Below are 71,164 nucleotides of genomic sequence, written 5' to 3'. Positions count from 1 at the left end.
CATGGACATAGATAAAAGTGAAATGGCTAACAAGGGGAGGTGGAGGTGGGACAGAGGTAGAAAAAAGGGTGTAAAGAGAGACAAATATACAGTGATGGAAAATGATTTGACTTTGTGTGATGGCTATACAACATAATTAACAGTTCAAATGCTATAGAAATGTTTATCAAAAACCTACGTACTCTTACTGATCAATGTCACCTTATTATATTTAATTTTCTAAATAAAATTTAAAATTTTTTTTACAAGAGCCTGACCTGTGGTGGCATAGTGGATAAAGTATCAACCTGGAATGCTGAGGTTGCCGGTTCAAAACCCTGGGCTTAACTGGTCAAAGCACATACGGGAGTTGATGCTTCCTGCTCCTCCCCCTTCTCTCTCTCTCCCACTCTCTCCCCTCTCTAAAAAATGAATAAATAAAGTCTTTAAAAAAATTTTTTTACAAGAAAAAAAAGAAAAATATAATTACCAGGAATTAGTTAACTCATAGTAATTGCTATAGTATTATGTGTAAAATTTATCCTCTACTCCCAGCTACAAGTGATAGTTTTGAAGTCACTGTTCATTTGTCAAGAATAGGGTAGGAAAAGAAACACAAAAATAGCTGTTTCTATCAGTCACATTCTGGAACTGGTTCTACTAAATCTTGTTGGGTGACTTTAAGTAAGGCATCTAACCTGATATAAATATTGTTGTCATGGAATAGTTTGAAAAGATAATTACACTGCATAAATGCAAAACAAAATAATTTCTACATTTTAGCTACCCATACTGTCTATTTGTCCTATTGCCATGTACTTACTCATTCATACAACTTTTCTCTTTTTTTGTCTTATAGTATTTATTATTCCCTATTCCATAAAAAGGCACATGATCTCTATCTTCCAACCCCTGTTCAAAAAACACTGCAGACAAAAAGAATGGATATTTTAATGGTACTCCAGTAATTCCAGCAACTTTTTCTCATATATCTTTTCAACAAATAGTTGCTGATAGTTTACTTAATGTAAGATATTGAGTGAATATATTGGAATCAAAAAAGTTTTCATCATAGCCCTTGAAGCTAAGGTATTAACCAATGAATGGCTTAGCAGCAACTGTTTAATCTCTTATAGTACAAGATCAGCTAAGGCAGGGTAGTGTGTAATACAAGAATGATAAAATGGGGTAATGAGGGGTATTGTTTGTGGAACTGTAAGGCCAGTAGCCACAGCCACCATCACAGCCGCCTGGCTCTTGCAGGTTCTCATTTAATTCGGAGAGACGGTAATGAATCAATGGAGCAAAGAAATGGTGGGCCATTTTCTTTTATTCTAGACTTGTACTGGCCAACAAGTAAAAACAAACACACAGGGCACCAAAACCCACTCACATATTCCTCCGGTTCCACAACCAGAAAAATATTTCCAGTTTTCCTAGAATCAAAGGCCCCACCATCCTTATTCACCTTTTTTTCCCATCTCCTTCTCTCTGCAGGCCTCCATCTTGGCTGCCTGCCTCCTCTGCCACCATGTGGGCTCTCTCTTCTCTGTAACAATGTGGTCTCTCCTTCTCCCAAAATGGCCTCCTACCTCCTCGTTTTAAAACTTTTTCCCTGGGACAACCCCTTCCTCCAGCACACATTAGTATAACCAAGCCCTTTCCCAAGCAGAAAGGCAATTAGCTGTATCATGTGAGAGCATCATGTGAGCAGTGACCATCTTTAACAATAAGAGTGAGCAAAACCAGAAAATACAGATTTTACAACTCATTTGCCCAACAGGACCCATAATGGTTGTTCAATTGAAATGTGAATTGTCCTGCTTACGAAAGTGCCTGCAGGAAAGTGTGTGAGTCCACAGGTATGCCTACATTGCTTTCCCAGTTCAGGTATTGTTAGTTTTTGTTTGTTTGTTTGTTTGTTTGTTTTTAATTAGGTGAGAGGCAGGGAGACAAAGAGACAGACTACCACATGCACCCTGACCTGGATCTACCCAGCAAGCCCCCTACAGGGCAATACTCTGCCCATCTGGGGCCACTACTGTGTTGCTCAGCAGCCAAGCTATTTTAGTGCCTGAGGTGAGGCCATGGAGCCATCCTCAATGCCCAGGGCCAATTTGCTCAAAGCTTTTGAGCCATGGCTGCAAGGGAAGAAGAAAGAGAGAGAAAGAAGAGGAGGAATGAAGAAGCAATGCTTGCTTCTCCTGTGTGCTGAGACCAGGAATTGAACATGGGACTTCCACACGCTGAGCTGATGCTCTACCATTGAGCCAACCAGCCAGAGCCAGGTTTTATTTATTTATTTTAAAGCTTAATTTTTTTTAAATTTACTGACACTAGAGAAAGAGGAAAGGAGAGAAAGTGAGAGACAGAAATATTATCTGTTCCTGTATGTGCCCTGACCAGCACCTCTGCATTTTGGGATGATGGTATGTAAAGCCAGTAGCTGCGGCCACCATCACAGCTGCCTGGCCCATACAGGTTCGCATTGGATTCGGACAGACAGTGATGAAACAACGGAGCCAAGAACTGATGGGCCATTAGCTTTAATCCTAGCTTGCACCTGGCGGGCAAGTAAAACACACACACTGGGCTCCAAAACCCACTCATTCAGTGTTCACAAAGCTACTGACTTATCTGAGTTTCCTAGAATCAAAGGTTTCCAACCTCACCAGTCTCATTCACTGCTGTTCCTCATCTCCTCTCTGCACAAACTGGCTTCTCCTTCAACACTCTGCCATCTTGGCTGCTTCTCCTGGCCTCCTCCCCATGGTCTTTCTCTGCTCTCCTTTTCTGCTCTCTCCTCTAATGCTAACCTCAGGAACTGAGAGAGCAAGCTCCCGTTCTGCCCCCATTTTACAGTGTAGAAATCAAAACCTTTAATCCAATATACAAAATAGGGAAGTCTCTAATACAAAGTCACTTATCTGAGGCATGATGAGATTGCACCACCCCACATCAAAAAGGATGGGGCCTGACCAGACGGTGGCACAGTGGATAGAGCATCGGACTGAGATGCGAAAGACCCAGGTTCGAGACCCCAAGGTCGCCAGCTTGAGCAAAAGCTCACCAGCTTGAGCGCAAGGTCGCTGGCTCAAGCAAGAGGTTACTCGGTCTGCTGAAGGCCCATGGTCAAGGCACATATGAGAAAGCAATCAATGAACAACTAAGGTGTTGCAACGCACAACGAAAAACTAATGACTGATGCTTCTCATCTCTCTGTTCCTGTCTGTCTGTCCCTGTCTATCCCTCTCTCTGACTCTCTCTCTGTCTCTGTAAAATAAAACAAACAACGAAAAAACTAAAACAAGGGAAAAAAAAGGTGGGAAAGGCTTAGTCCTAAAACTAAGCCCCAGATTGCAAGGATTCTGCCTGCCTACAGCCCACCCTCAACACACGTTAATACAATCACGCCCATCCAAGCAATCACCTGGGCGACAGGCTTTCATGTGGGCAGTGTCATCTTTAACAAAGTGAGCTTAACGTATTTTATCTGCCCAACACACATTTTACAAACTTATTTGCCCAACATTCCACCCCTTTTGCTTGCTTTACAATCTACACCACAGGTATTCCTGTGCAAGGAATGAGTTACATACACTACATAAACAAACTATAGTAACAGCACAAGTTATACAATTTCAACAATTGCCCTTCACAATGTCTCTTTGAGCACTGTGCCCGAAGTACAAACTGGAGGCCCATCTCTAGCCCCCTACTCCACGGTAAGTGGGAGGGCCTCAGGCTGTGTCCATAAAAACCTTCCAAGTGTCTTTGGTGCATTCTGGTGCAGGAGGGCCTCCATTAAAGTTGCCGCCACCCATCAGGGTCTCTCATACTGTCCAAAAGGGCATGTCCATCCAACAAGGGAGCCAATGCCCCCCTCTATTCACAGTCCAAGAGTCAGTCCACATTAGACAGCTCAGCTGTCTGTGCAAATCACCAAGGTAAAGGTCCATTACAGGCAACTAGGTTCACATAGGGCCTCAGGCCTCCCTCCTTATCCCTGCTGTCATGGCAGCTCTGAAGATGCTGCCCCAAGGAGGAGCACATGGCAACAGTGGCCAACCTCTCCATCTCTGCTCCAGAGAGCATAATGCCATTCACACCTATGTCCCATAATCTTAGCAAACCTATTGGGGGCTTAGTAGGTACTCTTTGCTACTGGGCTTTTACTTTCTGCAGTCTGTGGACAACAGCTTCAGCCCAAACCTCCTTAACCTCAGAAGAGGAGCTGTAAATGCCTCCTCCCGTCAACTCAGAGCCACTCTGCTAGCATAGCTCCATCTTAGGCTCCTGCAGCTGCCAGCTCTTGGCCTGAAGCTGAAACCACAGTTGTTTCTCCAACAACTGCTGCTGCCAATGTTAAACTTCCAGGGCAAACTGCAACTCACAAACCTGTTTGGCCTCCTTTTCCAGAGCTCGTTCTAGTTCCAGGTGCCATCGGTGCTCAGACTGCATCTGTAACTCACGAACCCAGTCGAGCTCCTTTTCCAGTGCTCACTCTAGTTCCAGGATCTACATCGCTTTCTCCCATGACCATTTCAATGGCCACAGAAATTATGTTTCCCATGGGAAATTATGTTTCTCCCATGACCATTTCAGCTCCTGCTATTGCTGCTGCTTGGTTTGCAGACCTTGGGCTGTTGTAAGGTACCAAAAAGCTACAAATTAATATTGATATTCTAGGAGGAAAAGGTCAGGCTTTTCTGTCCTTTCTTTGGAAAATGGAAGAAAAATAATATAAAAGTCTCCTGACTTACAAGGACGACTAGAGTCATTTGGTTTTAAGTTCTCTGAAAGGATTAAGGTTACCCAAAGAACTCCCTTTAGCTTTCAATAGGAGACCAAATTAATGTACTACCTTACACTGATCCTAGCTTTCCCTCCCTACCTGGAATCTAAGACTAACGTGTACTTCCAGGCCAGTGGTAGTCAACCTGGTCCCTGCTGCCCACTAGTGGGCATTCCAGCTTTCATGGTGGGCTGTAGCGGAGCAAAGTATAAGTAAAAAGATAGATTTAACTATAGTAAGTTGTTTTATAAAGATTTATTCTGCCAAACTTTTATAAATCACCATTACTGTGGAACCAGTGGGCGATTAGAAAATTTTACTACTAACAGAGATACAAAAGTGGGCAGTAGGTATAAAAGGTTGACTACCCCTGCTCTAGGCAAAGGAGGAGAGATAGATACTAAAAGGATTTGTGAATGTCTTTGATTATATTACCCTGAAAGTTTTAACGTTTTCTGTAAATCCCCTAGACAACTGTTAATCTTGTTAATGTAACATAAATCTTGTTAAATATTAATCTTGTTAATGATAATGTCATGCTATCATGCCCCCCCCAACCTGTATGAGTCAAAGGGTATATAACTAGCCTCTGAAATATACTCGGGGTGCATGATTTGGGTCTGCAATTGTCCCATGTTAGCTGTATGCAGCTGGCATATTTAACAAATCTCCTCCTTCAATAAAACTCTTCAAAACTTATCTGGACTGGGTGTCTCTACATGGACTTGATGAAGTGCCTTTCAGAATCTGAGGTGCAGTACTTTAAAACAGGGCAGCCTCTTGCACCGAGCTCTCAGTTTTCTTTCACAGATCTGTAAAAAATAGCCAGCCCACAGTCCCCAAAAGGACAGCCATGGGGAACCATAACAACAACCAGTCCTCTACCCCACCTGTATGGCCAGTAGCCACGGCCACCATCACAGCTGCCTGACCCATGCAGATTCAAGTTTGATTTGGACAGACGGTAATGAAACAATGAAGCCAAGAACTGGTGGGCCATTACCTTTTATTTTTTTACATTTTTATTTATTTATTTTTTACAGAGACAGAGAGTGAGTCAGAGAGAGGGATAGACAGGGACAGACAGACAGGAACGGAGAGAGATGAGAAGCATCGATCATTAGTTTTTCGTTGTGCGTTGCAACACCTTAGTTGTTCATTGATTGCTTTCTCATATGTGCCTTGACTGTGGGCCTTCAGCAGACCGAGTAACCCATTGCTGGAGTCAGCGACCTTGGGTTCAAGCTGGTGGGCTCTTGCTCAAACCAGATGAGCCCACGCTCAAGCTGGAGAACTCAGGGTCTCGAACCTGGGTCTTCTGCATCCCAGTCCAATGCTCTATCCACTGCGCCACCGCCTGGTCAGACGGGCCATTACCTTTTAAATCCTGGTTCACACCTGGCAGGCGAGAAAATACACACAGTGGGAAAACACTTCCCTTTCCATTCAGGGCTCCCAAAGCCACTGACTTATCTCAGTATTCCTAGAATCAAAGGTCTACCTTACCAGCCTTATTCATCTCTGTTCCCCATCTCCTTCTCTGTGCACAAACTCTGCACAAACAAGCTTCTCCTTTAGCACTCTACCATCTTGGCCACTTCTCCTTGCAATGCTAGTTTCAAGAACTGAGAGAGCAAGCCCCCAGTCTGCCCCATTTTATAGTGTAGAAATCAAAACCTTTAAGCCAATATACAAATAAAGTCTCTGATACAAAGCCACTTCTCTGAGGCATAAATAGGATTCCTCACAAGAGTGTACCACTCCACATCATGCAACAGTCAAGGGTGTGGGAAAAAGCTTAGTTTTGAAAAGATCTTAGTATTAAAAGGGCAGGAAAAGCTTAGTCTTAAAACTGAGCCTTAGTCTATAATGACTTTGCTGGCCTACAGCCTGTCTCCCACACCCAATGCAAACTATAAGCAAGCAAACATATATATCATATTTACAAACTTCTTTGACCTACAGCACCCCTCCAGGGTGGCTACAGCTCCATACCAATCTGATTCAAATCCTGCCGACTATGCCAGATGTACAGCCAGTGGCTGCTCCTGTTGTGGCCATGTAGGTTCTCATTGGATTTGGGCAGACAGTAAAGAAACAGTGGAGCTAAAAAATGGTGGAGCATTCTGTTTATTAAAGTTTCATACCGGCCGACTAGCAAAGAGGCAGGGAAGACCACTTCCCTCTCATTCAGAGTTCCCAAAGCCCTGATGCATTCTCTGATTCCACAACCCAGAAAATCTTCTCCAGTTCCTCCCAGAATCAAAGGCCCTCACCAGCCTCTGTAGAGTTCCCAAAGCCCCTCAGCTCTAGATCCACATCTGTACTGCTTCTTTTCCTGCAAAACACAGGCTGAGGAAGTAATCCCTTTTCCAGCAAACTTTAGCAATACAATGGCCCCTCCCAAACAGAAAGGTAATCTGCAATTTGCAATCTGCTGCCCTGAGGGCAAGCACTGCAGCCTTTCACAGACTACGCGCACATGGCACTGCCCAGGCCAATGCAAAATACCAGCGAGCAAACCTAAAAAACAGATTTTACAAAATTACTATTGGTCAAATAACTTTGTAAATATGATATATATATTTGCTCACTTATAGTTTGCATTGGATGTGGGGGACAGGCTGTAAGCAGGCAGGGTTGTTATAGCCTAAAGCTTAGTTTTAAGACTAAGCCTTTCCCACCCTTTAAATTAAGATCTTCTCAACACTAAGCTTTTCCCTACACACTTGACTGTTGCATGATGTGGGGTGGTGCTCTCTTATGAGGAATCCCATTATGCCTCAGATAAGTGACTTTGTATCAGAGACTTCCTTGTTTGTATATTGGATTAAAGGTTTTATTTCTACACTATAAAATGGGGCAGAAGAGCCCATGCTGGAGGAGAGCAGAGAAAGGCCATGTAGAGGAGAGGAGAAGCAGCCAAGATGACAGAGTGCTGAAGGAGAAACCAGTTCATGCAGAAAGAAGGAGGAATAAAATGCGAACCTGCACAGGCCAGGTGGTTTTACACTGGTTTTACACTTATTCACCCAACAATGATGAGGAACTAATAGCAAACTTTCTTCCTGAAAGTTCTTCATCTTTTAGAATAAGAAAACACTGAAGACTTTAAACTCAGCTAGCCAATTGTCTTAAAGATCCAATAGCTTAAAGAGATTTTTTTTTTCAGAGACAGAGAGAGGGATAGATAGGGGCAGACAGGAACAAAGAGAGATAGAAAGATGAGAAGCATCAATCATTAGTTTTTCATTGCGACACCTTAGTTGTTCATTGTAAAGCCAGGAGCCACGGCTGCCACTATCAAAGCAGCCTGGCCCATGCAGGTTCGCTTTGGATTCGGACAGTCGGTAAAGAAACAATGGAGCCACAAACTGGTGGGCCATAGTCTTTAATTCTAGCTTGCACCCGGCAGGCAAGTAAAAACACACACTGGGCTCCAAAACCCACTCACATTCAGTGCTCACAAAGCCACTGACTTATCAGAGTTTCCTAGAATCAAAGGTTTCTAGCTCACCAGCCTTATTCTCCTCAGTTCCCCATCTCCTTCCTTATCCCAGATACAAACTCTGCACAAACTGGCATCTCACTCAGCACTCCGCCATCTTGGCTGCTTCTCCTGGCCACATGGGCTCTTTTTGCTCTCTGCTCTGCTCCCTCTGCTCTCTCATGCTAATCATCCCAGGAACCAAGAGAGCAAGCTCCTATTCTGCCCTATTTTATAGTGTAGCTTCACAACCTTTAATCCAATATACAAAACAGGGAAGTCTCTAATACAAAGATACTTCTCTGAGGCATGATTGGATTGTACCGCCCCACTACAAAATGGGGTGGGAAAGGCTTAATCCCAAAACCAAGCCCCAGGCTACAAGGATTCTCAACACACATTATCACCTGGGCGATGGCCTCACGTGGGCAGCGCCATTTTTAACAAAGTGAGCATAATACATTTTATCTGCCCAACATTCATTAATTGCTTTCTCATATATTCCTTGACTGTGGGGCTACAGCAGACTGAGTAACCCCTTGCTCGAGCCAGTGAACTTGGGTCCAAGTTGGTGAGCTTTGCTCAAACCAGATGAGCCCGCGCTCAAGCTGGCAACCTTGGGGTCTTGAACCTGAGTCCTGTGCATCCCAGACCGACAGTCTATCCACTTCACCACTGCCTGGTCAGGCTTAAAGAGATTTTTAAATTTTGGAATACTCACATTTCAGATAAAAATATGTTAAAACACAATTCTTTTTTTCTATACTTATTCTTAAAAATTACAAGAAAGAAAAGGGATTTTTTCCAGTACTGGGAACCCATACTTTATCACTGTAATGGGATAACAATATATTTTTTATGGAGAAAGGTTCTAGAGAAAATTATGTTTCTGAGTAATTGTAAGGCCAATAGCCACAGCCAACATCACAGCCACCTGGCCCATGCAGGTTTGTATTTAATCCAGATTGATCATAAAGAAACAGTGGAGCCAAAAACTGGTGGACCATTTTCCTTTATTCTAGACTCGTACTGGTCAATGAGTAAAAACAAACACATGAGGTGTCAAAACCTACTCACATGTTCCTCCAGTTCCACAACCAGGAGAATTTTTCCAGTTTTCCTAGAATCAAAGGCCTAATAGCCTCACTAGTCTTTTTTTTTAAACAGAGACCAAGAGAGAGTCAGAGAGAGAGAGATAGACAGGGACAGACAGACAGGAACAGAGAGATGAGAAGCATCAATCATTAGTTTTTTGTTGTGCATTGTGATGCCTTAGTTGTTCATTGATTGCTTTCTCATATGCGCCTTGACCGTGGACCTTCAGCAGACTGAGTAACCTCTTGCTGGAGCCAGCAACCTTGGGTCCAAGCTGGTGAGCTTTTGCTCAAACCAGATGAGCCCATGCTTAAGCTGGCAACCTCGGGGTCTCGAACCTGGGTCTTTCCGCATCCCAGTCCGACACTTTATCCACTGCACCACTGCCTGGTCAGGCAGCCTCACTAGTCTTAATAACCTCTGTTCCCCATCTCCTTCTCCTGCACAAACTGGCTTCTCCTTCAGCATTCTGCCTGTAAGGTCAGTGGGGGACAATGGGGAAAGGTCACATGAGGAATCAGACCCGGGAACTTTGGCTAGAACTGCCCACACCATGCGTGCCAAAAGAAACTTCCCAGGAGTCCTTTGGAAAAGAGTGACCGTCTGTCAGCCAATGAAATTTTGCCACATCATATTAGCTCGACCACCCTAACGACCCTTTAAATATTCCCCACACAGTTTCATCCATGCGACTTCCCTGGCCTCTGTCCCCGGGACCAGGGAACATCATCCAGGAAGTGATGTACTAAATAAAGCTTTTATTATTCCACACTTTGTGACTACGCCCCTTCCTTCTTCCTCGGTGGGGTAAAATACCTTACATTTGGTGCTGACACCCAGGAGGAGTTGAAGTCCACAGGACCACTCCTCTCCCCTTCCCTTCCGAGGAAGAACCAGGATCTCTGACTTTCCACCACTTCAGCACACAGTGCAGTAAATCCCCTGCCTCCAGCCTCCCCTCAGTTGTTTTCACCGAAAAGAACTCCATGTCCGAAACTGCAGCTGCATCAGGGACCGCTTTTCCGTTCCGAGCGCGTGTGTGCCCGTGGAGACGTCCCGGGCACATCCACTTTACTTAACCATCCGGTGGCCAGAGCTTGAGTTGTGGGATGCCAATTCTCATCTCTGACCACTTCAAGGACTGAGGGCGGCCATAGAGGCACAGGCTCCTGGAGTACCTTCTCTCCCTAAAGAAGAAGAAACTATTCTTCTTCTCCACTGTGGCCAGGCCAGAGAACCCACTGGATAATTGAACCAGGTAGTCTCCTGAAGGGACTTTTGATTTTAACACCCTCACCAATTTAACTATCACCAAAAGAACTGGGAGCTGGTTGGAGATCCCTTACATTCAGGGCCTCTAGTATTTGCACTCCCGTCCTAATCTCTGTGCCACCCGCTCCACGGTGCAGGCCCTTTTTGGCCAGAGAACCCTCACTTAAACCCTCCACTTCTGATCTTTCCTCCTTTGCCCGACCCCCAACTCTCATCTCCTCCTTCCTGACCCCTGGGGTGCCTCTCTCTTGAGACCCCTCTCTGGTCCCTCTGCGGACTTCTTTCGCTCAGGTCTCTTCTCTCCGGGAGCCACCTGCCCTCCCTTCACAGGATCCAGTTTTTATTCACCTGCAAATACCATTCTCTCTTTCTCCTCCCCTGCTGGCCAGGGGTCCCTCCCTTCTCTACTGTGTTCTTAAGCCCCTCCTCCATCAGGTCATCCTTCGCCAGGCATTGGCTCTCATGCAGGTTTGCAGGGATCCTGACCCCACGGCCCAACCCTGGTCTTCTTGCAGGAAGGCCTGTCCCTGTCCTGCCTCTGGCTCCGGTGTTTCCGGCCGGATCTGGGTGCCGGGCTCCCCAGGAGCCCCCCTCCTCTTATTCTCAGCCCCTAAACCCCTATCTGAGACCTGTGAACATGGCATTTAAAGTTTTTAATAGTCGCGGCTAGTAAAAAAAGGCTGAGTCTATTTGCCAGGCCCGTATGCAGCAGAAGGTAACACTCCAAACCCAGGCTCTTGTGGCAGCCCTGAGGCCAGCAGAGCAACAGGGGCAAGGCACAGGAGGTGCCCAAACCAAGTCTTGTCTGCAAGGAGGATCCCACCAGGAGCTTGCTTTAAATGTGGCAAGCAGGGTCACGGGTCTTGGCAGGGTCCCTGCCCACAGCTGCTCACTGAGTCCTGCCCTGACTGCAAGCAGCCCGGTCACTGGCAGAGCGATTGCCCCTTTGGGCAACAGGCCATTCCTCGACACCTCTACATAGAGGACAAGCCACCCAAATGGGAGGCCAAGCCAGCCAGGCAGGCCCACCAATCAAACTCCTAGGCCTCATGGACGACTGACTTGACATGGACTTGAAGACTCCCATCACCCACGCCAAACCCAGGGTAATGCTACAAAAACAAGTAAGTCCATCTCATTTCTTGTGGACACGGGGACTACCTTCTCTGTTTTGCCATCACACTCTAGACCTCCAGCTCCCTCACAGGTCTCGGTTATGGGAATGGATGGGACCTCTTCCTTTCCCCTTCTTACGCCACTCCTGACATACAGTTTTTCCCCTTTGTATGCCACTCCTGATATGCAGTTTTGCCTCAAGCTTGCCCTCATGCAGGACCGCTGGCAGTCAGAACCACTGGGCCCTACCCATCTCTGGCTCACCAAAAGGCTGGACCCTGCAAATCCTCCTATTGCTTTAAATTCTTACAGGACCATATCCGCGAAGTTTCTTGAGTCACAGTCAAACAGATGTTCCTCCCAATTCCCCTCAAAACCACCACCTTACGACCTCCCTTCCCCATGACACCCCTAACCATCAGGAAGTAGCCAGATGAATCGCGGTGCCCCTATTTAACACAAAAGGTTGGAATGTAAGGTCAGTGGACAATGGGGAAAGGTCACGTGAGGAACCCAGACCCAGAAACTTTGGTTGGAACTACCCACACCCATGTGTGCCAAAAGAAACTTCCCAGGAGTCCTTTGGAAAAGAGCGACTGTCTGTCAGCCAATGAAATTTTGCCACGTAATATTAGCTCGACCACCCTAATGACCCTTTAAATTTCCCCCACATGGTTTTCTCTGTGTGACTTCCCTGGCCCGTGTCCCCCGGACCAGTGAACACCGTCCAGAAGTGCTGTACTCAATAAAGCTTTTGCTTATCCACATTTCGTGGCTACACCCCTTCCTTCTTCTTTGGTGGGGAAAAATACCTTACACTGCCATTTTGGTTGCCTCCTCCATGTGGCCTCCCTGCCCTGCTACAACATGGGCTCCTCTCTCTCTCTCTCTCTCTCTCTCTCTCTCTCTCAACGTGGTTTCTCTCTTCAAAATGGCCTCCTAGCTCCTCCTTTTAAAACTTTTGGTGCAAAAGTCCCTACTGCAACACACATTAGCACAACCAAGCCCCTTCCCAAGCAAGAAGGGCAATCAGCTATATCACGTGAGAGCATCACCACGTGAGAGCAGCGGCCATCTTTAACAATAAGGTGAGAAAAAAGAACTTATCTGCCCGACAGCAACTATGCTCGCTTGTGTAGGAAAATCATTACAGAATGGAATTAGAAAGTGAATAGCTACAGTTTATCCCTATTAAATGGGAATGGCAAAGCATAGAACAAATATAAGTAATTTAAATTCACCATAATTTTGTATTTTCTTTCTCATATAGCTCTGTGGGTTTAGAACAAACATTTGATGAGAAGGAAGAATTCACAACATCAAAATCCTCGGATGTATCAGGCAACTAGGAGGGTTTTATCACTATAAAATAACTGCCTTAGCAGGATATTGTCACATACACAATGACTTCTTGGAGACCATGTGGCTTGCACCGAGGGACCTAGGGGAGACCCCTCACCATCCCCTATACAGGTTTCATGAGGTGGCACTGACCTCCAGTCCGCACAGCATTTACTGATATACATAAAATAGAAGCAGGGGCAAGAATGAGGAAGTCAGGAAGCAGAGAAGAGAATGAAGACAAGGGTATGAGGAAGTCAGAAAGGGGAACTTCTTTAGAGCAGATTAAAGGACAAGCAAAGTAGCTCAAATGTCCCCACCTATTGATTAATCAGAATTGCTCATTGCAAGGCCAGTGGCCACCACCATGGCCAAGCAGGTTCCCACTGGATTCCGGCAGACAGTAAAAGAACTGTGCAGCCAGAAAATGGTGGGCCATTCCATTTATTAAAGTCTCATAAAGGCGGATGAGCTAACAGGCAGGGAAGACCACTTCCCTCTTGTTGGGCAGACAAAATGTATTATGCTCATTTTGTTAAAGATTACGCTGCCCACGAGGAGGCCATCGCCCAGGTGATATTAATGTGTGTTGAGAATCCTTGTAGCCTGGGGCTTGGTTTTGGGATTAAGCCTTTCCCACCCTTTTTTTGATGTGGGGTGGTACAATCCAATCATGCCTCAGAAGTGACTTTGTATTAGAGACTTCCCTATTTTGTATATTGGATTAAGAGTTTGGATTTCTACACTATAAAATGGGGCCGGAGCGGGAGCTTATGCTCTTGGTTCCTGAGATTATCATTAGAGGAGAGAGGAGAGCAGAAGGAGGCCACATGGAGTAGGCCAGGAGAAGCAGCCAAGATGGCGGAGTGCTGAGTGAGATGCCAGTTTGTGTAGAGTTTGTATCTGGGATAAGGAAGGAGATGGGGAACTGAGGAGAATAAGGCTGGTGAGCTAGAAACCTTTGATTCTAGGAAACTCAGATAAATCAGTAGCTTTGTGAGCACTGAATGTGATTGGGTTTTGGAGCCCAGTGTGTGTTTTTTACTTGCCTGCCGGGTGCAAGCTAGAATTAAAGATGACAGCCCATCTGCTTTTGGCTCCTTTGTTTCTTTACTGACTGTCCGAATCCAATGCGAACCTGCATAGGCCAGGCTGCTGTGATAGTGGCCCTGGCCCTGGCTTCTGGCTTTACACCTCTCATTCAGAGCTCCCAAACCTCTGACACATTCTCTGGTTACACAGCCTGGAAAATCTTCTCTGGTTCCTGCTAGAATCAAAGGCCCTCACCAGCCTCAGCAGGGCTCCCAAACCCCTCCTCAGCACTTCCTCTCTCTCTCTCTCTCTCTCTCTCTCTCTCTCTCTCTCTACCAGACTCACCAGCAAAACAGGCTGGGTGGAAATACCCACTCTCCACCAAACAATAGCAAACAATCACCCCTCCCCACAGCAGCGGGCAATCTGCAATTTGCAATCTGTCACCCTGAGGGCAAGCATACTCAGCCTTCCAACGACTACACACACATGGCGCTGCCCCATGCCAATGCAAATACAAGCAAGCAAACCTAAACACACTTGTTTCACATCTGAAACACATTGGTTTGCTGTTGGGCAAATGAGTTTGTAAAATTTGTGCTTTTTGAGTTGGCTCACTTTTATTGTTAAAAATGGTACTGGGCAGGCAGTGGCGCAGTGGATAGAGCATCAGACTGGGATGCGGAAGACCCAGGGTCGAGACCCCGAGGTCGCCAGCTTGAGCACGGGCTCATCTGGTTTGAGCAAAGCTCATCAGCTTGGACCCAAGGTCGCTGGCTCGAGCAAGGGGTTACTCGGTCTGCTGAAGTCTGCAGTCAAGGCACATATGAGAAAGCAATCAATGAACAACTAAGATGTCGCAATGAAAAACTGATGATTGATGCCTCTCATCTCTCTCCATTCCTGTCTGTCTGTCCCTATCTGTCCTTCTCTCTGACTCTCTCTCTGTCTCTGTAAAATAAATAAATAAATAAATAAATAAATAAGAAAAAAAAACATTAAAAAAATGGTACTGGGCAACAGCAGATACGTGATCTGCGAAATTGCTAATTACCTTCCTGCTTGGGAAGAGCTATTGTTATCTAATGTTGCTGGAGGAGAGGTTTTTGCACCAAAAAATTTAGAAAAGAGTGAACAGAGAGAAAAAGAGGAAAAAAAGCCATTTTTGCAGAGTGAGAGCAGAGAGAAGGCAGAATGCTGAAAGCAAAAGGAAGCCAAGCTGGCAGGGTGCTGAAGGAGGAGCCATCTGTGCAGAGAGGAGAAGGGAGAAGGTGTGCAGATGAGGAACCAGAAGTGACTGAGACTGGTGGGGGCCTTTGATTCTAGAAAAAACCAGAGAAGGTTCTGCTGGTTGTGGAACTGGAAAATGTGTCAGGGATTTGGAGCACTGTGTGTTTTCTCCTTGGCCGGTGCGAGGCTAGAATAAAGTAATGAAATAAAGTAATTTTTGGCTCCACTGTATCTTTACCATCTGCGCAAATCTAATAGGAACCTGCATGTGCATGGTGGCAATGGCCATGACTACTGGCCTACATTTGCCCAACACTAATTCTATCCCTATTGTGCTGCATTCAGCACAGTACCATCTTCAGTACTTTTGGTTGGCAGTAAAGGCACTGTGGCCTTTGACTCAGGGCACTGAACTCTGTCCTTGTTTTATTTTCCAATTCAGGGCCTTTACAAAGTGTAATAAAGAAGGTCAATTCCATTGCTGTTGTGCGGTTCAATGAAGTTCTATTTCTAAGTTGAAACACAATTTAGCAAGTGAACTTGACACGAAGGAACCGCCGAGCTAAAAGCCAGCCCATGAAACACGATTTAAACAACTCAGCTTAGCTTTGATACGCTGGGGAACAATGTAGCGGTTAGCTGTCAGTGACTATGCGGTTCCTTTTGAGCAAAGGCATTGCATAATCTATGAAGCTTGTGATCCATGCAGCCTTTTACATTCAAGGAAGGTTGAGGGGAATGCTGTTGAAGCATGGATCACTCAAGCCCTGTCCATACACATGGACCACTCTTCTGTTGACTTCTTCGACTGCAATAATAAAAAGAACTAAGTCGATAATTGGCAAAGGAAAGATGAAACATTAGGGTATTAAGACACTAGAATTTAAACCTTCTTGGCATAGGCACAATTTTAGTTGCTTAATGCAGCTATGAGATAATAGATATCTATGTATAACTGACCATTTGTCAGTTTGGTTAAAGGAGAAGTGATAATAAGAAACTCTAATGCTGAATGCATTTTCCTTTTCAATGGAAGACTGAAGGCTGCATAAAAAAAAAAAAAAAACACTCAACTGCTGCTTAACCCTTTGAGTAGTACAAACATCATGTACGTCTTCATGCCTCCTGACCATCCAGAGTACGATCGTAAAAAAATTTTTATTTTAAAAATGTGTAAGGCAACATTAAAAAAAGGCAAATGGCCTGACCTGTGGTGGCGCAGTGGATAAAGCGTCGACCTGGAAATGCTGAGGTCGCCGGTTTGAAACCCTGGGCTTGCCTAGTCAAGGCACATATGGGAGTCGATGCTTCCAGCTCCTCCCCCTTCTCTCTCTGTCTCTCCATTCTGTCTCTCTCTCTCCTCTCTAAAATAAATAAGTTGCCCTGGCCGGTTGGCTCAGCGGTAGAGCGTCGGCCTAGCATGCGGAGGACCCGGGTTCGATTCCCGGCCAGGGCACATAGGAGAAGCGCCCATTTGCTTCTCCACCCCTCCGCCGCGCTTTCCTCTCTGTCTCTCTCTTCCTCTCCTGCAGCCAAGGCCCCATTGGAGCAAAGATGGCCCGGGCGCTGGGGATGGCTCTGTGGCCTCTGCCTCAGGCGCTAGAGTGGCTCTGGTCGCAACATGGCGACACCCAGGATGGGCAGAGCATTGCCCCCTGGTGGGCAGAGCGTCGCCCCATGGTGGGCGTGCCGAGTGGATCCCGGTCGGATGCATGCGGGAGTCTGTCTGACTGTCTCTCCCTGTTTCCAGCTTCAGAAAAATGAAAAAAAATAAAATAAAATAAATAAGTTAATAAAAATTTTTAAAAAAAGGCAAATGTATCTTATTGTTTCCATAAGTTAGGTATCAAATAAACATGATTTTAAGTTAATAAAACTGTAACTGAAACTCATTTCATTTTTTGAAAAAAAAACACTCACTTCTGGGGGTCAGCGAGCATGAAAAAAACTCACTACTCAAAGAGTTAAAAGTAACTAGAATTTATTTGGGGCCAGGAACTATATAAAGTCTTTATGTAAATTGTTTAGTCCTCTCAACAATCCCATGACATAGGTATTATCCCCACTCTATAGAAAAAAACAAATTGAGGCAAAAGACTAACTTGCTCAAGATCTCACAGATATTAAGTGATGAAGCTGGAATTTAGAAACCAAAAATTTTTTTTAAATAAATTTTTATTAATGTTAATGGGATGACATTAATAAATCAGGGTACATATATTCAAAGAAAACATGTCTAGGTTATCTTGTCATTAAATTATGTTGCATACCCCTCGCCCAGAGTCAGTAGAAACCAAATTCTTAATATTTTCTGTGTTTACATAGACAGAGAATTCTTTTCACCAGAGAATTTGGCTTTTTCCTTTATTGGTTATTCACCAGAAAACCATCTTTTTAAATAACCTCTTAAAAAATATAGCAGACAGCTGTAATTTAAAATACTATATGAAATCATGCCATCTTAAAATGGAATGCCTATTTCAGAAGTTCTATGAATAAACGGGCAAAAATAATCTACCCTATTCTTTAAGGTAGTGGGTTGAATAAAAAAAAAATTCTACTTGGGGCAAATTAAAATAATGTAGAACAACAGAGTTCAACTTTTTCTTTTCCACTCTGAAAGGCGCAGCAGATTCAAGTCTTCCATTCTCATATCTTCAGAGCTGACCATCCAACTTTTAACTTGTTTCCTATTCTTCTCAAATCCTTTCCCTTTACTTTTCCATTTCTCTCAGATGCAAACTTAATCCATTTCCAAAAATTCTCTAAGATTTAACTCATTCCCCCATCTCTTCAGACAATTTTTGCCTACGTGTCACTGAGGAAACTGAGTTTACCAGGCTTGAAAGCCAAGAATTCTCTGCTGTTAGACCAGCAAAGTTATGCGTATATGCATGCATCTTTCCAATCTCCTCTCCTTTCCTTCCGGTTCAAATCAAATTTTCTGTCAGTGCTCTTGGTTCCATCCCCTCCCAAGCTCTTCAAGGAACTTGAACCATTAATTTTCAATTGTACCTTTTGTGCTATTGTAGACTTGCCAAATATATTGCTACTATGCCCACAACTTCTCATGAAGGAAGGCTTCATGAGAAACCATTGTCTTTGGAAAGGGGCAGCCATGTTTTATACTATGTAAATTCCTTTGTACTGATTGGACAACGTGGGCACCTATTTCAAAGGGCAGCCAATTTACAGTCTGGCCAAAGAATTAAGACATGTTCCTGGCATGAAAAGATGAGCAAGGCCTGTCACCTTCTTAAAACTTTCAAAAGTGCTCACTGCTTTAAGAATGAGACCCATATTTGAGATGAGTAAATTTTTAATTTTATTTATTTATTTATTTATTTATTTATTCATTCATTCATTTTTAGAGAGGAGAGAGAGAGGGAGAGAGAGAGAGAGAGAGAGAAAGAGAGAGAGAGAGAGAGAGACAGAGAGAAAGAAGGGGGGAGGAGCTGGAAGCATCAACTCCCATATGTGCCTTGACCAGGCAAGCCCAGGGTTTTGAACCAGCGACCTCAGCATTTCCAGGTCGACGCTTTATCCACTGCGCCACTACAGGTCAGACGAGATGAGTAAATTTTTATTAGAAAAGTTCTGAAATGACCTTTGATGCATGTCTTGCCTGTGAATGTCATTCATTTTAATATACAAGTAAGTTTATACTGTATAGTTCCTAGAGAGCTAAGCATGTTAACATAGGAATAACAACATTGGACATTAGTGATTAAAAAACACTCACAGCAGTCTATTATATGGGTTTTAAATACATCAGTGTTTAAATATAAAATATTAACCTAAAACTTAGGTTCCAACGTTTCAAATTTTCAAATAAAGAAACTATGGCTCAGAGTTGATTGATTACTTTCTAAGGTCATTCAGTTAATGTGTGTATGGGCTTGGAGTCTGGATCCAACACTTATACACTTTGTCCTTTTTATACTATACCTGGCTTATTACTAGCCAAAAACATGAAGACATTGCTTAATTTTATCGTTTGTCATTTCAGGTTGACATCAAAATGGTTGTAGTTGGTTTATATAAGTATATAAATAGCCTAAAATTAACAGATGAATGATTACGGGAGAATAAAATCAAGCTAGGAGTACATAAATATGCATGTCACAAAGTTTTGTAAGTAGTTAAACAGGGTCTGTAAAGATGGCTTCACTAGGAAGGGGTGATGTCTTTAGAACACTTGGTTGCTTCTTCATTGGTTAACATCTAGTGGTACACCTCTCTGGATCAGAGAGGCACTAAAGGAGAAAAAGAGTAAAGATGGAGATGACTTACCAAGAGCAGTTTAATAATGTCTTTGGAGGAAAAAACTACTTATAAAAACATGACCCAAACTTCCTTAAATTTGGATTACTCTATGTCAGGGATCTCCAAACTTTTTACACAGGGGGCCAGTTCACTGTTCCTCAGACTGTTGGAGGGCCGGACTATAAAAAAACTATGAACAAATCCCTATGCACACTGCACATATCTTATTTTAAAGTAAAAAAACAAAACGAGAACAAATACAGTATTTAAAATAAAGAACCAGTAAATTTAAATCAACAAACTGACCAGTATTTCAATGGAAACTATGGGCCTGCTTTTGGCTAATGAGATGGTCAATGTCCAGTTCCATATTTGTCACTGCTAGCCGTAACAAGTGATATGACGCACTTCCGGAGCCATGACTCGTGCATCCCAGAAGTAGTACTGTACGTGAGTGATGCCATGCTTTGCCCGCGCCACCACATACAGTACTCCAGGGCCACCAATGAAAGAGGTGCCCCTTCCGGAAGTGCGGCAGGGGCCAGATAAATGGCCTCAAGGGACCGCATGTGGCCCGCGGGCCGTAGTTTGGGGACCCCTGCTCTATAACTTCCTTAATACTTACATTCTTTTCCCAACTGGCCTACAAACTGGGGTTCAAATGGAGAAACCAAGATATTTTTCAGAGTTATGACTTGGGGGAGCAGGGATCAAAGATTCTGAGCAGTAACCTATGAGAGACCTAGCTGCTGATTTGAGTACACAAGCACATGGATGAACAGTTTGGGCCTGGAGTGGTGTTATAGAGAGCATGTTTGCTTCATGTAGCCAAGTAACTCATATTTAATGACAGAGTAAACATTTTGGGCTATGACTCAATGCTCCCAAGTTATCAAGACTGCTGTATCTTACTGTCCTCAGTATCAACAAGCACAATACTTCTGTTACTGGAACTAACCCTGATTCAGGCAGCTCATCGCAATCCGAAATGAACCAGACTGAGTGTACGAGAGCTTCTTTAATTCAGAAAATACCAGTAACCTGGAAGGTAGCGGAGTCCTCTCCACAAAGCTGCCGTAACACTCTCCTGGTGCTGCCAGTATTTATAGCAGGGGTCCCCAAACTTTTTACACAGGGGGCCAGTTCACTGTCCCTCAGACCATTGGAGGGCCAGACTATAAAAAAAATCTATGAACAAATCCCTATGCACACTGCACATATCTTATTTTAAAGTAAAAAAAACAAAATGAGAACAAATACAATATTTAAAATAAAGAACAAGTAAATTTAAATCAACAAACTGACCAGTATTTCAATGGGAACTATGCTCCTCTCACTGACCACCAATGAAAGAGGTGCCCCTTCCGGAAGTGCGGTGGGGGCCGGATAAACGGCCTCAGGGGGCCGCATGCAGCCCGCGGGCCGTAGTTTGGGGACCCCTGATTTATAGGGTTCAGTGAAAAAGAAAAGAAGTAAAAGTCCATTCAGTTAACCACATAACGATGTGCTAGAGGTGGGTGTTCATCTTCAGAAACTTCTCCTCTACAAGTTGTTCTGATGTAGCACAGGCCCAATCAGCATGGTCCTATCTGGTGTCCTCTGTAAATCTTCAAGCCAGCTGAGGTCAGGTGTCTCCCAGGAACAGCCAGGACCTGGTGTCTCTGGGACCATCTGCCTCTGGGGATTTTCTGTGAAAAGACTCCCTATCTTCTTAGGACACAAAGTAAAGATTTAACATTGGTGAACTGAGTTTCTAATATTTAGGCCCTAACTTTTCACAGTAAATCCTGTGGGTAGGCTTTTACAAACAACTATTGTGATTTAAACTTCCCTAATTATCAGGTCCCTCCCCAATATAAGCTTTCCCTGACATTCCTGCAAAAGGTCAACTTTTCACTTTATTTCAAAGTAAAGGCCAGGAAGCCATTAGGAGAGAATAACAAGCAGATTAACTATTTCCTAACCCTTACGTATCTCCTATTCATCGCAACTAAAAAGCTACTATTACTGAAGCCAAATTTCTAATTGTGGGGTTCCCTTATCACTTCTGGAGTGCTGTCTTACTAAAGTCAACTTTGCTGTCTGGGTCAAGGGACTACCAAAGGCTCAGGAAATAAACTGCCTGGAGAACTGAGCCTTTTTCCAGGTTCTTCTCTACCTTTTTGTATACTGTTATTTCCAAACACTAACAGGTCTAACATCTTGGGCTTCCGGAGGCATGCTAGCTAGGCAAGGCCCAGGGATCTGTGTTCTCATCAACCGCCTCAGGTGGATTTGATGTGGCAGGTTCCGAGACCATATTTTGAAAAACAATTGGATGAGTAAGGATGATGATACATAGTTAGCTGTCAAAAGGTGCCCTGGCTCAGTTCGGGCTTGTTGACACCTCAGAAAATTATAAAGGCGGGGAGTCGTGGCGTCAGTCCCAGGCCGGCCCACGTCGGCTCCCCCTGAAGCACAGCTCTCCAAAGCTGCTCCGGGTTTGCTGCAGGCTTCCTCTGAGCCACAGAGTCTAAGCGGCCCCTCGGAGCTCCCCACGGGAGCCGACGACACTCCGCCAGCCCGCGGCCTCCACACAGCCACTGCCCGAGGCACAGGCCGGAAGGAAGCCCCGGGCCCGCCCCCTGCTCGCCGGAGCCGGAAGTTGGGGACAGCGCCTGTACGTCCCGCTCCGCGGGCCGCACAGCAACATGCTTCGCGGCTCTGGCTGCCTCCCCAGGGCTTCCCTGGCACCCGCCGCGGTCCTGGCTGCGGCTCTGCTCGCGTCGCTCTCGCGCTGCTCCCTCCTGGAGCCGCAGGACCTTGTGGTCTCGCCGCTCAGCCAGTACTTCGGCACCAAAACTCGCTACGAGGATGCCAACCCCGGGCTGCTGCCGGACCCCGAGGCGCCGCGGCGGGACCCGGAGCTGCCGGAGAACTGCACTCCGGTGCAGCTGGTCGCCCTCATCCGCCACGGCACCCGCTACCCTACCTCCAAACAGATCCGCAAGCTGCGGCAGCTGCACGGGCTGCTGCAGGCCCGCGGGCCCGGGGAGCATCGGACCGACGCCGCCGGCGGCCGGGACCTCGGCGCCGCGCTGGCCGACCGTCCGCTGTGGTACGCGGACTGGATGGACGGGCAGCTGGTGGAGAAGGGGCGGCAGGACATGCGACAGCTGGCGTTGCGCCTCTCCTCCCTTTTCCCGGGCCTCTTCAGCCGCGAGAACTGTAGCCGCTTGCAGCTGGTCACCAGCTCCAAGCACCGCTGCGTGGAGAGCGGCGACGCCTTCCTGAAGGGACTGTGGCAGCACTACCATCCTGGGTCACCGGCGCCCGACGTTGCAGGTGACCTCCCTCGTTCTCACCCCACCCGAAATCCCCTCCACCAGCCTCCTGAATCTTCCCCCCGATTCCGGACGTGCCCAATCCCAGCCACTTATTTCCCTCTGCCCTCGTTCCCCAGTCTCTCGGACCCCCATCCCATGCCATGCTCTGGATTTAAGTCTCTCCCTTCTCATACACACATTTATTTATTCATTCGTCAGGTATGAATTTGGCACCTTCAACGTGCAGGACGTTGTAGTAAAACGTTGCGGGATTCAATAGGAAAAGAGACAAAGGACCTTTTTGATCATCCTTTCTCAAATTGATTTGCCCTCTCTGAGCAACAAACCCTACCTTTCCTCCCTCTGTGGCTGCTACAGTTGGGCACACTTTAAATACCATCTAGGACTTTATTTCTCAGGCTTTGCTTCTCATGCTGTGTGTTTTTTTACTGATCAGTGTTTTCCAGATGTTGTAGACCTACCTCCTATTTTTAAAAAGCTGCTTTAACATTTTCTTTACTGTTGTGCTTTTTTCTCTATTTTGTTCTTATAGGTACTGTAGATTGACCTCCATTGTAGCTGTGCTCCATGGCAACATGCAGTATTTTATTAATTTATTCCATTACTTATTCTTTTGCAAAATTTGAGACATCATCTAGTGAGACCCCTTAATTTAGAGTTGGAGCAGCTGAGCCCAAAAATATGCCTTGTGGACTCAAGTCAGGCCCAGAATTCCAGGTCTTCTGTTTTCCAGGAATAGTGCTTTTTTCCCTTAGAAAATATTTAATAGACACAGTTAATACTAATAGCAAACACTTAATACCGGCCATACGCCAGACATGCTTTACATTTATTTCACTAAATCATTACCACAGTCTCTGAGGTTGACAGTATTTTCCCCCTCCATAACAGATGAGGAAATTGAGAAACAAACACTAAAGAATTGGTCTAATTTCACAAAGCTAGGTATGGAACCAGGAAATCTGATTTAGAGCTTGTCTCTTAACCATTATACTATATAACTTCTCTCTGTCTTGTAACTTAGGATGAGAATAAAAAATGTAACATTTTCCTTTTGCCAGAGATGATCAAATGTTAATATATTTTCTTTATCAGTTTTAAGATCAGAGTTGAGAGATGTGGCATCATTTAGTTTCAAAGCCCAAGTGAAAAATGAAATAGGCTGGTTTTTCGTTTCCCCAATAGCATCCTTTCCTGAAGCATTTCAACCATTTCCAAGGGTTCTTCCATGGATAGTGTGTCATGTTATTGCTCTGTGGATAATTCATTGGCTGAATTGGAGTTAGTCACCTGTTGAATTGTGCTTTTTAATTATAGATAAGCTTTTTCTATTAATATGAGTGAAAATTCCCCACAAATCTGTTAAGTTAAAATATTGAATTAGTATAACACAGCATGTACATGGTGGGGCAAGAGTAGATTTACAGTTATGGGAAATAATACAAGAATAAACTCTTCTGTATACTCACAACTGGAAACCTCTTTTGCTCCACCCTGTATAGTGTATACCAGAAAAAGGGCCATTGGACCTCCTGGGTGGCATTGTGGGGATTGGCATTGGCCTCAAAGTACAAAGCCAGGGATCAGAATAGTTTAAAATAAGCCCACCCCTCACCATTTTTGGTGTCAGATTAAACCCCTTTGCCTAGATACTTCATTATTGTCTAGAGACAATTGTTTTGCCTGTTACGTACATCTGGGCTTTTGAGAGAGGACACAGAATTAGATTTTGTATTCTTACAGAAACAGGACAAGGCCTTTGTTTCTGTTTAAAGAGCAGCAGTAATTAGATAATACAAAGATCCAGATCCACTTGGGAAATTATATTTTGAATTTGCAGTTAAAATGGACAGAATTATCCATTTCAGAGTTTCCAGAAATGGATGTAGACAGACAGATGTATATTTTTTTTCCATACACACATCTAAAGCAAAGCAGTATGACTAGATTTAATTTTCTGATTTTATGTACAGAAACAGGGTTCTTTTCATGGTAAATTATTGAAGAATATGATGATTTAAGCCAGTGTGTTTTGAATATAACTCTGAAAAAACTTGAAAGATACCCCAATAGTTTAAGCATGATTATGAATGCTTTTCCAATATCATTTGTTGCCAAATTGGGAAAATAATATGTTATTAAATTCTAAATGGGAAGTTGTCTGGGAGCTTCAGTTAGAAAACAGACCAAATCAGAAGCTCCTAGCACAGTGGAAAACAAAAGCGTTAATGAGTTTGTGCTGTTGTCAGTAGTTTTTGTCCCAAGCAGTCTTTTCCAAAGTAAAGAGGGTTGAGAAAGTTATTTGGGAAATAATATATTCTATTTAGAATTTGGCTTAGAGTAGAAAAACATTCTATCTGTTGAATTATTTCTCACTTTGTGTGTAATCAGAAATTTTGCTAATTTTTAGTTTGTTTTTCAAATTTTCTGTACCTAACAGAAACAGTACTTACATAACACAGTTTTGTACTTTATACGACTTTTTTTTTTTTACAGAGACAAAGAGTGAGTCAGAGAGACGGTCAGACAGGGACAGAGAGAGATGAGAAGCATCAATCATTAGTTTTTCATTGCGCGTTGCAACACCTTAGTTGTTCATTGACTGCCCTCTCATATGTGCCTTGACTGTAGGCCTTCAGCGGACCGAACAACCCCTTGCTGGAGCCAGCGACCTTGGGTCCAAGCTGGTGAGCTTTTGCTCAAACCAGATGAGCCCATGCTCAAGCTGGCGACCTTGGGGTCTCGAACCTGGGTCCTCTGCATCCCAGTCCGACGCTCTATCCACTGCGCCACCACCTGGTCAGGCTATACGACTTTTATGTCTAATTGTTTTTGCTTTCTTTAAGAAAACATTAATTTCAGTCACCTTTATTTTATTGTGTGGTATTGCTATAACACGTTGTATTTTATATTTGATACTCTCTGTTTCTTTAGTCTTTTCTAGCTTATACTCTCATAAATTATTACCACAAATGGGGAATCGTTTTGACCTTCCTCTTTCTTGAATAAGGTGTGCTTATTTCAAATATGAATAAATAGGTTTTTAGTGTTTCTCTTCACATTTGAAACTAAATTTCCAATAATTTGAAATTGTCACTTATGTGAAATATATATATATATATATATATGGGGGTATGTAGATATATAATATGTTTAAATTTTCCCTTTCAGACATGGAGTGTGGACCTCCAAGAATTAATGATAAGCTAATGAGGTTCTTTGATCATTGTGAGAAGTTTACAACTGAAGTGGAAAGTAATAATACAGCTCTTTATCATGTAGAAGCCTTCAAAACTGGACCAGAAATGCAGAAAGTCTTAAAAAAAGTTGCAGCTATTTTACAAGTGCCAGTCAACAATTTAAATGCAGGTAATGTGCCTGTTATCTTTCATTTGAATTCTGAAATAATTTAAATGTTGTTTTAACTTTGAAAATGAAAAAATAGTGCAATCATAAAGTTATTCCTTCTAAAGGCCCACAGTTGATTTTACGGTAAAAAATAATATGTTCTAGATCAAGAAACTAGTACGCCTCATGTTTACTATTTTTAGATTCAAATTCTTCTTTGAAGTGTATGTAAATTAATGTTCAAGATTCTTGCTATATCCAGAGGGCATACATCCTTGCAATTTTTTTGAGGGTAGAGGTATATATAAAGCTTTAATTCTCACCATTTTTTATAAAACAAATATTACCTTTTCTGTGTTACCTTCTCATAAAGTGACACAGATTGAAAGGCTTATAAATTTAACTTTTGAAGAAAGTCAGAAGTATGTGCTAATGTTTTTAAGAGATAAGTTTTAGAAAGTAAGAGGCAAAGTAGTGTGATTTTATTTTTTTTAAGGCTTTAAACCTAAAGATGCTGAGAAAAGTGAGAGGTTGTGTCTGTCATAAGGTATTGCCATGATGAGCTGACTGTAATTTATCATGCTATCTAGGACACTTTTGAGGGTGAAAGTGACATTATTAATAGTTAGGCTGGGAAAGCAGGTGGAAAACGAGGGCATATGTTTGCCTAGAAATCTTATGTTTTATTTCTGTTTTCTAGGAATTTATAATGCATAGAGCAGGTGTTGACAAATATGCATACAAAGATTTCATAATATTGTGAATAAATTTCCAAAAGACTATAAGTAGGAGATGTTGGGGGAAAAAGTAGACTGAAATCTGTCAATCACAGAGCCTGAATGCTTTATAAGGATCAAGAAAAAAAATGAAAATGCCTAGACATTTTTTTTGCCTCATTTTCCTTGGAAAAGAGGGAAGCCAGTGAGATTAAAGAAAAAGCAATGGAGGCAACCTCTCCCCTGCAGTTGATGTCTTTTCTCTCTTTTTAGCAGTGTCACCACTTGCCCTTGACTGGGTTAATATTTAGGAAGGAAGGAGGGAAGGAGGGAGGGGCAACAAGTTACAGTTGTGTCACTTGCTTGTTTATTGATCACTTGTCATAGTGCCTGGGGGAGGAGGTGGCTTCAGCTGAGCCAGTGACCCATTGGCTCAAGGGAGCACCTTGGGCTCAAGCCAGTGACCATGGGGTCGTGTCTATGACTCCTCGCTCAAGCTGGTGAGCCTGTGTTCAAGCCAGATGAAACCAAGCTGGCAACCTTGGGGTTTTGAACCTGGGTCCTCAGCATCCCACTTAGTTCTCTCCACTGTGCCACCACCCGGTCAGGCGAAAGCAGTATTCTAATTTGGTACTAACAAAGGCTACTTTGTGTAGCCTAACTACTCATTGAGTTGAAATTTATACCTCCTCATAGTTTCTCCTGACAGTTCCAGTATCCTCCCCTTTGGATTGTACAGAGTAAGTTTTAATTCTTTGATAGTTGGGAAGCAACTGAATAGTCTCCTCACAAAGCTAATTTTACCCAGATTCTTCAGCTGTATTGCACATGGCGTTTTATAGATATTTAGCATTTGGAAAATTGCAGCAAATAGTAACTCACAAATTTTACCTTTTTCCCCCCCCAGATTTAATTCAGGTAGCTTTTTTTACCTGTTCATTTGACCTGGCAATTAAAGGTGTTAAATCTCCTTGGTGTGATGTTTTTGACACAGATGATGCAAAAGTAAGTATTAATTTTGCAGTTTCTTTGCATTTTTTGCATGATTTTTGTTATTACTTGAAGTAGCTTCTCTTTTTTTTTTTTAAGAGTTTTTATTTATTTATTTACAGAGACAGAGGGAGAGTCAGAGAGAGGGATAGCTAGGGACAGACAGACAGGAACGGAGAGAGATGAGAAGCATCAATCATCAGTTTTTCGTTGAGACACCTTAGTTGTTCATTGATTGCTTTCTCATATATGCCTTCCTGGTCAGGCTGAAGTAGCTTCTCAAAAAATAAGTATTGTAGGGAACATTAACTGTCTTTGACTAACCCATAATTTTTCTTAGCTGAAGAGAGGTTGCTTGTTCAGATAGGACCCACCTACTCTGGAAAACATTCTTCCACTGTGATTTGATTCCTAGGTCCACCCAGTTGAATTCCTGTTTAACCCAACATTGGATTTTATTGTTGGAAAGGATTATAGAGCTAATATAATTAGAATTTTTCAACAGTTTTCATGATTGAGTTCTGTTCTACCTGGTGACGGCAGTAATTTATCTACAATTACTGTCTGCTCACTTCATATTTCATATGCCTTTGTAGACTTTATAGACTTTTAGATTCTAGAAAGAGAAGGACGGACAGGCCTCTGGTGACTTTGAGGGAGGCAAATTCTGGTCAGTTCTGGGATGCTAGAAATTGAGGAAGAAGTTGACCTAATGGTAGATCAGTCTTTACAGAAGAAATGACTCACTAGTTACTTTTCTGTGGGATAGCTTTTTGCAACTTTGTACCTATCTTTTACTATATCTAGAGTGAATCTAGACTTCCTGTCTTCAGGAGTCAGTTTTGGTATATAATATTTCCTTATAAAAGTCACCCAAAGCTGGGTTGTCAAGAGTTACTTGTAGAGTTTGGCCAATTTATCTCAGGGTTTAAAAAAAGATCTTTTTCATCTTTCTGAAATTATTTTTCCCTTATTACTTATTTGTATATTAGTGCTTTCACAGTTTTCTTTGTTACATTAGTTTATTACATTAGTTTGCTAATTTATTGTTTCAAAAAAATTATATTCTTAAACTTTATATAACATAATTTATATATCTAATATACTTAATATACTCAACATGTATTTTTTGTGTGTCTAGTTTTTTTTCAACATTATGTTTTGTTTTGTTTTCTTCAATATTATGTTTTTAATACTACCCACAATGCTGCTGCATGTACCTCACAATCATCTGCCGCTTAATGATGCGGACATGTTCTGAGACATGCATCATTAGGTGATTCCGATGTTGTACGAACATCATAGAGTACACTTACACAAACCTAGATAATATAACCAACTACACACTTAGGCTACATGGTGTAGCCTATTGCTCCTAGGCTCTGAGCGTGCACAGCATGTTCTTGCAGAAGACAACCCCAAGGTCAATCAAGCACAAGAGAAAATGGTGCAGTCAAGAGATGTGTAAACAAACATGAGATATATGAGGTTGCTGCCAGTGTAACAGCATACTGTTTTATAGCAAACTTTTTTTTGGAACTAGAGTACACTCTAATGATTAAAAAGTAAATTGAATATATAAGCCAGTAGGATAGTTGTTTATTATTATCAAGTGTTATGTGCTGCACACAATTGAATGTGCTGTGCACATTTATATGACTGGCAACACAGTAGGTTTGTTTACACCAGCATGACCATAAACATGTGAGCAGTGTATTGGCTCTGATGTTGCAATGGCTATAATGTCACCAGGTGGTAGAAAGGTTTCATTATAAATCTTAGGGGATCACGATGTATATATAGTCTGTGCTGACTTTAAAATGTTATGCAGTGCATAGTTCTAGTTCACTTACTTTCATTGCTATGTAGTATTCTGTTGTATGAATTATTAGTTTTTAAATCCATTATCTTGTTGGTAGACATTTAGGTTTTGTTTAGGTTATTTTCAGTCTGGGGCTATTTTGTTCCATTTTCTGGTTGTTTATGTCAGAAAGACATGGCCCATCATACATTCTTTTAATATACTGTTAAATTTTATTTGGTAATGTTTTATTTTAAATTCATTGAGTCATGTTTATCGTGTGGTTCGTCAGTGGCAGTTGCTGTCATTTGTGAGTGATATTACTGGCCTAGCCCTGCTCCTCTCCCTTCAGAGAGTTAGACATTCAAGGGGAAATTTTTGTTTGTAACAAGGACTAGAAATCACAGTTGGAGTTTCGTTGGTGAGAGCATCAGATGCTATCTTGCAATGCAGTGGTCTGAATTTCCTCTCCTCACCCTGTTTCTTTGGGCTTTTCTGTCCGGTTTTGGTAATAGGCTCTGTTAATCTCCCATCCACAGACTAACCAGGCCCAACCCTGCTTAGCTTCTGAAATTAGATTAGTGTCCTAAAATGAGTCGAGAAACTCTTGATCTTTTCCCATGTTCTGGAATAATTTAAATATTAGAAACTAACTTCCTGGAAGGTTTGGAAGAATTCATGGTTAAAACCAACTATGCCTAATACCTTTCAGCTAGATGTTTGGCTCTATTTTGTATAGTCAGTTTGGATAACTTACATTTCTCTAGAAAACCACCCATTTCATTTACATTTTCAAGTCTTTTTATATCAAATTTTAATAATGTGCGGAAAATCTCTAGTTATAGTTCCTTTTTCATTTCTGATACCATTTTTTATTTCTTGGATAGTTTTTACTTTTTAAAAATGTTTACCTTGACTTTTTGCTAACTTCTTCATTTAGTTGCCTCTTTATATATTTAGTTTTGTTTTGGTGATACGGCACTGACACACTCTTGCTCTTAAATTTAGGGCTTGAACTTTGTTTCCCTAGAGGCTCTTTTGAGAGGAACAGCTCATAACTACCACAAACGCTTCTCATGTACCTCTCTTTGTGTTGCAGGTTTCAGTTCTCTGTCTTTGGTGTTTATATGATCAAATGATACTTGAGTACAAAGTTTAACATTCAGATAAGGCTACCTCAATAGCCAACTCCAATTAAGACTGCTCCACAGAGATTAATTGCTGTCAGTTTGATGTGTACTTTTTTGGTGGTGCTATTTATAATCTATATCATTCTCAGAAATGTAAACATTGTAGTGTCTGTGTGTATTTTGGCAACAAATGGTCACTTTACTGTTTTTATTACTTTTAACTTGCTCTTCTCACTCAGCAGTGTATCTTAAAGAGCTTCCATGTCAGCACTTGTAGATCTACAATGTAGAATTTTTAATAACTACATAGTATTTTGTGGTATGTATATACTGTAGTTTATTTAAGCATCTACCTATTAATAGGGTTTTTTGACTCCTGTAAGCAGTGCTGCTGTAAGACATTCTTGTGCATTATTTGTGTTCCCCTGTGAATATTACTTTTTAGAAATGGAATTAAATGGGCCTTAGAGATGTATGTTTTTAAGAATTTTGTCAATTTGCCTTTTACAGTATCTGCACAAATATACATTCTTTCAGCAGCAACAATTTTCCAAACTGTTGGTTTACTTTTATTCATTTTATTTTTGCCAAACTGATACCTGAACCAAAGTAACTCGTTTTCTTTCTGGTTTCTATCTTCATAAAATTCTTAAATATTTCTGATCTACTGTTGAGATCTGTCTATGCTGTAATGAATATTCTTCCAGGTATATCTTTTTTCTGTATATATCTTTGCTGTTGCTTTAATATAGTTTTAGAAGAAAGGAGAGGTGAGCACATATCTCTAATACCCACTGTTCTGAACTGTCATAGATGCTGGATTTTTGGCTGTGACTGCTAACTTGCTTTTGCGTGCCGTCCTCTACATGCCTACAATTTGAATATGTGTATCAACATATATCTCTGTGTTATTGATCTTTGGGTGTAATCAGTAAAGACTGGAAATGGCAACTGTAAATTAGGGAATCTGTTACATGAATAAAAATGTAATAGTGCCCTGGCCATTTGGCTCAGTGGTAGAGTATTGGCTGGGCATGTAGAAACCCTAGGTTCGATTCCCAGTCAGGACACACAGAGGAAGCGCCCATCTGCTTCTCCATCCTTCCCTCTCTCCTTTTTCTCTGTCCTTCTTTTCCCCTCCTGCAGCCAAGGCTCCATTGGAGCAAAGTTGGCCCAGGTGCTGAGGGTGGCTCCATGGCCTCCACCTCAGGCACTAGAATGGCTCTGGTTGCAACAGAGCAACGCCCCAGATGGGCAGAGCATCGCCCCCTGGTGGGCATGCTGGGTGGATCCCAGTTGGGCGCATGCGGGAGTCTGTCTCTCTCTGCCTCCCCACTTCTCACTTCAGAAAAAATACAAAAAAATATAAAAATTATAATAGTAATGATTTTTGAAATTTTTATTTTTAGGTATTAGAATATTTAAATGATCTGAAACAATATTGGAAAAGAGGATATGGGTATGCTATTAATAGTCGATCCAGCTGCACCTTGTTTCAGGATATCTTTCAGCACTTGGACAAAGCAGTTGAACAGAAAAAGAGGTAAAAATACTTAAAAATATTTTTTTTGGTGTGTATTCTGAGTACCCAGGTAAGCAAAAGGTTTTATAATTGGTGATTTTAAAAAATTAGATTTTGTTTATGTTTTTAAAAATATTTTATGTAATAATTATTTTTACAAAAGAATTAAATGACATATGTAAGTAGTAAAATATATATATATATAAACCCTCCATTCTACCTCAGAACTAGAACAGTATTAATTTATATTTTTATTTCTATCTACTGTAACTACATTCTGATTTAGTGTATATCATTTTTTTGCCTCTTTAAAGACAGTTTTTGTTATGAATGTATGTGTGCCTAAACAATAAATGTAGTTTTTCCTAGAGTCATATGCTGTTGTCTTCTGGGACGCACTTCCCCCCTCAGTGTTACATTTACCAGTATAATACTCTTCATGTTGTTGCACATATTACAGTTTATTCATTTTTGCTGCAATAGAGTATTCAGTAATGTGCAATATTCAGTAAAATAAATACCACAATTTATACCATCTTTTCTTGTCAGTGGGCATTTGGGTAGTTTGTGTTTCTTACTATTATAAATCGTGTAATTATACATGGCCTTCTGGTATGTATAATAAACGTTCTGGTCAAACGTTTTTATTTTAAATGAGAGCTTCTCATTGAAAAGCCTTTTTTAACGTTCATACTTTTCAAGGTGTTTTTTTTTTAAAATAATAATTTGAACCTTTGATAGAATCTAAACGCCGTTTTACTTGACAAGTATGCTTCCATGAAAAATTATATATTCACAGTTGGAGATGGTGTTTTCTGCTGCCAGTTTTGTGGGCAAATAAGTCAAGGCAAGTTCTGTTTTTGAGATAGGCATTACTTCTTTTCTAGTTAGTTTTATGAATGGTTTAAACCTCTTAGACTTTATGAGACAACAGATCTTTACTCTCTGTTCATTGTTCATCCCATTGTTGAATGTGAGGTGTGGCAAACTTAAAATTGTGTCAGAAAGATTCTTAATTAACTTTTTCAAGGTTTGCAATTATAATTTGATACCAGACTTAAAGCTTGTATAAAAAGTTTATATTGATGTTTTAAAATAAGCATATTTCTGTATACTGTAAACTATAAAACATCACAGAGAAAAATTAAATATGACCCAAATAAATGTAGAGATATACTTTCATTATGGTCTGGACAACTCAAATTGATTGTCTATAGACTGAATGCAATCTGTGTCACCATCCAATAGGTCTCTGTAGAAATTGAGAAGCTTATTCTCAAATGATAGAGAAATGCAAAGGACTGAGAAGAGCTAAAGCAATTTTGAAATAAAAACAACAAAACAACTTATAAATACTTGACTCAAAACTTATTATAAAACAGTAGCCATAGAAAAACAGATCAATGGTCTAGGATATAGACAAGAAATAAACTTACAAGTCATTTTTTTTTACTGAGACAGAGAGAGAGAGAGATAGGGACAGACAGACAGACAGGAACAGAGAGAGAGATAAGCATCAATCATCAGTTTTTCGTTGTGACACCTTAGTTGTTCATTGATTGCTTTCTCTATGTGCCTTGACCATGGACCTTCAGCAGACCGAGTAACCCCTTGCTCGAACCAGCGACCTTGAGTCCAAGCTGGTGAGCTTTGCTCAAACCAGGTGAGCCTGCACTCAAACTGGCGACCTCGGGGTCTCGAACCTGGGTCCTCTGCATCCCAGTCCGATGCTCTATCCACTGCACCACCGCCTGGTCAGGCCTTACAAGTCAATTTTTGACAAAGATACCCAAAATAAATGCATTGGAGAAAAAGGTAGTCTTTTCAACAAATTGTGCTGAAACAATTGGATATCCTTATGTTAGAAAATTACAAATAGATCCTACTGCATACTTTATACAAGAAGGGATCATAGATTTAAATGTAAAGTGTAAAATTGGAAAACTTCTGGAAGAAGTATAGGAGCAATGACCTAAATATGAGCTAAAAAAACCTGTGAAACTCTTAAAACAAAATGTAGTATTAAATCTTTATGATCTTGGATTAGGCAAAAATTTCTTAGATGCAACAGCAAAAGCAAGATCTATTAAAAAATTGATAAAATGGACTTCATCAAAATGAAAAATCTTGGCCCTGGCCAGTGGCTTGCTCAGTAGTATATAGAGCATCAACCTGTGTATGGATGTCCCAGGTCCATCTGCTTCTCCCTGCTTCCTCTCTCCCTTCTCTATCTCTTCCGCTCCCACATCTCGATTGGTTCAAACATGGCCCTGGGTGCTGAGGATAGCTCTGTTGGCACACATTAGCCTCGGGCAGTAAAAGTAGCTCGGTACTCGAGCATTGGCCCCATACAGGGTTGCTAGGTGGATCTCAGTCAGGGTGCATTTGGGAAACTGCCTTACTATCTCCCCTCCTTTTACCTTAAAAAAAGGGAAAGAAAATAAAAACCTTTGTGCTTCAAAAGGCACTATTTGGAAAATGAAAACACAAGTAAAAAACTTGGAGAAAAATTTGCTAGATGTGTGTGTGTGTGGTGTATGTAAGAGAGAAAGAGAGAGAGAGAGAGAGAGATTAAGGATTTTAATCCAGGGCATACAGAGAAGTTACATCTAACTAATAAAGAGATGTTACAATTTTAAAAAAGAGCAAAAGATTTGAACAATTTACTAAAGAAAATGTATGGACAGCAAATAAGAACATGAAATGATGCTCAACATCATTAGGTAGTAAAACCACAGTGAAATGTCAGTATTATACCCTCTAAACTGGCTGTGAAATAATAGGAAAATATATATTGATTTTTGCCCTGGAATCCTGACATAGGCATCTTGAAATTTGTAGTTTCCTGAGTAATAGGACTTACTGTCTTTTGTTCTAATAAGGCAATTCTGGGTGAGCTCCTGAATGGATGACTCCAGAGCAGGGGTCTCCAAACTATAGCCTGGCCGCATACGGCCCCCTGAGGCCATTTGTCTGGCCCCCACCGCACTTCCAGAAGGGGCACCTCTTTCATTGGTGGTCAGTGAGAGGAGCATAATTCCCATTGAAATACTGGTCAGTTTGTTGATTTAAATTTACTTGTTCTTTATTTTAAATATTGTATTTGTTCCCGTTTTGTTTTTTACTTTAAAATAAGATATGTGCAGTGTGCATAGGGATTTGTTCATAGTTTTTTTTTATAGTCCGGCCCTCCAATGGTCTGAGGGACAGTGAACTGGCCCCCTGTGTAAAAAGTTTGAGGACCCCTGCTCCAGGGTGAGGGCTGGCTGCAGGAACGACCAAGGCATGATTAGAAGCTTGGAATTTTCAGCCTCCCCTTTCTCTTGAGAAGGGAAAAGTGCTGGAAACAGAGTTTGTGATCAAGAATGGCTACATGATGAAGCTGCCATAAAAATTTAAACAGTACAGGATTCTGGTCGATTCCGGGTTGCTGAGAGAGCAGCATGCCTGGAGAGGGTGTGGAAGCATTGTGCCCCTCCCCACATACCGTATTTTACGTGTATCTCCCATCTAGGTGTTCATCTGTATCCTATATCATATTCTTTTATAATAAACTGCACAGTGTAAGTGTTTCCTCAGTTCTTTGAGCCACTCTAGCAAATGAGTTGAACCCAAGGTAGGGGATTGTAGGAACTGTCAATTTATAGCCAAAATGGGCAGAAGTTGTTAGTAACCTGGTTAGTAATCTGGAGACCTACTTCTTGTAATTGGCACCTGAAGTGGGGGAAGTCTAATTGCTTGGTGTAGGGAATGTTCCAGACAGTTGGTGATCAGAAGTGTCAAAAATGTTGCAAGTGTGGTAGTGTGAGAGTCAAAGAGAAACACAGGAAGAAAAGACTGGGTGGTTTTATTATAGACTGGCTGAAATTTAAAGAAAGGTTTGTCCTAAGTGTGGATGAGATTTGGGGAAACTGGAAACCTCATACATTTTTGCTGGGAATTTAAATTGTACAGCAACTTTGGAAAAGTTTGACAGCAGCTTAAAAAGTTTAACATGTCTACTATATGATTTAGCAAATCCAGTCCTAAGTACCCAAAAGAAGTGCAAAGTCTATACACACTTCTGTGTGAATGTTTATAGCAGTATTAGTCATAATAGCTAAAAAACAGTAAACAGTTCAAGTGACCATCAACTGATAAATGCATATACACAATGTAGTATTCCATATAAATTACTCAGCAGTGAAAAAGAATGAACTGCTGGTAGATGCAACAAAATGACTGACTTTGTGACTTTGAAAACATTATTCTGAAAACTGACATAATATTATATATTGAATGATTCTGTTTATTTAAGTTTCTGGGAAAGGGGGTCCAAGGGAATTTTTTAGGGTGATAGAAGTGTTCCCAAACTGGCTTGTAAAGGTTACTTCCACAGCTGTTGTATTTACTAAAATTCATCTAACTTAACAATTAAAATATGAATTTCATGGTAGTTATATTATTTGTGAATAAATATTTGAAAACTATGGGTATTTAATGGAAGGAAAAGGGGCAAAAGAAAAGAATGAAATAATGTTATGGTAAAAATGGAAATAATTCTTAAAGAATTTACTGATTTAGTAAAATGGAATCAGGGTTTTTTATAAGATAACCCCAAAATGCTTATGATATGTAGCTGTTAAAAATGTTTTAAAATTATTAGCTCACTTCCCTATATAAAATATATTGGAAAGTAATTGAATTAAAAGAAATTAGGACTCTTGTCCCATAAAGCCATTGTTTTTTTAAAAAGTAGACTGTATTTTTTAGAGCACTTTTAGTTTTACAATAAAATTGAGTGGGGGGTAAAAGATAACTAATATATCCCCTTACCCCACATATACATAGCCTTCCCCACTATCAAAATTCCATACCAGAATTATTTTTTAAAAACAGTTTGAGAAATAGCTGATATACCATATAGTTTAATCATTTAAAGTGTATAATCCGATGGTTTTAGTATATTCACTTTGTGCAACCATCACTACTATTTAATTTTAGAACATTTTCATTACCTGAAAAGAAACCCCGTGCCCATTGGCAGTCCCTCCTACTTATTCTAAGCCCTTTCAGCAGTAGGCCGTGACTAATCTACTTTGTTCTCTATGGATTGGCCTTTTCTGGACATTACATGCAAATGGAATCATATAATGTCTTTGTGATTGGCTTCTTCGACTTAGCATAATGTTTTCAAGGTTCCTCTGTCTTGTAGCATGTATCAATATTTCATTCTTTTTAATGGCTGAATAATATTTCATTGTATGAATATATATATTTTGTCATTCATTCATTAATTGACAGACATTTGGGTTATATCCATTTTTTGGCTGTTGTGAGTAATGCTACTGTGAACATTTATTTGCATACAGATTTTTGTGCGAGCATGTTTTCACTTTCTTGGATATATGCCCAGGAATGGAATTTCTAGGAAGTCATTAATTTTGACTATCAAGTATTGTTAAAGAATATTAAAACTGTACTGTGCAGGTGGTCCCTGATGTGCACTAGTTCCTGGATGTGATCTGAAGATGAAACTAAGTTGAGCTTAGCCTGTTTATAGTAATTTAGATCACCTGTTGGGCAGATTGATTTGTTTTAATCTTAAAATTAAACTTCAGTTTTCACTTTATTTTCTTATCATTTGCTTATGACACCCATAGTGAAATACAGAGGGGAAATGCACCTGATGAAGTCATTATGTTAGGTAGTAACTGATTGTGCTTTTATATACTTAGAAGCTAACAGTAGACTAATTTTCATACATGGCTTGTGAAATCAGATGCAGGAATACAGAGGCAGCATGATGTGGTTGGCAGATGCTTAGATTTGGGTTCAGTCCTAGTTCTATTTTATTGATCCTGCAGATTCTTCACTTTTTTTTTTTTTTTAATGAGAGAGAGAAATATGGAGGGACAGGGACAGACAGGAAGGGAGAGAGATGAGAAGCATCAACTCTTAGATGTGGCACTTTGGTTGTTTGTTCATTGATTGTTTTCTCATATGTGCCTTGACTGGGGGAGGGGGGTTACAGCAGAGCAAGTGACCCCTTGCTCAAGCCAGCAACTTTGGGCTTCAATCCAGTAACCTTACGCCAGCAATCATGGGGTCATGTCTGTGATCCCATGCTCAAGCTGGTGAGCCCGCGCTCAAGCCAGTGCTCAAACTGGCCACTTTGGGGTTTTGACACTGGGTCCTCAGTGTCTCAGTCCGACGTTCTATCCACTGTACCGGTGCCTGGTCAGGCCAGATTCCTCTCTTCTGAAACGGGGAATTTTTCACCCTGGCTGGATACCGCAGTTGGTTAGATCATCCTGAAGAACACAGGTTGCTGATTTGATCTCTGGTCAGGGCATATACAGGAACAGATTGATGTCTCTCCCCCCCCCCCATTTCCCTCTCTCAAAAAAATCAATAAAAGAAACATTCAAAAAAACTAAAAAAAATAAAAAGGGGAATCTCTCTCCTGACTCACAGGTTGTTGTGATAATCAAGTGCCAAAGCACTTAGTATAATATGATATACAAATATGGTATTGCTTTGGATATGAGAGTTCTTGGCTAAAACATATTCTTTTTTTATTGATTGATTTTAGAGAGAGAGAGAGGTGGGGTAGGTGTTGTTTTGCTTATTCATGCATTCATTGGTTGATTCTTGTATATGGCCTGACTGGGGATTGAATCTGCAACCTTGGCATATTGAGATGTCACTCTAACTGAGCTCCCTGGCCAGGCTAAACTGAGACATCCATACCACCCCACAATAACTATTCATAATAGAAACAAGTACTTTTTAGGATATATTCTCTTAAAATTTTCATGGTCTTGAGCTTATTTATTAAACTAATTTCCTTTTCATTGGCAAAATGGAGAAAGTCTTTTGAATGATTGATCCTTTATTGTGAATTAGAAAAGATTCATTCAACAGTATTTTAAACACCGTATTATAATACATGTCAGGCAGTGTTTTAGGAACTTGATACAGTGATGAGTAAGACAAAGTCATGGCACTTGTGACTCTTACAGTCTAGAGAAAATAGAAATGTGTATGAAAGCCATGGGTCATGGTGTAACTGTTTGTGTAAAATTGTGAAATAATTCAAGTTTAAGCCAGTAAATTTGCTATTTAACCAGCTATTGCTAGTTAAGCAGCTGTGATTAGAAAAGTAGAATGAATTTAATGAAGAAATGAAATTTGAATTTTGTTCTTTTCTTCCCCATTATCTCTATAAGATATTTTTATCCTGCTTTTTTAAAGTAAAGTTTATGTTCTGGAATGTAACTGCTTTCCTCATGAGATCTTCTGTTTTGTGAGGGATACTCTTAGACATCAAAATTAATTGCTATAAATATCTGTTGTTAGTAAATAACTCTCATTATCCTTTTTCTACCTTTTCACTGACTCTCAAATCTCTGGTATTTTCAGATTTCATGGAAAAAGGGTATGGCTTTTCAAAGTTGTGTAGTTCCATATTTTAACATAAGATGGCAGCATTGAAATAGATGGTTATTTTGGTTCTCCCATTGTAATGGGAGAGTTTTGTCTTTTAAAGTTCTTTAAAATGTATGCAGATTCTTTTTTTTTTTTTTTTTTTTTTATTTTATAATTTTATTTTTTTAATGGGGTGACATCAATAAATCAGGATACATATATTCAAAGATAACAAGTCCAGGTTATCTTGTCGTTCAATTATGTTGCATACCCACCACCCAAAGTCAGATTGTCCTCTGTCACCTTCTATCTTGTTTTCTTTGTGCCCCTCCCACCCCCTATCCCTCTCCCATTCCCCCCTCCCCCCCGTAACCACCACACTCTTATCAATGTCTCTTGAAATGTATGCAGATTCTAAGCCCTCAGAACCTATTCTTGTTTGTTTTGTTTTTTGTTTTTTTGCTAAGTTTCTGAAGTCATTGTCCTTTGGAATTTTAACTCAGTGTACCAGGAGTCTCTTTTAGTACTAGTTACTGAAAGATATTGGCTAAATGAGGTAAAATACATATAACTAGTCTTTGTATTCTGAATTCAGACTCAGACGTCCAGGTGCCTTCTGGAAAGACACTTTTTGACTCTCAGCAGACTGTCTGGTGATGCCTGGAACTTTATTTCACTGATCTCTCCTCAGTGCCTACAAACAAGTGAGAGAGATGCAGTTGGTGCTCAGTCTGTATTGAAGGAACATCCACAGTCCTTTTTCTTCTGTAGTTCTTATTTTAGTCAGTGCCACCATCCTCCCAGGCATCCAGTCCACAAACCTGTCTCCCTCTTCTATAATACATCTATGCATCATATTATGTTCTTTTTGTTTGGCTTTCAGTTTTATACCAATTCCTTTCACTTTTCTTCACCCCCACTGCTCACCTCAACTCACACTACTAGCTAGTAGCTTCTCTCACTCAGAGTTTAGCACCTGCTTCCTAAGTGTTTACCTGATTTCGGTGTTACTCTTCTTCCACTCCAACACAGTTTATACAGGCAATAAAGAGTATGCAAAAGGTGAATGCACTTAAATTATTGTCACAAAGAACTCATGTCTAGTTTGGAGGATATTTGTAAAACAGCACTAAAACAAAAAAGTGCTGAAGAAGAATTAATTTGAACTATGAGGTTTGGTAAAGGCTTTATGGAAGGGAGGAGTTTTTGAGATTGTTTACTAAAGACTTCCTTTCACTAACCTCAGAAGATCAGCCCTTAATACTTGTTTTAATTTTTTTTTAAAACAACTTTATTGTGGTATAGCTAATATAATCAGCACATATTTGGTGAGTTTTTATATATGTATATACCCATGAAATTGTTACCACGATTAAGATAATGAAATACCAGTCACGTGCAAAAATTTCTCTGTGGATCTTTGTAATCTACTTCTCATTCCAACCGTGGGCACTGATCTGCTTTCTTACACTATAAATTAATTTGTATTTTCTAGAATTTTATATAGTGGAACCATATACTATGTACATCTTTTTGGTTTGGCTTTTTTTACTCAGCTTAGTGGCTATGAGATTTACCCAAGTTACTGTGGGTAGCAGTAGTTCATTTCTTTTTAAGGCTGAGTAGTTTTGTTTCTATGAATACACCATAATTTGTTTTCCTCTTTCCTTATGGACATTTGGTTTTTTCTAGTTTGTGGCTATTACAACTAAAGCTGCTGTGAACATTTGTGGTCTTTTATATGGACATACGCATATTATTTCTCTTGGATAATACCTAAAGAGATGGAATAGCTGAGTCATATGTAGGTATATGTTTAACTGTTTAAGGAACTGCCCAACTCTTCCTACCAATACAGTATATGAGAGTTCCAGTTATTCTTCATCCTAATCAATATTTGGTATAATAAGTCTTCTTAATTTTATCCATTATAATGGGTGTTTAATAGTACTTCATAGAGTTTTAGTCTGTGTTTCCCTAACACTAGTGATACTGAGCATCTTAATTTATTGTGTTGACACGGTTTCAAGAGTTTCACTCAGTATAACACCCTCAAACCCCTGCATTGTGCTCCCCCATGCCCCATGCAAAGTCTCTTTCCATTCCCATTTCATTCCCTTTGACTCCCCCCTGCCTCCATCCCTTTCCCTCTTGGACTTGCTGCCCTATTATCTGTATCTTTGTGTTATGTATATATAATTTGGCTAATCCCGTCACCTTTTTTGATTCCATCCCTTCATCCCCCTTCCCTCTGACAGCTGTCCCTCTGTTCCCTTTGATCCTGCCTTCATTTCTATTTTGTTTCTCAGTTTATTGTGTTCATTAGATTTCACATATAAGTGAGATCATATGATATTTGACTTTACTTGGGTGACTTATTTCACTTAGCATAATAACCTCCAGGTCCATCCATGCCATTGCAAAAGGTAAAGTTTCTTCTTTTTCTTGGCTGCATAGTATTCCATTATGTAAATGTACCATGGCTTTTTTATCTGCTCATCCACTGTCATATACTTGGCTGTTTCCAGATCTTGGCTATGGTAAACAATGCTGCAACAAACATGGGAGTGTATATCATCTTTTGAATAAGTGTTTTGGGATTCTTAGGATATATTCCCAAAATTGGGATGGCTGGTCATAAGGCAGTTCCATTTTTAATTTTTTGAAGAAACGCCATATTCTTCTCCATAGTGGCTGCACAAATCTGCATTCCCACTAGCAGTACACAAGGGTTCTCTTTTCTGCACACCATTGCCAGCACTTGCTGTTTGTTGATTTGTTAACGAGAGCCATTCTTTCAGGTGTGGCATGGTATCTGATTTTGGCTTTAATTTGCATTTCTCTGATTAGTGATATTGAGCATTTTTCCATATGTCTGTTGGCCATCTGTATGTCCTCTTTGAAGAAGTGTCTATTCAAGTCCTTTGCCCATATTTTAATTGTATTGTTTACCTTTCTGGTGTTGAGTTTTAGAAGTTCTTTATAAATTTTGGTTATTAACTCCTTATCAGATGTATCAGTGAATATGTTCTCCCATTGATTTGGGTTGTCTTTTTATTTTGTTAATAATGTCTTTTGCTGTATAAAAGCTTTTTCTTTTTCTTTTTTTTTTTTTTTTTTGTATTTTTCTGAGGTTGGAAACAGGGAAGCAGTCAGACAGACTCCCGCATGCGCCCGACCGGGATCCACCCGGCATGCCCACCAGGGGGCGATGCTCTGCCCATCTGGGGCGTCGCTCTGCCGCAACCAGAGCCATTCTAGCACCTGAGGCAGAGGCCACAGAGCCATCCTCAGCGCCCGGGCCAACTTTGCTCCAATGGAGCCTTGGCTGCGGGAGGGGAAGAGAGAGACAGAGAGGAAGGGGAGGGGGAGGGTGGAGAAGCAGATGGGTGCTTCTCCTGTGTGCCCTGGCCAGGAATCGAACCCGGGATTCCCGCACGCCAGGCCGTCGCTCTACCACTGAGCCAACCGGCCAGGGCCTTGTGTAAAAGCTTTTTAGTTTGATATAGTCCCATTTGTTTATTTTGTACTTGATTTCACTTGCCTGCAGGGATATAGCAGCAAAAATATTGCTGTGAGATATATTTGCTACAGGCAAACCAGAAGTTGTGATTGCCTCTGCTGGGCCCAGGTGCACGTGGAAATACCGAGCCGTACACCTAGGCTCACTTTTACCCACACTGGACCTGGGGGGAAAGTTAGCTAAAGACCCAAGATTCCCTGAGATATGCCTTCTGCTACCTGTCTGCTGGTTGCTTGTTGGGTATGGCCACTAAAAAATCTCTAGTAGAGTGTAGAGCCTGGGGCAATGTTAGGAAAGGTGGTAGGTATATCTCCCAACTATGGGCCCCAGGTGTCAGTCTGTCCTTTTTTTCACAGACCTCAGTAGGGTGTGGCCTCAAACCCCAGATGTGGTCTGCCCAGTCTGGACAGTATATACTGAATCTCTCTTGAGGTGGAAGTGCTAGTCACATTCTCGAGAGAGTAGGGGAAAGCTCTGCTCTCAACACCAGAAAACTGAGTCACTGACGTGCCCCCTGCTTCCTGGGTTCTCAGAATTGCCCATTCTTCCTAGGGTGGGGCAGTTGCTTTCCCCCAGGCTGATGCTGCACGAGATGGCGGAGGGAACTGCTCCACCCAAGAAAGATGGCGACTGCAGTATTGGAGAATGACTCAGCACAGGGGTTCTGATGGCCATCCCCCACAGAGTCTCTCCCTGGGCCTCCAACTTCACACTGTTGTCCTTTCAGCCCCCCCTCTGCTGGAGCCCTGGGTAAAGTGGCTGCGAATGAGATTTTCTGTGTTGACCCTTTAAGACGGAGCCTACGTCTCCAAGAACTTCGTCTCTTTCCCTCAGACAGAAACCTTGCCTCTTCCCTGCCAAATGCTATGTGGGCACCTCTCCTGGATCTGGTGCCCTCGGCTAGGGCTCTGGGCCTGGGGCTAAGGACCCTCACCTCTCAGGGTGAACCTTTACTCAGTGAGAGTCCCTCCAGACCCTCTGGTGCCCTGGCTCCTGGGAGTGGGGCAGCCCTTTTCCTGTCTCCGCCCTTCCTACCAGTCTCGGTGTGGCTTCTGTGACTCTTTTTTAGTTATGTGACTCTTTTAGTCATTCAGTCTGAAGTTGATTTTTCAAGATGATTGTTCTTAGATTTAGTTGTAACTCCAATTTAGTCCTGGGAGTTGGGAGTTGGAATGTCTGCCTACTCTGTCACCATCTTGGAAATCCCCCAAATACTAGAAACCTTTTGTCATTTTTGAATTGGGTTATCATCTTATTATTGTAAGAGGTTTTTTTTTGTTTTTTGTTTTTCATTTTTAGAGAGGAGAGAGAGAGAGAGAGAAGGGGGGGAGGAGCAGGAAGCATCAACTCCCATATGTGCCTTGACCAGGCAAGCCCAGGGTTTTGAACCGGCAACCTCAGCATTTCCAGGTCCATGCTTTATCCACTGCGCCACCACAGGTCAGGCCTGTAAGAGTTTTTTTTATATATATATATATATATATATATATATATATATATATATATATATATATATATATATATATTTTCTCTAGGTACAAGTCTTTGTAAGATTAATGCTTTATAAATATATTCTCCTAAGTCCTGGCCGGTTAGCTCAGCGGTGGAGTGTCGGCCTGGTGTGCGGGGGACCCAGGTTCAATTCCCGGCCAGGGCACATAGGAGAGGCGCCCATTTGCTTCTCCACCACCCCCCCTCCTTCCTCTCTGTCTCTCTCTTCCCCTCCTGCAGCCAGGGCTCCATTGGAGCAGGGATGGCCCGGGCGCTGCCCCAGGCGCTGGAGTGGCTCTGGTCCGGGCAGAGCGTCGCCCCCTGGTGGGCGTGCCGGGTGGATCCCGGTCGGGCTCATGCGGGAGTCTGTCTGTCTCTCCTCGTTTCCAGCTTCAGAAAAATGCAGAAAAGGGGGGAAAAAATATATATATATATATAAACTAGGAAATATATATATATTCTCCTAGTTTGTGTTTTGCTATTGCCCGACTATTGAGGTAATTTCTCCTGATCATGTTTGGTACTCGATGTATTTGGAAGTTTTTCTGTTTTGGCTATGGGAACACAAACTATTGCTGGCTCTGTGTTAGCTCTGGGAATTTTTGAGGCTGTTCCTTTTTAATGTTTTTTTTTCCCCTGGGATAGTTTTCTCACATGCATTTGCTGATCAGTACTAGTTGAAAACTTGAGGGGAGTCCCTGCTGATCTCTCTTCTCTGGTACTCTATCCTGTCAGTTCCAGCCAGTGTGGCCTCCCTAAATCCTCAGTCCTATCTCGTCTACTGAGGGAAATGACCATGCTCTGTGTGGGCTCCCTTTCCCGGCGCTGCAGCCTGGAAACTCTAGGTAGTAATCTGGGACAGCTGTTGGGGTTCACTTTATTTGCTTTCGCTTGCTCTTACTCTGTTATTGACTTTCTGAAAACTGCTGTTTCATATATAGCTTTATAGTAGTTCAAGGCAGGAAGGTAAATCCAGCCACTGTTATTTCCGTCTTGAATGGAAGCAGAAATTATTTCTATGTATGTTTGTTTGAGAAAAAAACTTTATACTTGAGTCATTTTAGTTCTACGTTTGTGTTAAGCTGTCGAACAGATGCTTCTCCAGATGCCTCATTGGAGCTGATATTTCAATCAGATATATATGAAGATAAAACATGTGGATTTTCTTGGTAATTTTCTTCCTAAAGTATTTCATATCTCTGGCATCATGTTGCCTATTTGTGCACTTACATAAGTATGGAAATTATATATATCATGTTTAAAAATACTTTGCATAATATTAGTTGAGTGTGAAACATAATTTAAGAACTTAGAAAGATCTAAGCTGAGTACATTTAGGGGAAAAACATGCAATTATTGGTTGTTCTGGTTGAGCTTTTTGAATTATTTGAAGTACTTTTCTGGGGTGTTTTACGTAATTTGGACATACATAGTTTTAGAATTCACATTAAATTATGTTTTTAATCAAAGAATAAATAAAATCTCCTTACCAACTAACGTAAGTAAAAGGGTTGTAATTTGGAGAATTGCAGTCTTCTCTATCAATAGATAACATTAATTCACTTTTCCATATTTCTGAAATGAGAGTTAGACAAAATCTCAACCCTAAAACATTCATTCCAACTGTGTTTCTGTATATACATTCAGATAGATTATTCAATTGTTCTCTTAATTTGTATTAGTACTTTACATTTTCTAGGTTGTTTTTTTGTTTTTTGTTTGTTTGTTTTTCTGTATTTTTCTGAAGCCAGAAACGGGGAGAGACAGTCAGACAGACTCCCGCATGCGCCCGACCGGGATCCACCTGGCACGCCCACCAGGGGGCCATGCTCTGCCCACCAGGGGGCGATGCTCTGCCCCTCCAGGGCATCGCTCTGTTGTGACCAGAGCCACTCTAGCGCCTGGGGCAGAGGCCAAGGAGCCATCCCCAGCGCCGGGGCCATCTTTGCTCCAGTGGAGCCTCGGCTGCGGGAGGGGAAGAGAGACAGAGAGGAAGGAGAGGGGGAAGGGTGGAGAAGCAGATGGGCGCTTCTCCTGTGTGCCCTGGCCGGGATTCGAACCCGGGACTTCTGCATGCCAGGCCGACGCTCTATCACTGAGCCAACCGGCCAGGGCCTTGTTTTGTTTTTTAAAGCTAAAATAACCTCTTTTAAAGTGGTTTTGTCAGTTCTCAGAAAATGTGACATACAAGTGTAGTGTATTTTTATTAGTGGGAGAGAGAACAGTTAAAGGGTATTCCTTGCTTTTGTATTCATTGTTGTCTTTGAGATTATTCTGCTAAGCGGTTTTTTGTTTGTTTGTTTGTTTTTGAGAGAGGCAGGGAGACAGAGAGAGGAACATCAAGCTGCTCCTATATGTGCTCTGACCAGGGAATTGAACTGGCAGTTTGCCCTTACGTTCCAAAACAACGCTCCAACCAGCTGAGCTGTCCAACCAGGGTTGCTAAGAGTTTTAAAGAAAGAATATTTATTCCAAGTGGGGGGTATCAGTTCGTTTGAGAAATGTAACCAATAGAAGTCCATATTTCTTTATTATTTTTTTATTAAGTGAGAGGCAGGGTGGCAGAGACGGACTCCCGCATGTGCCCCCACTGGGATCCACCCGGCAAGCTCCCTACAGGGTGATGCTCTGCCCATCTGGGGCCACTGTTCCGTTGTTTGGCAACCAAGCTATTTCAGCACCTGAGACAAGGCTGTGGAGCCATCCTCAACACCTGGGGCCAACTTTGCTCGAACCTTTCGAGCCATGGCTGCAGGAGGGGATGAGTTGGGGGGGGGGGTGGAGAAGCAGATGGTTGCTTCTCCTGTATGCCCTGACTTGGAATCACACCCAAGACTTCCACATGCCTGGCTGACACTCTGCTGCTGAGCCAAGCAGCTAGGGCCAGAAGTCCATATTTATTGATGGACCAGAATATGGAGTCTAATACAGAAGAAACAGATTCAAGAAAAATGGGAAAGTTCAAAGCAGCTATAGAACATTTGCCTGCCCCATGATGGTGCAGTGGATAGTGTTGACCCAGAATGCAGAGTTTACTGCCTTGAGCAGGGTATTGTCCACATGATCTCAAAGGTCACTGGCATGAAAAGCTCAAGGTCGCTGGCCTGAGCAAGGGGATATTGGCATGGCCCCAGTCAAGACACATAGAAGAAGCCCAATGTAGAATTAAACTGAAAGCAACTACAAATTTTGATGCTTCTCACTCTCTCTCCTTCTCCTCCCTCTTTTGGAAGCAATCAATGTACAATTAAAGTGAAAGCAACCATTAATATGAGTTGATGCTTCTCACCCTCTCACACCCTCCCTGTCTATTTCTCTCTTTAAAAAAAAAGCAGCTATTAGAACATCTGATTTATTATTATTATTTTTTAAGTGAGAGAAGGGGAGATAATGAGACAGACTCCCACATGTGCCCTGACTGGACCAGCAACCCCCATCTATGACAGAAGCTAGGATCCATCTAGCTATTTTTAGTGCCTGAGGCTGTTGCGCTGGGACCAACTGAACTATCCTCAGCACCCTGGGCCATGCTCCAACCAATCAAGCTACTGGTTGCGGGAGGTGAAGAGGGAGAGATGGGAGAAAGAAAGGGGAAGAGAAGCGGATTGTTGCTTCTCTTGTATGCCCTGACTGGGGATCGAACCCGGGACATCCATTCATTGGGCCCACACTTATCCACTGAGCCACTGGCCAGGTCCGTATAACATTTCTAAGACTTATCCTCTGTTGACTCAGAGCAAAGAATAGGTTGTTCCTGAAATGGAACCAAGTCAACAGAAATTACTGATTTATTTTACAGAAAGCTGGCACGTATCTTTAATGGCTTCTAATGAAAATTAGACCATAAATAAATACTTTTGTGTATTTGCTTTGACATCTTTAGAGTTACAAAAACTAACAACAACAACAACAAAACCTTACTGTATTTATGGCCACACACAAATTCTATAACCTTTAGTTCCCACTAATTGAAGGTATTCAAGTTCCCATTTTTAGTATTTAGATATAATTTACAATTGAAATATGAGTAGTATCTAAAAGGGCAAGTAGGTATAAACATGAGCAACTGTTTAAGCAGGATTATATTAACTCATTGAAATAAAAATATGCTCCTTTTGGTCCCATAGATTATCATGGCAGTAGGTTTTGTTTTGTTTTTTTAGATAAGCTTCTTTAGATCAATCTTAGGTTTATATAAAAATTGAGCAGAAAGTACAGAGAGTTCCCATAAACTTACTGACATTCTACACTACAGTAGTATATTTGTTATAATTGATAGCCCTACATCAAAACATCATTACACTAAAGTCCATAATTTGCATTGGAGTTCACTCTTGGTGCTGTATATTCTCTGGGTTGGGACAAATGTATAGTGACACGTATTCACCATTGTAGTGTCATACAGAATACAGTCGTTTTACTGCCCTGAAGAGCCTCTGTACATCGCCTGTTCATTCTTTTATCCCCCACAACCCGTGGCAACCACTGGTCTTTTAACTGTCTTCATAGTTTTGCCTTTTTCAGAATAGTGTATAGTTGGAATCATACACTATGTAGCCTTTTCAGATGGGCTTTTTTCACTTAGTAACACACATTTAAGTTTCCTCTGTCTTTTCATGTCTTGATAGCTCATTTCTTTTTAGCGTTGAATAATACTTTATGTCTGGATGTACCACCATTTATTTACCCATTCACTCACTAAAGTACATCTTGGTTGATTCTAAGTTTTGATAGTTATGAGAAAAGCTTCTATAAACATCCATGTTCAGGTATTTGTATAGATTAATTAGTTTTGAATTCATTTGCATAAATACCAAGGAAGGCAATTGCTAGATCCTGTGGCAAGAGTTTGCTTAGTTCTGTAAGAAACTACTGAACTGACTGCCGCCGTGGCTGTATAATTTTGCATTCACACAAGCAGTAATTGAATGAAATCCTGTTGTCAGCATTTGGTGGTGTCAGGGTTCTGGATTCTGATATGTAATGGTATCTCATTTTAATTTGCAGTTCCCTAACAACATACAATATGGAGCGTTTTTTCATATACTTACTTGCCATCTGTATACTGTATATATTTTGGTGAGCTTTCCAGGTCTTTTGTCCATTTTTTAATTGGGTTGTTTTTCATTGTTGAGTCTTTTAGAGATCTTTGTATATTTTAGGTAACAGTCCTTGGTTGGAGTGTCTTACAAATATTTTCTCACAATGTGTGACCTGTCTCATTCTCTTGACATTGACTTTAGCAGAGTAGACTTTTTAGTTTTAATGAAGATTCGCTTATCAATTATTTCTTTCATGGATTGTGCCTTTGGTGTTATATTAAAAGTCATCACCATACCCTAGTTTATCTAGGTCTTCTTGGTTGTTTTCTTCTAGGAGTTTTATTGTATTGAGCTCTACATTTAGGTCTGTGATTCTTTTTTGAGTTAATTTTTGTGAAGAATCTAAGCTCTGTGTCTAAAATCTTTTTTTTTTTTTTTTTTTTTTTTTTGCATGTGGATGTCTAGTCCTGGCACCTTTGTTGAAAAGACTCTCTTTGCTTCATTGCTCCTGTTTGGTCATTGTTCCTTTGACATAATTATGAGTTAGATGTTTTATTCCTACTTTCTTAAGGAGACTTGAAGAAGATGGCTTTATTATATTTATTCTAGTTTTAACACTTGAACCACTAAGGATTACTAAGTTGAATTTCAGTTTGTAGAATAGAATAGTGAAGAATAACAGTTATATTTGAGACAAGTGATTTACAGTCTAAGCTATTATTTAATGAAAATACTTTTGAATTGCAAAAACTAATTAACATTCTTTTAGTTCTTGTAATTAATTTAAAAGTATGCCAAAATTTTTCTTCTTACCTTTAAAGCTCAACCTAGACATTCAGTGAGCTCTAAAATCTTTCTTCAAAAGCAAACATTAATAAGAAAGAATGCTTAAAATTATATAAAATATTGACTTTTACAGTGGTTTCTGGCTTTGAAGGTACGCCTCATGGCTTGAAGACTTAAACTGTAAACAAGTATTTTTACTACTTGTTTTTCTTTAACTTGTATCACTGTTAAATATTTACATTATGGGAGTGGTATTAGCTTTCACTTGCATATACTCAAATGTATAAAGGGATCAGGCAAGTAATGGATGAATCATCCTGTATCAGTTTTTCAAGAGTAGCTTCAAATCTGGATTTTTAAGAATCTAAAATCTCCCAATGGTGATAAATAATGCAAAATTGAAAAATATTTGTGCAGGTCAAATCAAATACAGCTTTGGTCTGAATGGTACTGCTTTGTAACTTCAGACCTAAGGGGCTGCTTCTTGGAAGTAAATACAGATTTTAGGTACTTTAGATGATTTAATTAATATATAGCAGTTAAGAAGAGAGGCTTACAATCACCTGTTGATGAGCAAGTTGTGGACTGCTTCTAAGTGTAGATATTATGTTCTGTGATATGAATGCATATACATATTTTTCTCAATTTCTCGTTTAAGGTCTCAGCCAGTTTCTTCTCCAGTCATCCTCCAGTTTGGTCATGCAGAGACCCTGCTCCCACTTCTGTCTCTCATGGGCTACTTCAAAGACAAGGAGCCCCTAACAGCTTATAACTACAAGGAACAGATGCATCGGAAGTTCCGAAGTGGTCACATTGTACCCTATGCCTCAAACCTACTATTTGTGCTTTACCATTGTAAAAATGCTAAGACTTCTAAAGACGAATTTCGAGTGCAGATGTTATTGAATGAAAAGGTGTTACCATTGGCTTACTCGCAAGAAACTGTTTCTTTGTATGATGACCTGAAGAACCACTATAAGGACATCCTTCAGAGTTGTCATGCCAGTGAAGAATGTAAATTACCAAAGATGAACACCACATCTGATGAGCTATGAGTACATGGAGAACATGAGTACATGGAGAACATTTGTAATTCATCAGGAATCTATAGGGGTTGATTATATGCTTAGAATAGGTGGGCAATGCCTGGTTACAGGGAGCTTTCATAGTACTTGGCTAGTTCTGTCTTTTCATAGAAAAACATTGAGTTTCTTTTTGAGTCTGGACATTGATGTGTAGGCAATGATTCTTCAAAGAAATAGCTGGCACTGCAAATGTTTACAGTTTCCTATTTATATATAAAGTCTCACAGTGAGAATATATTTTCAAAATCATGGCTTGTAAGTGCTGGAATAACAAAATATTTCAGTTGAGTGATCCATAACTTGATTGAACAAAGTCGAGGAACTTTTACCAGGTGTGCTGAAATTTTCTCTTTTTTTTTTCCCCAGTAGCACAGGTCTAGTATTATCTTTCTTAATCAGATATATTGTGATACAGTGGGAGTATCATTTTGAAAGAAAGCTAACATCTCTGAGAATTTGAAACAATGTTAAGAAACAGTCTAATTTAAAAGGACACTTTGGCCCTGGCCGGTTGACTCAGTGGTAAAGCCCAGTGTGTTGAAGTCCCGATTTCAATTCCCAGCCAGAGCACACCGGAAAAGCGCCCATCTGCTTCTCTACCCTTCCCCCTCTCCTTTTTCTCTGCCTTTCTCTTCCCTTCCCGCAGCCAAGGCTCCATTGGAACAGAGTTGGCCCGGGCTCTGAGGATGGCTCCATGGCCTCTACCTCAGGCACTAGAATGGCTCCGGTTGCAACAGAGTAATGCCCCAGATGGGCAGAGCATTGCCCCCTGGTGGGCATGCCGGGTGGATCCCGGTCGGGCACATGCAGGAGTCTGTCTGTCTGCCTCCCTGCTTCTCACTTCAGAAAAATACAAATGAAATAAAATAAAAGGACAGTTTGACTGAAGGAAGACCAAAGTATATAATATTTTTGTTAATATTTGTAAAGTATTTGAACACTTCTATAATAATGCCTTTTAACCTCCCATTAAGTCCTTCAAGGCCATTCTTTAATTATTATCTTAGCCCTGGCCAGGTACTCAATTGGTTAGAACATTGTTGGGACAAGTCAAGTTGTGGCTCTGATTCCTGGTCAGGGTACATACAGGGATCAACTAATGAATGCATACATAAGTGGAACAATAAAGCAGTGTTTCTGTCTTTCTCTCTAGAATTAAAAACTTTTTTTCATACTTGTTTTACATATATAGCAGTGGAAGGACAAAGGAGAACATTAGCGACATTAAGTGGATAGAATCCAAGTTTCTTCAGTCTGTTGCTTAGCAGTTTTTAACATTCTGTCACTTGGCTTCTATTTTTATATTTTGTTATGTGAAATACCTTTTGGTTGCTTAATATCTTTTTTCATTTTTTTTCTTCTGAATGGCTTAGTTTCATAGATATGAACTCATTTCAAAAAAAAATAGTTTGTGAGTTCTGTCAAATACCCTGAAAATGTTTGCTATAATAATAAACAGAGTTCTTGGTTTTTTTCTACTCTTTGTGTTGATAAACAATCAGTGGTTTATGATAAAAGGTTAGAATTTTAAGCAGCTTTGACTAAATCAGACAACATAAGGCAATTTTCTTCTAATGGAAATATCCTAAAGTAAACTTTAACCTCAAAAAAGTGGAAATCCATTTTATTAAAAATCTAGGCTCTGGCCAGGTAGCTCAGTTAGAGCAGAAAGACCAGCACCAGTGCACAGACCTGCAGTTGGAAACCACTGGGTTAGAGCATCATCCCAACACACCAAGGTTGTGGGTTCAATTCCTTGTCAGGGCACATACAAGAATCAACCAATGAATGCGCAACTAAGTGGAACAAAAATCTCTTTCTAAAATCGATCAATAAAAAAAATTTTTTAATATAAGAAGTATCCCAACAATATATTGAAATTATAAAAGAAAAGGCATAGAGCATTGATCTTCAAATGAATACTGTTCATCAAATAGATGATTGGTAAATTCTCTAGTTTCATCAATATACTGCTGATTGTTTCTGCAAAAAGTTCTGGTGTTTGCTTTTGACACTATCTTTAATTTTGAATGTATTGGGGTTATATTGGTTAATAAAATTATCTAGGTTTCATGTTGACAGTTCTACAGTAAACCATCCGTGCATTGCATTGTGTCCACCACCCCACATCAAGTCTGCTTCTGTCACTGTCTCCCCCCACCCTCCTCCACCTTCCCGCACCTCCTTTTCCTCCGGAAATCCCCACACTGCTCTCTGTGTCTGTACTTTTTCTTTGCTTAATCCTTTCACATTTTTTCACCCAGTCTCCCAACCCCAATCCCCTCTGACTGCTGAACATTCATGCCCGTTGTCTTGTTTTATTAAAATAAACCTTATAACATTTGGTTTAGATCCAAATAACAATTGAGGACTTCTGTATGCCTCCCTGATGCCACTGCCCTCACTCCCTGCAGCGTAAATTCAGTACCATTCCATTGCATGCTTGTGAGTTTTAAAATAGTCTTCAAGAGGATATTGTACATATCATTCTTGAATGATTTATTTTAGCTGCTGTGTTTTTCAAGACTTCTTGATTCCGATCTTTTCTGTCACAAATTAATACCATTAATTCATCAATACCTGTTGGGTACTTTTTATGTACATACACTAGAGTTCAGTCTGTGGGCATATAAAGTTAAATGAACCTAGTTCTTTCAAGGGGGTTCTCTTAAAAAACTTTAAATTTATTTGGTGCTGGCAGATTAAATAATTTTGACTCATAAGCTTTTTATAGAATATGAAAAATAATTGTTTAATTTTATTGTTAAATAGACCGTGTCGTTTTTGTAGTTATTGCTATGTAAAGTATTTCAGGATGAAGGGTTAATTGCGGTCCGTTTTTGTTAATGTTACGGAAGTTATGATGTTACTCTGGTGCTGTTCCTCTCATTTTGGAAATGCCTGACAAGAGTATCATAGAAACTGAAGTTCTGATCTAGAATAGGATATATAAAAATTCAACATTGAAAAATAATCTTTGGCAAATGAGTTCATTCACAGTAGGTGACCAGATTACTCATTTAAGCCATGTAATCACTGTGATCTAACATTTTAGCCTATGGACATGAGCCATTTTTTCTGTCTAATCTATAGCTTGATGTGTGAAGTGTTTTGTACTTACTTTTTTTTTCTGCTCTCCAATACATAATCATTCACTTGATACTATTTTTGTATATTCTCTTGATCTTATTTGTAAAGAAAGAAGCTTGGTTTTTTTTTCCTAGGCATAATCAACTTTTATGATATTCTTACTTAAGTGCTTTCCTTTTGTAAACTGCCAAACTGATGCAGGCCCTTAAAATTTTGGAAGTTACAAACAATCAAATTAGAATATGTAAGTATAAATTTTTGGAATATATCTCTCTAAGATGGTATTTCATGTGGTTCATTCGTTATCCTTGGAACTTGGACTGTCTTTTGCCAAACGTAAACCGAAAATAAATATTTGCATTACCATATAATTTGCCTATATCTAGCTCTCTGCACTTCACAGATTAGTTAATTCTCTCCTAATCAGGCTGACCAGGCAGTGGTGCAGTGGATAGAGCATCGTCTGGGACACTGAGGACCTAGGTTTGAAACCCGAAGGTTGCTGGCTTGAGCGTGAGATCACAGACATGTCCCCGTGGTTGCTGACTTGAGCCCAGATTGCTGGCTTAAAGCCCAAGGTCGCTGGCTTGAGCAAGGAGTCACAAACCTAGGCTCTGCTGGAGCCACCCCCTCCCCTCAAGGCACATATGCATAAGCAATCAATAAACAACTAAGGTGCCACAAAGACGAATTGATACTTCTCACTTTTTTTTTTTTGTATTTTTCCGAAGCTGGAAACAGGGAGAGACAGTCAGACAGACTCCCGCATGCGCTCCAGTGCCTGGAGCCCCGGCTGCGGGAGGGGAAGAGAGAGACAGAGAGGAAGGAGAGGGTGGGTGGAGAAGCAAATGGGTGCTTCTCCTATGTGCCCTGGCCGGGAATCAAACCCAGGTCCCCCGCACACCAGGCCAATGCTCTACCGCCGAGCCAACCGGCCAGGGCTGAATTGATACTTCTCATTTCTCTCCCTGTCTGTCTCGCTAAAAGAAAAAAATTTCTCTCCTAATCATTTTTTTTCTTGAGCATTTTCCTTAAGCAGCTCAATTCAGTTTTAAGCACCTTCATGTTAATCTATGAAGATATTTTTAATTGGTTGTGTGTAATAGTATTTTTGAGGAAATTTCACACAAGAAAAATGCTGTCATTCTTACAGTTAAAAGATTTGTAGTTTGGAGCTTCATGCTTGGCAATTTCGAAGGAAATTAACTTTAAAAACTTTCACTGTAAGTACTGAAGTAATATATTTTAAAATAGGATTCTTAATTTTATTATCTCTAAAACATTCATAATTAAGTATCTCCCTTGTTCTAGTCCCAGGTTTTAAACCATTAATTATACCCAAACAGTTCATGTTCACATTTATGTTGTGCTAAGAGAAAAATATTTGTTCATTAGAATGGTAGCCTTCCAAACTAAATAGTACTGCCAGTTTACTGAGAAAGTTTTATTAGAATATTTATTTTCTATTATTTCTGAAATGGCTAATGTGGAAAATGAAGCTGGACTGACAGTCTAGAGCAGGGGTCCCCAAACTTTTTACACAGGGAGCCAGTTCACTGTCCCTCAGACCATTGGAGGGCCGGACTATAAAAAAAACTATGAACAAATCCCTATGCACACTGCACATATTTAAAGTAAAAAAAAAAAAAAAAAAAAAAAAAAAAACGGGAACAAATACAGTATTTAAAATAAAGATCAAGGAAATTTAAATCAACAAACTGACAAGTATTTCAATGGGAACTATGGGCCTGCTTTTGGATAATGAGATGGTCAATGTGCTCTCACTGACCACCAATGAAAGAGGTGCCCCTTCTGGAAATGCAGCACAGGACGTATAAATGGCCTCTGGGGGCCGCATGTGGCCCGCGGGCCGTAGCTTGGGGACCCCTGGTCTAGAGATTCTGTTTATTTCATTAGCATTCATTTTTACCAGCCTTGGTTCTGATTGTCTTTTGACTGAACATTAACAATTTGGGTGTTTTTGGAAACCTTTTCAACAAATACTCTCCTTCTGGAAAGAAAATCCAATTTTGTTGTAAAATATATAAGATTACATTGGAGAGGTTCTGTCCGTCAGCTCAGTGGTAGAGCATCTACCCTGCCTGTGGATGTCCCGGGTTCAATTCCTGGTCAGGACACACAGGAGAAGTGACCATTGGCTTCTCCACCCCTTCCCCTTTCTCTCTTTCTCTCTCACTCTCACTCTCTTCCCCTCCTGCAGCCATGGCACAGTTGGTTTGAGTTCATCGCTGGCTCCATGGAGTCTCCTCAGAAGTTAAAAAGCTTGTTGAGAACATGACTCCGGATGATCAGAGCGTTGGCCCCAGCTGCGGGTCACCTGGTGGATCCCAGTCAGGGAGCCTGTGAGAGTCAGTCTCTTCGGCCCCAGCTGCGGGTCACCTGCTGGATCCCAGTCAGGGAGTTTGTGAGAGTCAGTCTCTTCGGCCCCAGCTGCGGGTCACCTGGTGGGTCCCAGTCAGGGAGCCTGTGAGAGTCAGTCTCTTCAGCCCCAGCTGGGTCACCTGGTGGGTCCCAGTCAGGGAGCCTGTGAGTGAGTCAGTCTCTTGGGCCCCAGCTGCGGGTCACCTGGTGGGTCCCAGTCAGGGAGCATGTCAGAGTCAGTCTCTTGGGCCCCAGCTGCGGGTCACCTGGTGGATCCCAGTCAGGGAGCCTGTGAGAGGCAGTCTCCTCGGCCCCAGCTGCGGGGCACCTGGTGGGTCCCAGTCAGGGAGCCTGTGAGAGGCAGTCTCTTCGGCCCCAGCTGCGGGGCACCTGGTGGGTCCCAGTCAGGGAGCCTGTGAGAGTCAGTCTCTTCGGCCCCAGCTGCGGGTCACCTGGTGGGTCCCAGTCAGGGAGCCTGTGAGTGAGTCAGTCTCTTGGGTCCCAGCTGCGGGTCACCTGGTGGGTCCCAGTCAGGGAGCCTGTCAGAGTCAGTCTCTTCGGCCCCAACTGCGGGTCACCTGGTGGATCCCAGTCAGGGAGCCTGTGAGAGGCAGTCTCTTCGGCCCCAGCTGCGGGTCACCTGGTGGGTCCCAGTCAGGGAGCCTGTGAGAGTCAGTCTCTTCGGCCCCAACTGCGGGTCACCTGCTGGGTTCCAGTCAGAAAGCCTCTGAGAGTCAGTCTCTTCGGCCCCAGCTGCGGGTCACCTCGTGGGTCCCAGTCAGGGAGCCTATGAGTCAGTCTCTTCGGCCCCAGCTGGGTCACCTGGTGGGTCCCAGTCAGGGAGCCTGTGAGAGTCAGTCTCTTCGGCCCCAGCTGCGGGGCACCTGGTGGGTCCCAGTCAGGGAGCCTGTCAGAGTCAGTCTCTTCGGCCCCAACTGCGCGGCACCTGGTGGATCCCAGTCAGGGAGCCTGTGAGAGTAAGTCTCTTCGGCCCCAGCTGCGGGTCACCTGGTGGATCCCAGTCAGGGAGCCTGTGAGAGTCAATCTCTTCGGCCCCAGCTGCGGGTCACATGGTGGTTTCCAGTTGGGAGCCTCTGAGAGTCAGTCTCTTCGGCCCCAGCTGCGGGTCACCTGGTGGGTCCCAGTCAGAAAGCCTATGAGTCAGTCTCTTCGCCCCCAGCTGCAGGTCACCTGGTGGATCCCAGTCAGGGAGCCTGTGAGAGGCAGTCTCTTCGGCCCCAGCTGCGGTTCACCTGGTGGGTCCCAGTCAGGGAACCTGTGAGTGAGTCAGTCTCTTGGGCCCCAGCTGCGGGTCCCCTGGTGGGTCCCAGTCAGGGAGCCTGTGAGAGTCAGTCTCTTTGGCCCCAACTGCGGGTCACCTGGTGGATCCCAGTCAGGGAGCCTGTGAGAGTAAGTCTCTTCGGCCCCAGCTTCGGGTCACCTGGTGGGTTCCAGTCAGCGAGCCTGTGAGAGTCAGTCTCTTCGGCCCCAGCTGTGGGTCACCTGGTGGATCCCAGTCAGGGAGCCTGTGAGAGTCAGTCTCTTCGGCCCCAGCTGCGGGTCACCTGGTGGATCCCAGTCAGGGAGCCTGTGAGAGTCAGTCTCTTCGGCCCCAGCTGCGGGTCACCTGGTGGGTCCCAGTCAGGGAGACTGTGAGAGTCAGTCTCTTCAGCCCCAGCGGGGTCACCTGGTGGGTCCCAGTCAGGGAGCATGTCAGAGTCAGTCTCTTCGGCCCCAACTGCGGGTCACCTGGTGGATCCCAGTCAGGGAGCCAGTGAGAGGCAGTCTCTTCGGCCCCAGCTGCGGGTAACCTGGTGGGTCCCAGTCAGGGAGCCTGTGAGAGTCAGTCTCTTCGGTCCCAGCTGCGGGTCACCTGGTGGGTCCCAGTCAGGGAGCCTGTGAGAGGCAGTCTCTTCGGCCCCAACTGCGGGTCACCTGGTGGATCCCAGTCAGGAAGCCTGTGAGAGTCAGTCTCTTCGGCCCCAGCTGCCGGTCACCTGGTGGATCCCAGTCAGGGAGCCTGTGAGAGTCAGTCTCTTCGGCCCCAGCTGTGGGTCACCGGGTGGATCCCAGTCAGGGAGCCTGTGAGATTCAGTCTCGTCGGCCCCAGCTGCGGGTCACCTGCTGGGTTCCAGTCAGAAAGCCTCTGAGAGTCAGTCTCTTCGGGCCCAGCTGCGGGTCACCTGGTGGATCCCAGTCAGGGAGCCTGTGAGAGTAAGTCTCTTCGGCCCCAGCTGCGGTTTACCTGGTGGATCCCAGTCAGGGAGCCTGTGAGAGTCAGTCTCTTCGGCCCCAGCTGTGGATCACCTGGTGGATCCCAGTCAGGGAGCCTGTGAGAGGCAGTCTCTTCGGCCCCAGCCGCGGGTCACCTGGTGGATCCCAGTCAGGGAGCCTGTGAGAGGCAGTCTCTTCGGCCCCAGCCGCGGGTCACCTGGTGGATCCCAGTCAGGGAGCCTGTGAGAGGCAGTCTCTTCGGCCCCAGCTGCGGGTCACCTGGTGGGTCCCAGTCAGGGAGCCTGTGAGAGTCAGTCTCTTCGGCCCCAGCTGCGGGTCACCTGGTGGGTCCCAGTCAGGGAGCCTGTGAGTGAGTCAGTCTCTTTGGCCCCAGCTGCGGGTCACCTGGTGGATCCCAGTCAGGGAGCTTGTGAGAGTCAGTCTCTTCGGCCCCAGCTGCGGGTCACCTGGTGGGTTCCAGTCAGGGAGCCTGTGAGAGTCAGTCTCTTTGGCCCCAGCTGCAGGTCACCTGGTGGGTCCCAGTCATTGAGCCTGTGAGAGTCAGTCTCTTCAGCCCCAGCTGGGTCGCTTGGTGTGTCCCAGTCAGGGAGCCTGTGAGAGGCAGTCTCTTCGGCCCAAGCTGCAGGTTACCTGGTGGATCCCAGTCAGGGAGCCTGTGAGAGTCAATCTCTTTAGCCCTAGCTGGGTCACCTGGTAGATCCCAGTCAGGGAGCCTGTGAGAGGCAGTCTCTTCGGCCCCAGCTGCGGGTAACCTGGTGGATTCCAGTCAGGGAGCCTGTGAGAGTCAATGTCTTCGGCCCCTGCTGCGGGTCACATGGTGGATCCCAGTCAGGGAGCCTCTGAGAGTCAGTCTCTTCGGCCCCAGCTGCGGGTCACCTGGTGGGTTCCAGTCAGGGAGCCTGTGAGAGTCAGTCTCTTAGGCCCCAGCCGCAGGTCACCTGGTGGATCCCAGTCAGGGAGCCTGTGAGAGGCAGTCTCTTTGGCCCCAGCCGCGGGTCACCTGGTGGGTCCCAGTCAGGGAGCCTGTGAGAGTCAGTCTCTTCGGCCCCAGCTGCGGGTCACCTGCTGGGTTCCAGTCAGAAAGCCTCTGAGAGTCAGTCTCTTCGGCCCCAGCTGGGTAACCTGGTGGATCCCAGTCAGGGAGCCTGTGAGAGTCAGTCTCTTCGGCCCCAGCTGGGTAACCTGGTGGATCCCAGTCAGGGAGCCTGTGAGAGTCAGTCTCTTAGGCCCCAGCCGCAGGTCACCTGGTGGATCCCAGTCAGGGAGCCTGTGAGAGTCAGTCTCTTCGGCCCCAGCTGGGTAACCTGGTGGATCCCAGTCAGGGAGCTTGTGAGAGTCAGTCTCTTCGGCCCCAGCTGCGGGTCACCTGCTGGATCCCAGTCAGGGAGTTTGTGAGAGTCAGTCTCTTCGGCCCCAGCTGCGGGTCACCTGGTGGGTCCCAGTCAGGGAGCCTGTGAGAGTCAGTCTCTTCGGCCCCAGCTGGGTCACCTGGTGGGTCCCAGTCAGGGAGCCTGTGAGTGAGTCAGTCTCTTGGGCCCCAGCTGCGGGTCACCTGGTGGGTCCCAGTCAGGGAGCCTGTCAGAGTCAGTCTCTTGGGCCCCAGCTGCGGGTCACCTGGTGGATCCCAGTCAGGGAGCCTGTGAGAGGCAGTCTCTTCGGCCCCAGCTGCGGGGCACCTGGTGGGTCCCAGTCAGGGAGCCTGTGAGAGTCAGTCTCTTCGGCCCCAGCTGCGGGTCACCTGGTGGGTCCCAGTCAGGGAGCCTGTGAGTGAGTCAGTCTCTTGGGCCCCAGCTGCGGGTCACCTGGTGGGTCCCAGTCAGGGAGCCTGTCAGAGTCAGTCTCTTCGGCCCCAACTGCGGGTCACCTGGTGGATCCCAGTCAGGGAGCCTGTGAGAGGCAGTCTCTTCGGCCCCAGCTGCGGGTCACCTGGTGGGTCCCAGTCAGGGAGCCTGTGAGAGTCAGTCTCTTCGGCCCCAACTGCGGGTCACCTGCTGGGTTCCAGTCAGAAAGCCTCTGAGAGTCAGTCTCTTCGGCCCCAGCTGCGGGTCACCTCGTGGGTCCCAGTCAGGGAGACTATGAGTCAGTCTCTTCGGCCCCAGCTGCATGTCACCTGGTGGGTCCCAGTCAGGGAGCCTGTGAGAGTCAGTCTCTTCGGCCCCAGCTGCGGGTCACCTGGTGGGTCCCAGTCAGGGAGCATGTCAGAGTCAGTCTCTTCGGCCCCAACTGCGGGTCACCTGGTGGATCCCAGTCAGGGAGCCTGTGAGAGTCAGTCTCTTCGGCCCCTGTTTCGGGTCACCTGGTGGATCCCAGTCAGGGAGCCTGTGAGAGTCAATCTCTTCGGCCCCAGCTGCGGGTCACATGGTGGTTTCCAGTTGGGAGCCTCTGAGTGTCAGTCTCTTCGGCCCCAGCTGCGGGTCACCTGGTGGGTCCCAGTCAGGGAGCCTATGAGTCAGTCTCTTCGCCCCCAGCTGCAGGTCACCTGGTGGGTCCCAGTCAGGGAGCCTGTGAGAGGCAGTCTCTTCGGCCCCAGCTGCGGGTCACCTGGTGGGTCCCAGTCAGGGAACCTGTGAGTGAGTCAGTCTCTTGGGCCCCAGCTGCGGGTCCCCTGGTGGGTCCCAGTCAGGGAGCCTGTGAGAGTCAGTCTCTTTGGCCCCAACTGCGGGTCACCTGGTGGATCCCAGTCAGGGAGCCTGTGAGAGTAAGTCTCTTCGGCCCCAGCTGCGGGTCACCTGGTGGGTTCCAGTCAGGGAGCCTGTGAGAGTCAGTCTCTTCGGCCCCAACTGCGGGTCACCTGGTGGATCCCAGTCAGGGAGCCTGTGAGAGTCAGTCTCTTCGGCCCCAGCTGCGGGTCACCTGGTGGATCCCAGTCAGGGAGCCTGTGAGAGGCAGTCTCTTTGGCCCCAGCTGCGGGTCACCTGGTGGGTCCCAGTCAGGGAGACTGTGAGAGTCAGTCTCTTCAACCCCAGCGGTGTCACCGGGTGGGTCCCAGTCAGGGAGCATGTCAGAGTCAGTCTCTTCGGCCCCAACTGCGGGTCACCTGGTGGATCCCAGTCAGGGAGCCAGTGAGAGGCAGTCTCTTCGGCCCCAGCTGCGGGTAACCTGGTGGGTCCCAGTCAGGGAGCCTGTGAGAGTCAGTCTCTTCGGTCCCAGCTGCGGGTCACCTGGTGGGTCCCAGTCAGGGAGCCTGTGAGAGGCAGTCTCTTCGGCCCCAACTGCGGGTCACCTGGTGGATCCCAGTCAGGGAGCCTGTGAGAGTCAGTCTCTTCGGCCCCAGCTGCGGTTCACCTGGTGGATCCCAGTCAGGGAGCCTGTGAGAGTCAGTCTCTTCGGCCCCAGCTGTGGGTCACCTGGTGGATCCCAGTCAGGGAGCCTGTGAGAGTCAGTCTCTTCGGCCCCAGCTGCGGGTCACCTGCTGGGTTCCAGTCAGGGAGCCTCTGAGAGTCAGTCTCTTCGGCCCCAGCTGCGGGTAACCTGGTGGATCCCAGTCAGGGAGCCTGTGAGAGTAAGTCTCTTCGGCCCCAGCTGCGGTTTACCTGGTGGATCCCAGTCAGGGAGCCTGTGAGAGTCAGTCTCTTCGGCCCCAGCTGTGGATCACCTGGTGTTTCCCAGTCAGGGAGCCTGTGAGAGGCAGTCTCTTCGGCCCCAGCCGCGGGTCACCTGGTGGATCCCAGTCAGGGAGCCTGTGAGAGGCAGTCTCTTCGGCCCCAGCTGCGGGTCACCTGGTGGGTCCCAGTCAGGGAGCCTGTGAGAGTCAGTCTCTTCGGCCCCAGCTGCGGGTCACCTGGTGGGTCCCAGTCAGTGAGCCTGTGAGTGAGTCAGTCTCTTGGGCCCCAGCTGCGGGTCACCTGGTGGATCCCAGTCAGGGAGCTTGTGAGAGTCAGTCTCTTCGGCCCCAGCTGCGGGTCACCTGGTGGGTTCCAGTCAGGGAGCCTGTGAGAGTCAGTCTCTTTGGCCCCAGCTGCGGGTCACCTGGTGGGTCCCAGTCAGGGAGCCTGTGAGAGTCAGTCTCTTCAGCCCCAGCTGGGTCGCCTGGTGTGTCCCAGTCAGGGAGCCTGTGAGAGGCAGTCTCTTTGGCCCCAGCTGCAGGTTACCTGGTGGATCCCAGTCAGGGAGCCTGTGAGAGTCAATCTCTTTAGCCCTAGCTGGGTCACCTGGTAGATCCCAGTCAGGGAGCCTGTGAGAGGCAGTCTCTTCGGCCCCAGCTGCGGGTAACCTGGTGGATTCCAGTCAGGGAGCCTGTGAGAGTCAATGTCTTCGGCCCCTGCTGCGGGTCACATGGTGGATCCCAGTCAGGGAGCCTGTGAGAGGCAGTCTCTTTGGCCCCAGCTGCGGGTCACCTGGTGGATCCCAGTCAGGGAGCCTCTGAGAGTCAGTCTCTTCGGCCCCAGCTGCGGGTCACCTGGTGGGTTCCAGTCAGGGAGCCTGTGAGAGTCAGTCTCTTTGGCCCCAGCCGCGGGTCACCTGGTGGGTCCCAGTCAGGGAGCCTGTGAGAGTCAGTCTCTTCGGCCCCAGCTGCGGGTCACCTGCTGGGTTCCAGTCAGAAAGCCTCTGAGAAACAGTCTCTTCGGCCCCAGCTGCGGGTCACCTCGTGGGTCCCAGTCAGGGAGCCTATGAGTCAGTCTCTTCGTCCCCAGCTGCATGTCACCTGGTGGATCCCAGTCAGGGAGCCTGTGAGAGTCAGTCTCTTCGGCCCCAGCTGGGTAACCTGGTGGATCCCAGTCAGGGAGCCTGTGAGAGGCAGTCTCTTTGGCCCCAGCTGCGGGTCACTTGGTGGGTCCCAGGCAGGGAGCCTGTGAGAGTCAGTCTTCGGCCCCAACTGAGGGTCACCTGGTGGATTCTAGTCAGGGAGCCTGTGAGAGTCAGTCTCTTGGGCCCCAGCTGCGGGTCACCTCGTGGGTCCCAGTCAGGGAGCCTATGAGTCAGTCTCTTCGGCCCCAGCTGGGTCACCTGGTGGATCCAAGACAGGGAGCCTGTGAGAGGCAGTCCCTTCGGCCCCAGCTGCGGGTGACTTGGTGGGTCGCAGTCAGGGAACCTGTGAGAGTCAGTCTCTTCGGCCCCAGCTGCGGGTCACCTGGTGGATCCAAGTCAGGGAGCCTGTGAGAGGCAGTCCCTTCGGCCCCAGCTGCGGGTGACTTGGTCGGTCGCAGTCAGGGAACCTGTGAGAGTCAGTCTCTTCAGCCCCAGCTGGGTCACCAGGTGGGTCCCAGTCAGGGAGCCTGTGAGTGAGTCAGTCTCTTGGGCCCCAGCTGCGGGTCACCTGGTGGGTCCCAGTCAGGGAGCATGTCAGAGTCAGTCTCTTGGGCCCCAGCTGCGGGTCACCTGGTGGATCCCAGTCAGGGAGCCTGTGAGAGGCAGTCTCTTCGGCCCCAGCTGCGGGGCACCTGGTGGGTCCCAGTCAGGGAGCCTGTGAGAGTCAGTCTCTTGGGCCCCAGCTGCGGGTCACCTGGTGGGTCCCAGTCAGGGAGCATGTCAGAGTCAGTCTCTTGGGCCCCAGCTGCGGGTCACCTGGTGGATCCCAGTCAGGGAGCCTGTGAGAGGCAGTCTCTTCGGCCCCAGCTGCGGGGCACCTGGTGGGTCCCAGTCAGGGAGCCTGTGAGAGTCAGTCTCTTCAGCCCCAGCGGGGTCACCTGGTGGGTCCCAGTCAGGGAGACTGTGAGAGTCAGTCTCTTCAGCCCCAGCGGGGTCACCTGGTGGGTCCCAGTCAGGGAGCATGTCAGAGTCAGTCTCTTCGGCCCCAACTGCGGGTCACCTGGTGGATCCCAGTCAGGGAGCCAGTGAGAGTCAGTCTCTTCAGCCCCAGCGGGGTCACCTGGTGGGTCCCAGTCAGGGAGCATGTCAGAGTCAGTCTCTTCGGCCCCAACTGCGGGTCACCTGGTGGATCCCAGTCAGGGAGCCAGTGAGAGGCAGTATCTGCGGCCCCAGCTGCGGGTAACCTGGTGGGTCCCAGTCAGGGAGCCTGTGAGAGTCAGTCTCTTCGGTCCCAGCTGCGGGTCACCTGGTGGGTCCCAGTCAGGGAGCCTGTGAGAGGCAGTCTCTTCGGCCCCAACTGCGGGTCACCTGGTGGATCCCAGTCAGGAAGCCTGTGAGAGTCAGTCTCTTCGGCCCCAGCTGCCGGTCACCTGCTGGGTTCCAGTCAGAAAGCCTCTGAGAGTCAGTCTCTTCGGGCCCAGCTGCGGGTCACCTGGTGGATCCCAGTCAGGGAGCCTGTGAGAGTAAGTCTCTTCGGCCCCAGCTGCGGTTTACCTGGTGGATCCCAGTCAGGGAGCCTGTGAGAGTCAGTCTCTTCGGCCCCAGCTGTGGATCACCTGGTGTTTCCCAGTCAGGGAGCCTGTGAGAGGCAGTCTCTTCGGCCCCAGCCGCGGGTCACCTGGTGGATCCCAGTCAGGGAGCCTGTGAGAGGCAGTCTCTTCGGCCCCAGCTGCGGGTCACCTGGTGGGTCCCAGTCAGGGAGCCTGTGAGAGACAGTCTCTTCGGCCCCAGCTGCGGGTCACCTGGTGGGTCCCAGTCAGGGAGCCTGTGAGTGAGTCAGTCTCTTGGGCCCCAGCTGCGGGTCACCTGGTGGATCCCAGTCAGGGAGCTTGTGAGAGTCAGTCTCTTCGGCCCCAGCTGCGGGTCACCTGGTGGGTCCCAGTCAGGGAGCCTGTGAGAGTTAGTCTCTTTGGCCCCAGCTGCAGGTCACCTGGTGGGTCCCAGTCATTGAGCCTGTGAGAGTCAGTCTCTTCAGCCCCACCTGGGTCGCTTGGTGTGTCCCAGTCAGGGAGCCTGTGAGAGGCAGTCTCTTCGGCCCCAGCTGCAGGTTACCTGGTGGATCCCAGTCAGGGAGCCTGTGAGAGTCAATCTCTTTAGCCCTAGCTGGGTCACCTGGTAGATCCCAGTCAGGGAGCCTGTGAGAGGCAGTCTCTTCGGCCCCAGCTGCGGGTAACCTGGTGGATTCCAGTCAGGGAGCCTGTGAGAGTCAATGTCTTCGGCCCCTGCTGCGGGTCACATGGTGGATCCCAGTCAGGGAGCCTCTGAGAGTCAGTCTCTTCGGCCCCAGCTGCGGGTCACCTGGTGGGTTCCAGTCAGGGAGCCTGTGAGAGTCAGTCTCTTAGGCCCCAGCCGCAGGTCACCTGTTGGATCCCAGTCAGGGAGCCTGTGAGAGTCACTCTCTTTGGCCCCAGCCGCGGGTCACCTGGTGGGTCCCAGTCAGGGAGCCTGTGAGATTCAGTCTCTTCGGCCCCAGCTGCGGGTCACCTGCTGGGTTCCAGTCAGAAAGCCTGTGAGAGTCAGTCTCTTCGGCCCCAGCTGCGGGTCACCTCGTGGGTCCCAGTCAGGGAGACTATGAGTCAGTCTCTTCGGCCCCAGCTGCATGTCACCTGGTGGATCCCAGTCAGGGAGCCTGTGAGAGTCAGTCTCTTCGGCCCCAGCTGGGTAACCTGGTGATCCCAGTCAGGGAGCCTGTGAGAGTCAGTCTCTTCGGCCCCAGCTGCGGGTCACCTGCTGGATCCCAGTCAGGGAGTTTGTGAGAGTCAGTCTCTTCGGCCCCAGCTGCGGGTCACCTGGTGGGTCCCAGTCAGGGAGCCTGTGAGAGTCAGTCTCTTCAGCCCCAGCTGGGTCACCTGGTGGGTCCCAGTCAGGGAGCCTGTGAGTGAGTCAGTCTCTTGGGCCCCAGCTGCGGGTCACCTGGTGGGTCCCAGTCAGGGAGCATGTCAGAGTCAGTCTCTTGGGCCCCAGCTGCGGGTCACCTGGTGGATCCCAGTCAGGGAGCCTGTGAGAGGCAGTCTCTTCGGCCCCAGCTGCGGGGCACCTGGTGGGTCCCAGTCAGGGAGCCTGTGAGAGTCAGTCTCTTCGGCCCCAGCTGCGGGTCACCTGGTGGGTCCCAGTCAGGGAGCCTGTGAGTGAGTCAGTCTCTTGGGCCCCAGCTGCGGGTCACCTGGTGGGTCCCAGTCAGGGAGCCTGTCAGAGTCAGTCTCTTCGGCCCCAACTGCGGGTCACCTGGTGGATCCCAGTCAGGGAGCCTGTGAGAGTCAGTCTCTTCGGCCCCAGCTGCGGGTCACCTGGTGGGTCCCAGTCAGGGAGCCTGTCAGAGTCAGTCTCTTCGGCCCCAACTGCGGGTCACCTGCTGGGTTCCAGTCAGAAAGCCTCTGAGAGTCAGTCTCTTCGGCCCCAGCTGCGGGTCACCTCGTGGGTCCCAGTCAGGGAGACTATGAGTCAGTCTCTTCGGCCCCAGCTGCATGTCACCTGGTGGGTCCCAGTCAGGGAGCCTGTGAGAGTCAGTCTCTTCGGCCCCAGCTGCGGGTCACCTGGTGGGTCCCAGTCAGGGAGCATGTCAGAGTCAGTCTCTTCGGCCCCAACTGCGGGTCACCTGGTGGATCCCAGTCAGGGAGCCTGTGAGAATCAGTCTCTTTGGCCCCTGTTTCGGGTCACCTGGTGGATCCCAGTCAGGGAGCCTGTGAGAGTCAATCTCTTCGGCCCCAGCTGCGGGTCACATGGTGGTTTCCAGTTGGGAGCCTCTGAGAGTCAGTCTCTTCGGCCCCAGCTGCGGGTCACCTGGTGGGTCCCAGTCAGGGAGCCTATGAGTCAGTCTCTTCGCCCCCAGCTGCAGGTCACCTGGTGGATCCCAGTCAGGGAGCCTGTGAGAGGCAGTCTCTTCGGCCCCAGCTGCGGTTCACCTGGTGGGTCCCAGTCAGGGAAACTGTGAGTGAGTCAGTCTCTTGGGCCCCAGCTGCAGGTCCCCTGGTGGGTCCCAGTCAGGGAGCCTGTGAGAGTCAGTCTCTTTGGCCCCAACTGCGGGTCACCTGGTGGATCCCAGTCAGGGAGCCTGTGAGAGTAAGTCTCTTCGGCCCCAGCTTCGGGTCACCTGGTGGGTTCCAGTCAGCGAGCCTGTGAGAGTCAGATTCTTCGGCCCCAACTGCGGGTCACCTGGTGGATCCCAGTCAGGGAGCCTGTGAGAGTCAGTCTCTTCGGCCCCAGCTGCGGGTCACCTGGTGGATCCCAGTCAGGGAGCCTGTGAGAGGCAGTCTCTTTGGCCCCAGCTGCGGGTCACCTGGTGGGTCCCAGTCAGGGAGACTATGAGAGTCAGTCTCTTCAGCCCCAGCGGGGTCACCTGGTGGGTCCCAGTCAGGGAGCATGTCAGAGTCAGTCTCTTCGGCCCCAACTGCGGGTCACCTGGTGGATCCCAGTCAGGGAGCCTGTGAGAGGCAGTCTCTTCGGCCCCAGCTGCGGGTCACCTGGTGGGTCCCAGTCAGGGAGCCTGTGAGAGTCAGTCTCTTCGGCCCCAGCTGCGGGTCACCTGGTGGGTCCCAGTCAGGGAGCCTGTGAGAGGCAGTCTCTTCGGCCCCACCTGCGGGTCACCTGGTGGATCCCAGTCAGGAAGCCTGTGAGAGTCAGTCTCTTCGGCCCCAGCTGCGGGTCACCTGGTGGGTTCCAGTCAGGGAGACTGTGAGAGTCAGTCTCTTCGGCCCCAACTGCCGGTCACCTGGTGGATCCCAGTCAGGGAGCCTGTGAGAGTCAGTCTCTTCGGCCCCAGCTGTGGGTCACCTGGTGGATCCCAGTCAGGGAGCCTGTGAGAGTCAGTCTCTTCGGCCCCAGCTGCGGGTCACCTGCTGGGTTCCAGTCAGAAAGCCTCTGAGAATCAGTCTCTTCGGCCCCAGCTGCGGGTCACCTGGTGGATCCCAGTCAGGGAGCCTGTGAGAGGCAGTCTCTTCGGCCCCAGCTGCGGGTCACCTGGTGGGTCCCAGTCAGGGAGACTATGAGAGTCAGTCTCTTCAGCTCCAACGGGGTCACCTGGTGTTTGCCAGTCAGGGAGCCTGTGAGAGGCAGTCTCTTCGGCCCCAGGTGCAGGTTACCTGGTGGATCCCAGTCAGGGAGCCTGTGAGAGGCAGTCTCTTCGGCCCCAGCTGCGGGTCACCTGGTGGGTCCCAGTCAGGGAGCCTGTGAGAGTCAGTCTCTTCGGCCCCAGCTGCGGGTCACCTGGTGGGTCCCAGTCAGGGAGCCTGTGAGAGTCAGTCTCTTCGGCCCCAGCTGCGGGTCACCTGGTGGATCCCAGTCAGGGAGCTTGTGAGAGTCAGTCTCTTCGGCCCCAGCTGCGGGTCACCTGGTGGGTCCCAGTCAGGGAGCCTGTGAGAGTCAGTCTCTTCAGCCCCAGCTGGGTCGCCTGGTGTGTCCCAGTCAGGGAGCCTGTGAGAGGCAGTCTCTTTGGCCCCAGGTGCAGGTTACCTGGTGGATCCCAGTCAGGGAGCCTGTGAGAGTCAATCTCTTTAGCCCTAGCTGGGTCACCTGGTAGATCCCAGTCAGGGAGCCTGTGAGAGGCAGTCTCTTCGGCCCCAGCTGCGGGTCACCTGGTGGGTCCCAGTCAGGGAGCCTGTGAGAGTCAGTCTCTTCGGCCCCAGCTGCGGGTCACCTGGTGGGTTCCAGTCAGGGAGCCTGTGAGAGTCAGTCTCTTCGGCCCCAGCTGCAGGTCACCTGGTGGGTCCCAGTCAGGGAGCCTGTGAGAGTCAGTCTCTTCAGCCCCAGCTGGGTCGCCTGGTGTGTCCCAGTCAGGGAGCCTGTGAGAGGCAGTCTCTTTGGCCCCTGTTTCGGGTCACCTGGTGGATCCCAGTCAGGGAGCCTGTGAGAGTCAATCTCTTTAGCCCTAGCTGGGTCACCTGGTAGATCCCAGTCAGGGAGCCTGTGAGAGGCAGTCTCTTCGGCCCCAGCTGCGGGTAACCTGGTGGATTCCAGTCAGGGAGCCTGTGAGAGTCAATGTCTTCGGCCCCTACTGCGGGTCACATGGTGGATCCCAGTCAGGGAGCCTGTGAGAGGCAGTCTCTTTGGCCCCAGCTGAGGGTCACCTGGTGGATCCCAGTCAGGGAGCCTCTGAGAGTCAGTCTCTTCGGCCCCAGCTGCGGGTCACCTGGTGGGTTCCAGTCAGGGAGCCTGTGAGAGTCAGTCTCTTCGGCCCCAGCTGCGGGTCACCTGGTAGGTTCCAGTCAGGGAGCCTCTGAGAGTCAGTCTCTTCGGCCCCAGCTGCGGGTCACCTCGTGGGTCCCAGTCAGGGAGCCTATGAGTCAGTCTCTTCGGCCCCAGCTGCAGGTCACCTGGTGGATCCCAGTCAAGGAGCCTGTGAGAGTCAGTCTCTTCGGCCCCAGCTGGGTCACCTGGTGGATCCCAGTCAGGGAGCCTGTGAGAGGCAGTCTCTTCGGCCCCAGCTGCGGGTCACTTGGTGGGTCCCAGGCAGGGAGCCTGTGAGAGTCAGTCTCTTCGGCCCCAACTGAGGGTCACCTGGTGGATTCTAGTCAGGGAGCCTGTGAGAGTCAGTCTCTTCGGCCCCAGCTGCGGGTCACCTCGTGGGTCCCAGTCAGGGAGCCTATGAGTCAGTCTCTTCGGCCCCAGCTGGGTCACCTGGTGGATCCAAGTCAGGGAGCCTGTGAGAGGCAGTCCCTTCGGCCCCAGCTGCGGGTGACTTGGTGGGTCGCAGTCAGGGAACCTGTGAGAGTCAGTCTCTTCGGCCCCAGCTGCGGGTCACCTGGTGGGTCCCAGTCAGGGAGCCTGTGAGAGTCAGTCTCTTCGGCCCCAGCTGGGTCACCTGGTGGGTCCCAGTCAGGGAGCCTGTGAGTGAGTCAGTCTCTTGGGCCCCAGCTGCGGGTCACCTGGTGGGTCCCAGTCAGGGAGCCTGTGAGAGTCAGTCTCTTTGGCCCCAGCTGCGGGTCACCTG

General features: G+C 45.4%; 1 protein-coding gene across 2 annotated transcripts; it reads left to right on the top strand.

Moving 5' to 3' along the window:
• Positions 1 to 22,169: 22,169 nt before the first annotated feature.
• Positions 22,170 to 54,446, top strand: MINPP1 (multiple inositol-polyphosphate phosphatase 1). 2 transcript variants are annotated; one of them, XM_066242328.1, is made up of 5 exons: positions 22,170 to 22,937; positions 26,111 to 26,308; positions 27,911 to 28,008; positions 32,334 to 32,467; positions 51,357 to 54,446. In XM_066242328.1, exons 1-5 carry the CDS (start codon positions 22,304 to 22,306, stop codon positions 51,751 to 51,753), a joined length of 1,461 nt encoding a protein of 486 aa, XP_066098425.1. In that variant the 5' UTR covers positions 22,170 to 22,303; the 3' UTR covers positions 51,754 to 54,446. The 2 variants fall into 2 exon arrangements, with proteins under 2 accessions (XP_066098425.1, XP_066098426.1); XM_066242329.1 differs by lacking the exons at positions 27,911 to 28,008; positions 32,334 to 32,467 and having other exon boundaries at positions 51,357 to 51,597.
• Positions 54,447 to 71,164: the final 16,718 nt, after the last annotated feature.

Source organism: Saccopteryx bilineata, chromosome 9, assembly GCF_036850765.1.
Source record: "Saccopteryx bilineata isolate mSacBil1 chromosome 9, mSacBil1_pri_phased_curated, whole genome shotgun sequence".
NCBI lineage: Eukaryota > Metazoa > Chordata > Mammalia > Chiroptera > Emballonuridae > Saccopteryx > Saccopteryx bilineata.
Note: the sequence above shows the minus strand (reverse complement) of the source record. Positions and strands in the feature narration are given on the sequence as shown.

Excerpts from the sequence above, each read along its gene's own strand:
- MINPP1 (XM_066242328.1), top strand. The coding sequence starts at position 22,304 with ATGCTTCGCGGCTCTGGCTGCCTCCCCAGGGCTTCCCTGGCACCCGCC. Across the intron at positions 28,009-32,333 it reads TTGACACAGATGATGCAAAA|GTATTAGAATATTTAAATGA; the intron begins GTAAGTATTAAT and ends TTTTATTTTTAG. Across the intron at positions 32,468-51,356 it reads GCAGTTGAACAGAAAAAGAG|GTCTCAGCCAGTTTCTTCTC; the intron begins GTAAAAATACTT and ends TTCTCGTTTAAG.